Source organism: Scyliorhinus canicula, chromosome 16 (genome assembly GCF_902713615.1).
Source record: "Scyliorhinus canicula chromosome 16, sScyCan1.1, whole genome shotgun sequence".
NCBI lineage: Eukaryota > Metazoa > Chordata > Chondrichthyes > Carcharhiniformes > Scyliorhinidae > Scyliorhinus > Scyliorhinus canicula.
The window spans coordinates 90,535,407-90,597,818 of record NC_052161.1 but is presented as its reverse complement, the minus strand read 5'-3'; the positions used below and the strand labels follow the sequence as shown (position 1 = coordinate 90,597,818).

The 62,412-nt window shown below is 46.4% G+C and overlaps 1 protein-coding gene across 1 annotated transcript; it reads left to right on the top strand.

The window, feature by feature from the left end:
- The first annotated feature begins 1,724 nt into the window (after positions 1-1,724).
- LOC119951029 (C-type lectin domain family 4 member A-like) lies at positions 1,725-50,727 on the top strand. Its single transcript, XM_038774062.1, has 5 exons — positions 1,725-1,870; positions 13,599-13,718; positions 14,715-14,855; positions 48,510-48,652; positions 50,617-50,727. The coding sequence occupies exons 1-5, from the start codon at positions 1,834-1,836 to the stop codon at positions 50,725-50,727; spliced, it is 552 nt and encodes a 183-aa protein (XP_038629990.1). The 5' UTR covers positions 1,725-1,833.
- Positions 50,728-62,412: the final 11,685 nt, after the last annotated feature.

Genomic DNA, 62,412 nt, shown 5'->3' with positions numbered 1-62,412 from the left:
CATCATTTACGATGCATCTGGACAGATATATGAATGGGGGGGGAACAGAGAGAAGTAGACCTTGGAAAATAGGCAACAGGTTTAAATGAAGGATCTGGATCGGCGCAGGCTGGGAGGGCCGAAGGGCCTGTTCCTGTGCTGTAATTTTCTTTGTTCTTTGTTCATTGTTCTAACCCGGCTGGTGGAGCAAATAGAGGAGGACTTTAAAAGATGGGATATGCTTCCGCTATTGCTGGCGGGGAGGGCACAGACCGTGAAAATGACGGTCCTCCCCAGATTTTTGTTTGTCTTCCAGTGCCTCCCCATCTTCATCCCTAAGGCCTTTTTCAAGCAGGTAAACAAGATTCTTTCGTGCTTTGTATGGGCGAATAAAACCCCGCGGGTGAAGAAAATGTTGTTGGGGCGCAGTCGGGGGTTGAATGGGTTGGCGCTACCGAACATCTGCAACTACTACTGGGCGACGAATATAGCGATGATTAGGAAGTGGGTAATGGGGGAGGGGTCGGCATGGGAGCAGATGGAGGCAGCGTCATGTAAAAGCACCAGTTTGGGAGCACTGGTAACGGCGCCTCTGCCGATCTCGCTGGCTCGTTACTTCACTAGCCCGGTGGTGGTGGCGGCATTGAGGATCTGGGGGCAATGGAGGAGGTATAAGAAGGTGGAGGGTGCGTCAGTCTGGACCCCTACCACAGGTTCACGCCAGGCAGGATGGATGGCGGGTTCCGAAGTTGGCAGAGGGCAGGAATTAGATGGATGGGAGATCTATTCATAGATGGGAGTTTCCCCAGTCTGAAGTCTTTGGAGGACAAGTTCAAGCTGCCGCCGAGGAATGGTTTCAGATATTTACAAGTCCGGGACTTTCTGAGGAAACAGGTGTTGGCTTTCCCGCTGATCCCACCACGGGGGGATACAGGACAGAGTACTATCCGGGTACCTGGGTGGGGAAGGGGAAAGTGGCAGATATCTATCAGGAGTTGTTGGAGGCGGAGGAGACCCCAGTGGAGGAACGGAACGGCAAGTGGGAGGAGGAGCTAGCTGTTAGAGGTGGGTCTGTGGGCGGACACCCTAAGCAAGGTTAATTCTTCCTCATCATGTGCTAGGCTCAGTCTAATACAGGTTAAGGTGGTACACAGGGCACACATGATGGTGACGAGGTTGAGCAAACTTTTCGGGGTAGAAGATAGATGTGCAAGGTGTGCGGAAAGCCCAGCAAACAATGTCCACATGTTTTGGGCATGCCCGAAGCTTGGAGGATTCTGGCAGGGGTTTGCTAAGTCAGTGTCCAAGGTGCTAGGTATGCGGGTGGTGCCGAGTCCAGAGATGGCGATCTTTGGAGTATCAGAAGACCCGGGAGTTCAGGGAGTGAAAGAGGCCGACCTTTTAGCCTTTGCCTCCCTGGTAGCCCGGAGATGGATCCTTTTAATGTGGAGGGACTCTAAGCCCCCGAGTGTGGAAACTTGGGTCAGTGACATGGCTGGGTTTCTCAGCCTCGAGAAAATAAAGTTTGCCTTGAGGGGGTCAATGCTGGGGTTCTCTCGGAGGTGGCAGCCGTCCGTCGATTTGTCCGTCGAAATTGCTGGGAAACTGCTGGACACGGAGTCAGAACAACCACAGACTTTTATATCACAGGAAGTGTCTGTGTGAAAAGGAACAAAGAGGCACAAACAGCTTTGAGGAAGTTCTCACACTGGCATCGAGTCAGAGGAAAGAGTGAGACACATCTGAGAGAGAGAGAGAGAGAGACAGAACAGGATCGGAGAGAGACTGAGAGAGAGAGGGAGAGAGAGAGACCCTCAGAAACAAACCAGGGAGCAGGACATCAGCTACATCAATATGAGAAACATCAGCAAAGACACAACACCCAGTCCAGGTAAGACAAACCTTTCAATAGAGGGAGAGAGAGAGAGAGAGAGAGAGAGACAGGTAGAGGGAGAACGGGAGAGAGTGAGACAAACAGAGAGAGAGGTGGAGTGGGAGAGAGAGACAGATAGAGAGAGAGACAGAGACAGGGAGATAGGGAGAGAAAGTAAGAGAGTGGGAGATAGTTATATATAGAGAGAGTGACAGAGTGAAAACATAGAGAGAAAGAGAGATACAGAGAGACAGGTAGAAAGAGATGGAGAGACAGAGAAAGAGGCAGAGAAATAGGCAGAGACAGATAGAGCACAGACAGGATGAGGGAGAGTCAATGAGAGGCAACGAGAGAGATTGAGAGGAAGAAAGAGAGTGAGAGAGAGACTGAGAGAGAGGGACTGAGAGAATGGGAGACAGATACGGAGAGACAGAGAGTTTGAAAGATGATGTGAGAAAGAGACAGAGATACAGAAAGAATTTGAAAGATGGCTTGCGAGAGACAGAGAGAAAGTTTGAAAGATGGTGTGAGAGACACAGAGTGAGACACAGAAAGAGAGAAAGGGAGAGACAAGGGAAAGTGAGAGGCAGAGAGAGTTTGAGAGACAGAGACAGACAGAGAGAGAGAGGCTGCTGCTCCTGGAGTCAGAACAAACACCTCTCATTCTGATCTCAGGGGAAGTGGGAAAGGAGCAAAGAGATACAAACAGTTAGGAGGGGGTTTTGGTCACGTTAGTTCGTTTGAAGTGAGATAGAAAGAGACAGGAGAGGAACAGAGGTGAGAGAGAGATAGACAGAGCCAGAGAAATGGCGAGAGACAGAGAAAAAGAGAGAGAGAGACGGAGAGAGAGAAATAGCTTGATGAGGACAGCATAGAAGGAACGTTACTCTCTATCTAACCCGCGCTGTACCTTTTCTGGAAGTTTTTGATGGGGACAGTGTGGTGGGTGTTGTGTTCTATGGCTCTCCTAAACATGAAGACACGCATAGAACATGTGTGTTTTGCTATAACAAGTATTTATTATTAAACACGTGGACAGGTAACTGTCATGAGAATGTCACTTTAAGAAATGGTAGTCTGCTAAAGTTACTGTAGTGATGTCAGAGTGTGGGTGGAGCTGAGCTCTGGCTTTGCTTTTTAGTTTCACGCTGAGAAAAGCTTGGATGTTCTTTTATTACACTCCTGTATTACCTTGATATACTACGGAGTGTAATATGGGTTACTCAAACCTTGGTTACTGATTAGGTCTTCTGAATCTTGATGAAGAAGACTCGAACTCGTCCAGTAGCAACAAAAGGTTTATTAAGCAACTGTAACAATAATTACATGAGTTCTTTACTTTAACATTGATACCCGTGATAAGGTTTACAAGATCTAACTACAGGAACTGTACGTAACTCCATTAACCATCTTGTCACGTGAGAGTACCCTTTAAGAAATGGGTGTTTAAGAAATGGAGCTGCTCATGTTACTGGAGTGATGTCAGGGTGTGGGTGGAGATGAGCTCTGAAGTGTTGGCTAGTGTAGACTTGAGAGATGAACAGACACTTCCAACACTGAAGAAGGTTCAACTCAATCTTATTAACTAACTTGTAACTAACTAACACACGATGACTGTGGGTCTAAATGATGCTAACTTAGAGACCTAAGCCTTGTCCGAACCAGTTGATTCTCTCAGCACGTGGTGTGAGTCTGTGCTGGGCTGGATGAGTTCCTGTTATACTGAGAATGAGCAGGAACCGTGGTGCCCTCTGCCTTTATAGTGTGTGTATTCTAACTGGAGATTGGCTGCGGTGTTTGTACATGTTGACTGGTCCCTCTGTGTGTCCATCAGTGTGTGTCTGCACCATGATATACTGGTGTATATTATGACAAGCTCCACTTCTGTTTTTTAGTTTCAGTTTGAAAAAGTTTGGGTGTGGCTGTGAGCTGCACTGCTTTTCATCTCTGCCGGAATTGTAAAAAGTCTCAGCATTGAATATAAATCTAATATGCTCCTGTTTGAAGGACTTGTTAAATCTTTAGGATGTTAAAAGGTCAGCATCCAGGTTTTTCTACATAGAATTTGCAGTGCAGAAGGAGGCCATTCGGCCCATCAAGTCTGCACCGGCTCCTGGAAAGAGCACCCTACCCAAGGTTAACACCTCCACCCTATCCCCATAACCCAGTAACCCCACCCAACACTAAGGGCAATTTTGGACACTAAGGGCAATTTATCATGGTCAATCCACCTAACCTGCACAATGTTATTTAGTGTGGTATTCTTTAGGGGGTGTATTTGATTTACTGGTTGCAAAGATGTTCACTGTATGTTTTAGAAAGGTTAACTTGAGTTCATAGAATAAACATTGTTTTGTTTTAAAAACCACTGGTCCATTTTCTGCTGTACAATACCTGTAAAGTGAGCCCTGTGCTCCCCGTGCCACAATCCATTAAAAATTGTGGGCCAGGTGAACTCCATGATACACTTTAGGATTCTCTAAACCCTGGCCCATAGCAATCTGAACTAATCTGATACTGCCCTGCTCACAGTACACCCAAAAGGGTGAGAGAGAGACCCAATATGGTTTCTTTTATACCCCTGTTGGTCCGGCCCTTTAGTGATCATGTGGTGCTACTGATTACACATTAACGCTTTGTGTACATGCACATACAGAGATCACTACATCCGCCTTTTTTCCTTGTGTTACATATTTTCTGTGTGTTGTAAAGAAAATTGAACAAACATAATGGATGCAGTTTGAAAATGCATTACATAAAATCAATAAGTTAATCAGTCAAATGTTAATACATTTAATCTTTTAGTTTTTTTTTCATTTGCTTGAAACAGGTAGATATATGATGATATGTACAAGTTGTGATGTACATGATATTGATGATTATACAATTCCAATTAATATTTATTTATTTATTTTTTTTAAATTTAGATTACCCAATTATTTTTTTTTCTATTAAGGGGCAATTTAGCGTGGCCAATCCACCTACTCTGCACATTTTTGGGTTGTGGGGGCGAAACCCACGCAGACACGGGGAGAATGTGCAAACTCCACACAAACAGTGACCCAGAGCCAGGATCGAACCTGGGACCTCAGCGCCGTGAGGCGGTTGTGCTAACCACTAGGCCACCGTGCTGCCCTCCAATTAATATTTATGAGTCCAATTTTAATAAAACAATTTATGAGTCCAACTTTATGAATTTGTTCGGTTGAGTTGCTTTCTTCTTCTGTTGTAGACATGGTGGTGATGTTGTAATTTCTTTGTGAACGTCGTCCGTGTTCTTGTGTTTAAGTAACCAACAAGTTATCATGAGGTGTTCGAATGGTCGAATCACTTTGTTGTCTGATTTTGACTTTTTTTTTCCATGCTTGTGGTAGCATTTCTGTGTTTCATCTTTGTTGTCTGACCTGGACTTTTTCCGGTGCTTGTGGTATTGATTCTGGATGTCATTTTTGTTGTCTGACATGGACTTTTTCCTGTGCTTGTGGTATTGATTCTGTATGTCATCTTTGTTGTCTGACCTGAACGTTTTCCTGTGTATTGATTCTGTATGCCATCTTTCCTGAAAGCTGGTTTGCTTGTTTGTTGTGGAGCAAATGTGAATTTGTGAGATTTGTTGTCATGCCATGGTATGTTTGTATTCTTGTCAGTGTTTTGGACTGTGCTGTTACATTGTCCTTCATGTGCAGAGTATTACCATGTTGTACAGGTCTTTGTTTCATTGTTGTTGTTTATGTCTTTGTTGTTTCTGTTGTTGTTCTTGTTGTTGTATTTGTCATGCTTATTGTTTCTGTTTTTGTTGTTGTTCTTGTTTTTGTGGTGCTTGTTGTTGCTGTTGCCTTTGTTATGCGTCTTGTTGTTGTTTTTGGTGTTCTTGAAGTTTTTGTTGTTGTACTTATTGTTTTTGTTGTTGCTGTTTTTGTTCTTGTTTCTGTTGTGCTTCTTGTTTTTGTTGTCCTTGTGCTCAATGACTGTTTCCATGTGGATAATTCACGTCATTCTCAAAGGTATTGGTGTCAGTGTCCTTTGTGGTATCTGATGTTTCATTGAGCGTTTCATCTTGAGGATTGTGAGAATGATCTGATGTTGCATTGATCTTGGTGACATCAGTCATTTGTGGTTGATGTGATTCATCTTGGATTTCTTGGTGCTCCTCTTCTGGAGTCATTTCTGGTTCACTTGAATCATCATTGATTTCTTGGTGCTCCTCTTCTGGAGTCATTTCAGGTTCATTTGAATCATCATTGATTTTTGTTGCTCATTTTTTGGAGTCATTTCAGGTATATTTGAATCATCTTTGGGATCTTGGTGTTCCTCTTCTGGAGTCAAAATCTTCAAGATTTCATTTTCTTGTAGGTAGTTTAGAGTAGATGAGGTTTTAATTGACGTGGTCTCACTGGACTCAAGATTAGTTTCACTTTGATTGTTGAGTGCTTCAATACATATGAGCTGTGATCTGTCAGTCTTGCTGTCATCTTGCACATCTTATTTGTCAATTGTGATCACTGTTCTCACATACAGTGGGTAGACATTCATTGTTGTTGTTCATGTGTGCAGGATAGACTTTCATAGTCTTTTTGTTGTTCATGTGAGCTTGATAGACTTTCATAGTCTGCTTCTGGTTGCCCAGATAAGATGGATGGACCTTCATGGTTTTGTTCGTGCACGGTTGGTGCGCTGGAGTCTTTAATTTCTTCCATTCTGGAGTCTGTCAACGAGCTCTCTGTGGAAGCTTGCTTCGCTCTCTCCTAGGAGTCTTTCATCGCTCTCTCCGTGGAGCCATGCAGTGTTCGCTCTTTGGAGTCGAGCTGTGCTCTCTCAACGGAGTCTTTCTGTGCTCTCTGTGTGGTATTGTTTTCTTCTTGGCTGATTGACAGGTTGCTGTCATCCAATATTTCAACGATCTGCCATTGCATCATGGGATTCATCTACCATGAGTAGATACGTATTGAGCTTTTCAACCATGTTGCTGATGCTATGATAATCATATCCGAAGAACTCAGCCATTTCTGAGTAGTATTCTTCAAGAAACAAATCATCTCTTTTTGTTTCAGATTCGTTACTGTGCCCTTCATGTTCAATGAACAAACCATCTTCTTTGGTTTCAGATTTGTCATTGAGCTCTTCACTTTGGGTGGTGGACACTGCTTGTTCCTGGGTGCTGCGGAGGTTATTTTCAGCTGCTGGTCGAAGTTCAGGCATTGTTCTGTCTTTCGAGGTAAAACAATTGGGTTCTGTAGCTTTAAAACTCCTTTTTAAAATTTTCGGGCATTTCCCCTATAAGTGGCCGTGGTGCGGGTCCTCTCACGCCATGCCGCTCATGACGTCATGCGTAGGACTTGATTGCGCATGCGAAATCCGAGTTTCCTTTACTGTGTGCTCTTTTCGTAACTGCGCATGCATGGTCTCTCGTGCATGCGCAAAACACTGTTTTGCCGGTTTGCGTCTTTTAGGGAAGTGCACATGTGCGGACTCGTCAGACTGCACATGCACAAGATGGCTGCCGCTCAAAACTTCCGTCTTCTTCTGTTTCAACCCTGCCTCTGCCTCGTGGGGTGGATTTGTGCCATTTTTACGGATTTCGTTTTCTGAATACTGATTCTTGATTTGTAAAGACTCAAAGTATTGATTTTGTTTTTGTTCATAAGCAAGGCATTTTTGTACAGCAATTTCTAGTTTCAGATACTTATTTTGTGAAAGTTCTTCCCTCAAATCTTATCAGATAGTCCAGAAATTAATTGATCCATTATCATAGTGTCTCTGAAATCAGCATAATTATAGCCTTGTGCTGTTAACTTGAGGTCTGTACTAAAATCAGTGATGGGCTCTCCATTTCAATTTTTGTTGCGTCAGAGGCCGTGCTCAAATCATTAGCTACGATAACTATTTGGAAAATCTGTTCAAACATTTTCCAGTTATAACTTAAATTACCGGTTGTTTCCAGCTGCCATGGAGCTCCAACGAGTTCCATCGAATCATTTAGTCATCGAGGATCCATTTGCGGCGAAGTCTGCTACAGTCCAATATCCAGTTTGAAGTTTCTTCTTTTTTTTAACTAGTTTAACTAACCTAATTTAACAAGTTCTTTTAAAACCAAATACACCTGGTACCATCTTTTATTACACTCCTGTATTATCATGATATACTACGGAGTGTAATCTGTGCTACTCAAATCTTGGTTACTGATGACTTCTTCTGAATCTCGATGAAGAAGATTCAAACTCATCTTGCAGTAACAAAAGGTTTATTGAGTAACTATAATAAAAATTGCATGAGTTCTTTACTTTAACATTGATACTTGTGATAAGGTTAACAATATCTAACTACAGTAACTATACGTAACTCCAATAACCATCTGAACTAATCTGATACTGCCCTGGTCACAGTACACCCAAAAGAGAGAGAGAGAGACCCAATGAGGTTTCTTTTATACCCCTGTTGGTCCGACCCTCTCTTGATCATGTGGTGCTACTTATTACACATTAACCGCTTATGTACATGCAAATAGAGAGATCCCTACAGGTGTGTCTGTGTTTTTTTGGTTTTGTTTCTGTGTTGGAGCTGCAATCAGCCACAGAAGGTTATTTCCTCTGCCATGTAAATACTATCTCATCATCATTCGGTGAATTCAGAGTGATAACTGTTCTCAGTAGTGAATTTAAACCTGATGTGCTTCTGTTAAAAAGGTTTTTTTGTATGTTAAAAGGAAAGTTTAAGTATTACTAAGAATATTGTATTCTTTGGGGGTTGTATTTTAATTGATGGTTGCTAAGATGTTCACTGTATGTTTTAAAAAGGTCAACTTGAGTTCAGAGAATAAACATTGATTTGCTTCAAAAAATACTTTTTCATTTCTGCTGTACCACACCTGTAGAGTGGGCTGTGTGCTCCCCATACCACAATCTAGCAAAGGTTGAGGGTCAGATAAACTCCATAATACACTTTGGGGTTCTCTAAACCCTGGCCCATGACAAATTGGGGGCTCGTCCGGGATAATAGTCGATCTATTGGGTTGGCTTAGTAAACTTAAAGACAGTGAGGGGTGAGCATACTGTGGTTGCTTTTCAGGTGTGGATTTTCAGTTTAAGTGGGAGTGTCTTGTGGACAATGGATCTTTCAGAGGCTATGACGTTTTTGGGAGTGGATACGGTCACACGCAGTACGTTACCGACAGAGACTAAAAGCAGACTCTTAGATTTGGCAGAAACATTGCAGTTAACATTACCTGACAAAATGCAAAAAGGTGAGGTAATTACGGTGGTGGCTAAGCATTTGAAATTGCCTGAGATACAGTCTGACTTATTGGAAATGGAAAAAATTCAGTTACAAATTAAACAAATGGAACATGAGAAAGAATTAAAGCAGCTTGAATACGAAAGAGAGAGAGAGGAAAAAGAGAGAGAGAGTTTGAACTTCGGCAAATGGCCATGAAACATGACAGTCAGTTAAAATTGGTGGATTTAAAGGGAAATGTACAGTTTGATGATGAGGATGAAGAAAAAGAGTGTCAAAGTCAGAAGCTTGGTGGGGATCTATTTAAATATATCCAAGCATTGCCAAGGTTTGACGAGAAGAAAGTAGAAGCCTTTTTCATTTCATTTGAGAAGGTGACCAAACAAATGAAATGGCCACAGGACATGTGGATATTACTGATTCAAACAAAGCTGGTGGGTAGGGCAAGTGAAGTGTTTGCATCAGTACTGGAGGAGGTATACGGGACGTATGAGGAGGGGAAAAAACCCATCTTCGGTGCATACTAGTGCCTGAAGCCTACAGGCAAAGGTTTAGAAATTTAAGGAAAGAACCTGGTCAAACATACGTGGAGTTTGAAAGGATCAAACAGAGTAATTTTGATAGGTGGATAAGGGCTTTGAAAATAGACAAAACGTATGAAGCTCTCAGAGAAATTATACTTTTGGAGGAGTTTAAAAATTCAATTCCTGTTGTAGTGAGAACTCACGTGGAAGAACAGTGGGTTAAAACTGCAAGATTAGCAGCAGAAATGGCAGCTGATTATGAATTAGTTCATAAATCAAAGCTTGGTTTACAACATCAGTTTCAGTCTGTGAGGGATATAAACTGGGGACATCAGAAATACAATCGGATCAAGGATCCAATTTTACCTCAAGGTTATACAAAGAAATTATGAATAGCTCAGGAATAAATCAATTTCAATCAACTGCGTACTGTCCAGAATCGCAGGGAGCATTAGAAAGGTGGCATCAGAAATTAAAGACAATGTTGTGGGCCTATCGAATTAACCCTTTAAAATTGGCTCAGGTTAACAAAGAGATTGTGAGTATGCTGACAAATGGCATAATTGAAGTGGGTTGCAGCCAATGGAGCTCACCCATAGTGATGGTACCTAAACCAGACGGTACCCAACGGTTGTGTGTGGTCTATAGAAAGGTTAATTCAGTTACAAGAACACATTCTTATCCAATCCCACATTTGGAGGATTGCATTGAGAAAGTGGGACAATCAACTTTTATTTCCAAACTGGATTTACTTAAAGGTTACTGGCAGTTACCTTTATCCGAAAGGACGAAGGAGATTTCAGCTTTTGTGACTCCAGGTGGTATATACCAATTCAAAGTTTTGCCAGTTGGCATGAACAATGCACCAGCCATATTTCAACGGTTAACTAACAAAGTTGTTTCAGGATTTCCCAATTGTGCGGTATACAGAGACGATCTGGTAATTTGCAGCCAGACATGGAAAGAACATTTGGAACATCTGAAGGAGTTATTCGATCAACTTCAGGAGATGATTTTGGTGATAAACCTAGCCAAAAGTGAATTTGGAAAAGCCCAAGTCACTTTCCTTGGCCATACAATTGGACAGGGTTGAATGGTCCCAGGGGATGTGAAAACAAAAGTTATTGGGGTGTTTCCGATACGCTTGACACGACGGAAAATAATGCGGTTTCTTGGTGTGAGTGGTTTGTACCGGAGATTTCTACCAAATTTTAGCAGTGTGGTCGTTCCACTGACAGACTTGCTCAAGAAGCGTAACAAATTCCAGTGGACAGCGGAGTGTCAACAGGCATTTGACGGCCTGAAGGCTGTGTTAACCACTGCTCCTGGGTTAGTCATCCCAAATTATACCAAACCATTCAAAGTGACGGTTGATGCGAATGATGTTGGCGTGGGTGCGGTGCTTCTCCAAGACAACAACGAAGGGCTAGAGCGGCCTATTGGTTATTTTTCAAAGAAATTGAACTCACCAGAAAAAGTATTTAACGATTGAGAAGGAGACTTTGAGTTTGGTGCTGGCTTTGCAAATTTTCACATTTATGTGACCAGCAATCTGTCTGACACCATTATATATACTGAAATTAAGCTGGTGACATTTTTGAAGCGATTCCGGAATAACAATGCAATGCTGTTTTGCTGGAGTTTATTGTTACATCCATTTCATTTAAAAATAGTACATGTGGCAGGACGAGAAAACGTGATAGCTGATACTTTGTCAAGAATCTGATGAACAGAAGCAGGTTCAGTTGGAGGAAGAAGAGCAAAAATGGACAATATTATTATGCCTGTTTGCGTGTGTTGTTTTTTGAAACAAAAAAGCATATTTACTGTCTCCATTACTTAAAGGATAGAGAGAAGATGAAAAATGAAACCATCTTGAAATTGATGGTTTATTTTCTTTGCTTTGGGGAGGTGTCAGGAGAATGTCACTTTAAGAAATGGTAGTCTGCTAAGGTTACTGCAGTGATGTCAGAGTGTGGGTGGATCTGAGGTCTGGCTTTGCTTTTTAGTTTCACTTTGAGGAAAGCTTGGGTGTGTCTGTGTTTATTTGGTTTTGTTTCAGTGTTGGAGCTGCAGTCAGCCACAGAAGGTGTACTGTTCCCTCCGCCATGTAAAGACTATCTCTTGATATTTGGTGAATTCAGAGAGATAACTGTTCTCCGTAGTGAATTTAAACCTGATGTGCTTCTGTTAAAAGGATATTTTTATGTCTTATGGATGTTAAAAGGAAAGTTTAAGGATTACTTTGTGCTGCATTCTTTGGGGGTTGTATTTGAATTGATGGTTGCTAAGATGTTCACTGTATGTTTTACTAAGGTTAGCTTGAGTTTAAAGAATAAACATTGTTTTGCTTGAAAAAATACTTTTTGATTTCTGCTGTACCACACCTGTAGAGTGGGCCATGTGCTCCCCATACCACAATCTAGTAAAAGTTGTGGGTCAGGTAAACTCCATGATACACTTTGGGGTTCACGAAACCCTGGCCCATAACATAACCAACAAATCTATGTACAGACAATTATGTATCAGTTACTTCAGAGCTACGGTCTGGTTGTAAATCCTGTTACCAACTGCCTGTGTCTCGTCATTCACCTGATGTATATCTGGCTCCATATATTTGATTCCACCTACTGGCAGCAGGTCATAACTGTCACTACATGTAACGATGAGCAGCTTGAAACATTTGTACAATTGTATACAGTTATATACAGATACGTATATGTGTAGATCACCACAGAGGAAGCTTTATTCTGTATCTAAACCCGTGCTGTACCTGCCCTGGGGTTGTTTGATGGTGACAGTGTGGAGGAAACTTTATTCCGTAGCTAACCTGTACTATACCTGCCCTTGGGGTGTTTGATGGGTACAATGCTGTGCAGAGTCTGCACATCCTCCCCGTGTGTGCGTGGGTTTCCTCCGGGTGCTCCGGTTTCCTCCCACAGTCCAAAGATGTGCGGGTTAGGTGGGTTGGCCATGATAAATTGTCCATAGTGTCCAAAATTGCCCTTAGTGTTGGGTGGTGTTACTGGGTAATGGGGATAGGGTGGAGGTGTTGACCTTGGGTAGGGGGTAGGGTGCTCTTTCCAAGAGCCGGTGCAGACTCGATGGGCCGAATGGCCTCCTTCTGCACTGTAAATTCTATCTATGTAATTCCATGTAATGTAGAGGGAACTTTACTCTGTATCTAACCCCTTGCTGTACCAGCTCTGGGAGTGTTGGATGGGAGCAGTGTAGAAGGAGATTTTCTTGGTGTGTGTGAATGTGCTGTTCCTGTCCTGGGTGTGTTTGATGGGGACAGTGTAGAGGGAGCTTTGCTCTGCATCTAACCCCGTGCTGCACCTGTCTTGGAAGCGTTTGATAGGAAGATTATTGAGGGAGCTTTGCTCTGTATCTAACCCCGTGCTGTACCTGTTCTGTCAGTGTTCAATGTAGCCAGTGTAGAGGGAACTTTACTCTGTATCTAACCCTGTCATGTACTTGTCCTGGGAGTGTTTGATCGTGATACTATATAGGGAGCTTTACTCTAACCCTAACCCTGTGCTGTTCATGTCCTGGGCATGTTAGATGGTGGTGATGCAGTGTCATGTTGGTATTGTCACTGGAATGGTAATCCAGGGACCTGGTGTACTGCTCTGGGGACCTGAGTTCGAATCCTGCCAGGGCAGATGGTGGAATTTGAGTTCAATAAAAAAGAAATCTGGAATTAGAAGTCCAATGGTGACCATGAATAATTGACAATTGTCCGGAAAAAAACAGTAATGTCCTTTAGGGAAGGAAACCCGGTCTGGCCCAATGTGACTCCAGCTTCAACAATGTGGTTGACTCTTAAAATCCCCTCAGGGTTGGACAATGAATGCTGGCTCAGCCAACGACACCCATATCACATGATTTAAAAAAGGAAAAAAAAATGTAGTTCCTGTTTATCTCAATAAGAGATGTCAACATTATCTGTTCCGTCAAATTACTCAAGATTCCCAACTTCTCTATTCCAGGTCAAAGCGGACAGGAAACAGCTGGAGGAAGATGCTCAATAACTTCGATACATCTCGGCCTGGTCGCCCTCAATGTCTTAATCTTCACTTTAGCAATTGCTATTGGGCTACGAGTCCATGGTAGGAAAATGAGCCTCACACTGTAACTGTGACAGACAGGGGAGGGGAGGCAGAACTGAACTCCTTTATTTACCCTCTCTCTGTCAGGAAGCAGAGGTATTTTATCCTTTGAAATAAGATGTGGCATGTTTCACTAAACCATCTGTTTGTTATGTTAAAGTGACTCGCAGCAAATTCCATTTAGGGCAGAATTAGAACTATAGCTTACTCAAACATTCAAACCCTGGGTAGATTCTCAGAGTGTTATACACACACACAAGCAGAGGATAAGAAGAGAGGAGAGAGAGGATTTGACACCTTTCAAATTTGTCTTAGCAAGTTATCACAGATATAGATAGGAGTTGACGTGATTACTGGAGTCCAGAATCTCAGAGACCAATGAGGACATCTTCACGGGTGAGTTACTGTTCAGGTTGGATAAGTCAGCCATTGCGGATTGAAAGCATTAGTTTAAAGTTGATGGGAATGCAGCAAGAAGAGGTTGGTCAACACCGAGCAGGATGAGGGAATCGATTTTGCTGAGTAAATGATATTGGAAATTAACAGACGATACCCCAAAAAAAGTTTGAAAAAAAGTATCACATGCAGCCTCCATTTTTTGGCAAGATTCAAATAATGAATATGCAAAAAAGTAATGTTAGATTTCAACATTTTATGATTTATTTCATGTCTTAGGGATATGACAGTAACACTCTGATATATTACCACACTCCTCATTGTAACAGACTGGTGTATCCCACACCCGTCACTGCAACATTCTGATACACCCCACACCCCTCACTGTCACACTCTCTTATATCCCACACCCCTCGTTGTAACACCCTGATATATCCCACACCTCTCACTGTAACACTTTAATCTATCCCACATCCTTCACTGTAGCTCTCTGATATACCCACACCCCTCACTGAAACATTCTTATATATCCCACACCCCTCACTGTAACACTCTTACATATCTCACTTTGTGCTCTCTCACTCTTTCTCCATCCCTCAGTTCTGCTATCGAACCAGAAGTTAGATGCGTGTCAAAATGATCGAGCCATCGAACAGCAGCGTGCTGACCAGTTGAACAGGACCCTGGTCCGAAACATCGAGAGGTCAAACATGCTTTGCAATACCGTTCGAAACTTATCAGGTGCGTATGAGCTAACCGTTCCCCCTTCCCCACTGCACCTCCCACTGTTTGTCCCTTTCTGGGATTCCTGACCCACTGTTTTCTCCCATCCACCTCTCAAAGCCGTTACAGAGAGAAATTTCTTTCTGAAATTCATAACAGCCCTGATGTCCCCTTGCTCTGTGATTACAGTGCAGGATCTCAGACCTATTTTCTGTAATAATGTTGCACAATTTGACCAGCCAGCAGGATCCTCCACTCTCACTACATCATTCGGATTTAAAGGTTTCAGAGCCCTGATTAACTTGTCACAGTGCCTCTTCTGTTTCTTCTTTTGAGATTGCAGCTGATTCTTTGGGCGGGACCCACTGATCCGCGGGCGGGCCTGTGCCGTGGGGGCACTCTATTCCTTCCGCATCGGCTGTTGAGGTCCTCCGCGATGGCCGATGTGGAAGTGAATCCCTTCGCGGCCCATTGGCGTGGTGCCAGGCCCCATATCCCGCCGGCCGGCGGGGCGCCAACCACTCAGGGGTGGGCCTAGCTCCTGAACGTGTGGAGGATTCCGCACCTTTGGGGCGGCCCGACGCCGGAGTGGTTCACGCCACTCCATCCCGCTGGGACCCCCCACCCCGCCGGGAACTGGAGACTCCCGCCCAATATCTGGTTGTTTACTTGCTGTTTGCTATGGCATGGCAGAGTTTTTTGTTGCTTTTAACCCATCAACAGTTCTGATGGTGACAAACCACAACTTAAAGATGATGCTCGATAGCTGAGCAATGTAGATATGGATCATCTTGACTGTACATGGATTTTTCAATAATTGTTTGACTATCTGCACGCCTTTTTCCTCTTTGCCATTAGTCTGAGGGTACAATGGGCTCAACGTTAAATCTGAAGTCATAATGCTGTACAAATGCCTTCCATTCTTTATAATTGAAACACGGTCCATTGTCACACATGTTTACCTGAGGAATGCCATGACGTGCAAATATCCCTCACTGTAACACAATTGGCTGACGAGCTTGACAACTGTGCCACTTCAAGATAGATGGAATAATAGTCCACTATTAGCAAATATTCTTTACCCTCAAGGTAGAATAAGTTTATCCCCACCTTTTGCCAAGGACCTGACACAATTTCACCCATCTCTACTGGTTCCTTTGCTTGTCGATATTGGTATCATAGAATTATAGAATAGAATCATAGAAATTACAGTGCGGAAGGACGCCATTCGGCCCATCAATTCTGCACTGGCCCTTGGAAAGAACACCCCACCCAAGCCCACACCTCCATCCTATCGCCGTAACCCAGTAAACCCACCTAATCTTTTTGGACACTGAGGGCAATTTAGCATGGTCAATCCACCTAACCTGCGCATCTTTGGACTGTGGGAGGAAACCGGAGCACCCGGAGGAAACCCACGCAGACACGGGGAGAACGTGCAGACTCCGCACAGACAGTGACCCAAGCCGGAATCGAACCTGGGACCCTGGAGCTGTGAAGCGATTGTGCTATCCACAATGCTACCGTGCTACTGGCAGCATCTGTCGGGAAAGAAAAGAGTGAATGTTTTGTGTCCAATGACTCTTTGTCAAAGCACTGTGCTGCCATGCTGACTATCATTGACAAATGGTGCACTCTTCCACCATTGTCTGTATATCTTTATTTATTCCTGGCCAATATCCAGTATCTTGCGCTTTTCTCTTACATTTCTCGATTCCAAGGTGACCCCATTAAACTTCTGCAGTATTTCTCTGCTATCTTAATAACAAACTATTTGCTAAACCTATCTCTGATTGTATATGATGATACTTGGAGCATGAAACGTTTGGCCATCCATTGCTGAGATTATGCTTCACTATTGGCACAACTTCACCTTTTTCTGTTTTACAACAATCAGTTTTGACTTTGCATCTGACATTGTAGTGTCTCTGTGATCATATCCACATGCACTTGCACATACTCTCCCATAGAATTGTCATTTAGCGCATCGACCACTAGAATATGCTTGTCTGATGTATAGATTAAGTCAAAGTCATACCGCTGTAGTTACATCATCATCCTTTAGATGCGAGGTGAAATCTCACTGAGATTTTCTTGACTATGGCTACCAGTGATCTGTGATCTCTTTCTACAGACACTGGTGGGATGCCAGAACTCCAGCAGAATCAGGGGGCAGAGGTGAGTGCAGTGGCCATCACTAAGGAGAAGGTTCTGGGGAAACTGAAAGATCTGAAAGTGGATAAGTCACCTGGACCGGATGGACTACACCTCAGGGTCTAAAAGAGATATCTGAGGAGACTGTGGAGGCATTGGTGGTGATCTTTCAGGAATCACTGGAGACTGGAAGGGTCCCAGAGGACTGGAAAGTGGTTAATGTAACACCACTGTTTAGGAAGAGAGGGAGGCAGAAGATGGAAAATTATAGGCCGGTTAGCCTGACTTCGGTCATTGGTAAGATTTTAGAGTCTGTTATTAAAGATGAGATCGCAGAGTACTTGGAAGTGCATGATGAAAGTGGGCAGCATAATCAAAGACCCCTCCCACCCGGCTGACTCACTCTTGCAACTTCTTCCATCGGGCAGTAGATACAAAAGTTTGAGAACACGCACGAACAGACTCAAAAACAGCTTCTTCCCCGCTGTTACCAGACTCCTAAACGACCCTTTTATGGACTGTCCTGATTAACAGTACACCCCTGCGTGCTTCACCCGATTCCAGTGTTTATGTCGTTACATTGTGTACCTTGTGTGGCCCTATTATGTATTTTATTTTATTTTATTTTCATGAACTTAAAGATCTGTTGAGCTGCTCGCAGAAAAATACATTTCACTGTACCTAGGTACACATGACAATAAACAAAATCCACTCCAATCCAAACCACTCTAATATATTCCAAACCCCTCATTGCAACTTTCTGATATACCACACCTCTCATTGTAACATTCTGACACCCCTCACTAGCATTCTTATATATCCCACACCCCTCACTGTAACTCTCTGATGTATCCCACACCCCTCACTGTAACACTCTGATATGCCCCACATCTCTCACTGTAACACTGATATATCCCACATCTCTCACTGTAACACTCTGATATACCCACACCCTTCACTTTCACACTTCGATATGTGCCACACCCCTCATTGTAACATTCTGATATATCCCACATCTCTCATTGTAACACCGATATATCCCACACCCATCACTGTAACATTCTGATTTATCCAACACCCCTTCCTGTAATATTCTGATATATCCCACACCCGTCACTGTAACATTCTGATTTATCCAAAGCCCTCATTGTAATATTCTGATATATCCCACACCTCTCACTATAACACTCTGATCTATCCCACACTCTTTACTGTCGCACTCTGAAATACCCCACAGCCATCACTGCAATACTCTGATATATCTCAAACACTTGCAGTAACACTCTGATATATCCCACACCCCTCACTGTAACACTCTGATATGTACCACACCCCCCACTGTAACACTCTTATATACCCCACATCCCTCACTGTAGCACTCTGATATACCCCACAGCCATCACTGCAATACTCTGATATATCCCACATCCCTCACTGTAGCACTCTGATATACCCCACAGCCATCACTGCAATACTCTGATATATCCCACAACCCTCACTGTAACACTCTGATATATCACAAACACTCGCAGTAACACTCTGATATATACCACACACCCCACTGTAACACTCTGATATATACCACACACCCCACTGTAACACTCTGAAATACCCCACAGCCATCACTGCAATACTCTGATATATCTCACACACTCGCTGTATCCCACATCCCTCACTATAACGCTCTGATACACTGCACACCGCTCACTGCAACACTGATATATCGCACAACCCTCGTTGTAACACTCTAATATATCCTGCACGCCTTATGTAACATCCTGACATACCTCACAATCTTCACTGTAACATTCTGACATGTCCCACACCCTTCACTGTAACATTCTGATATGTCCTGCACTGCTCACTATAACAGTCTGATCTATCCCACACTCCTGACTGCAATTCTCTGACATATCTCACACCCTCGCTGTGACACTCTGATGTATCCCACACCCCTCACTGTAACACTCTGATATAACCCACACCCCTCACTATATCACACTGATATACCCCACACCCTTCACTGTAACATTATGTTATATCCCACATCACTCAGTGCAACACTCTGATATATCCCAAACCCCTCACTGTAACATGCTGTTATATCCCACACTCCTTACTGTAACACTCTGATATATCCCACACCCCTCACTGTAACACTCTGATATATCTCACACCCCTCACTGTAACACTCTGATATATCCCAAACCCCTCACTGTAACATGCTGTAATATCCCACACTCCTTACTGTAACACTCTGATATATCTCACACCCCTCACTGTAACACTCTGATATACCCACACCCCTCACTGTAACACTCTGATATATCCCACACCCCTCACTGTAACATTATGTTATATCCCACATCACTCAGTGCAACACTCTGATATATCCCAAACCCCTCACTGTAACATGCTGTTATATCCCACACTCCTTACTGTAACACTCTGATATATCCCACACCCCTCACTGTGACACTCTGATATATCTCACACCCCTCACTGTAGTAAACGTGTTGGAGAAATTCCGACAGGTCGGACAGCCAGTCTACAGCTTTAGGTGGTGCTGCCGATCGCCAGCCGAGCAGGATTCTCTGGTGTCCGATTCAGGAGGAAAAGGCTATGGCGTCGGCCCTCCTCGCTGTAGTAATTTCTGTGTATTAATATACATGACCAATGTATGTAAATGTAATACAGTTAATTCAACACTAGATGTCTCTCTATCAGATGGTATAAGAAAGACTTTCCCGCTCTTTCTGAGAGAGTGTGCTTCAGGAGAGTGAACACCCCTCACTGTAACACTGATATATCTCACACCCCTCACTATGACACACTGATATATCCCACATATATCAGTGACATAGAATAGCTAGAGAGAGAGAAGTTATAAGTTATTTTATTATTGCGTTGTATAGTTAGTTGATCATCTTTACTGTATTATTTTTACTAGTTGAGCATTAGGTACAAAGGACTCATAAAATCTTATTTTTATTACTTATTAAATTCGTTCATCTTTAAAAGAAGACTATTGTTTATTTCATCAACTCAGCTGGTTCAAAGAGTGATATAGAGATTACGTAAGGTAATATAACTTGGTACCAGAGTGATTAAAGCTTTTGAGAGAGACTCGTGAAGATTTAGAATAAAAAGAAATAAAAAACAATCGGATTCAACTATTTAACTACAGAAGTCATCGCAACATCGGCAACTTCGACAAAAACAACTTTTCAATAGACCAAGTTCAAGCACCAAGACATCTCAAGACCACTGGTAATTTAAATTTCAATTAGAAATGGTTCAAACAAAAGTTTCAACTCTATTTAGATGCTGGCGACTTAAGTGCTGCGCCAGAAGCTAGAAGAATTGCTTTACTTCTGTCCCTGGCAGGACAGCAATCAATCAAAATCTTCCATTTCTTTAATTTTAATGCTGGTGAAGATAAAACAAAATTTGATCAAGTTACAGCGAAGTTCGATGAATATTGTAAGATGCAGACCAATTAAATTTTAGAACGCTTAAAATTTCACAGAAGAGTTCAAAACTTTGGTGAACCGGTGAATAATGTCATCACTGATCTCAAACTCTCAGCTAAAACATGTAACTATGCAGATTTACATGATTCACTTGTAAGAGACCAAATTGATCCAGTCAGAGAAGCATTAATTCGGCAGAATTATTTAACGTTACAAATCGTGATTGCGCACCTGTGTGGAACAGACCAAAAGTTAGTATTTAGCATTTTATCCTAAAGAAAAAAGCGCAAATCCCGACCATGAGGCAGAGAAAATCAAAATGGTGTCGCGAGCAAAGCAGAAGACTGTGAGGAAAGAAAGCTATCCTTCGCAAGCATTCTCGGGATCTGCACATGCACACTATGCACAGAAATGCGGGACGTCAAAGAAGAAGTCTGCGCTTGCGTATACATCACTAATACGTCATGATGACAATGTGATTACGTGTCACAGGTGTGGCAACACCCACTGAAAGGGAAAGTACCTGCTTTTGGTAAACGCTCTTTGAGATGCCAGAAGTTAAACCTTTATGCTGCTGAGTGTCAATCATCCGCAAGTTACATTCCTCCTGCACAGAAAAAATATTACAAAGTGAGAGCTGTGGACAAAAAATAAGAAATAATTTCTTCGTTGGTGTGGTTGAATCGTCCGTCAAGAATGATCTGCAAGCAAGCAAGAATCATCTTAAAGCAACAAAGCCAGCTCATCAAGGATATGAACAGGATCTTCAAGCAACAAAAGATCAAAGCATCAATATCGTTAGCAACAAGTGGATGACTACTGTGTACATTAACACAATTCCAATTACTTTCAAACTGGACACAGGTGCCTTGGCAAATCTTCTGAATTCCAAGGACTTGTCCAAGATGAAAGGTCATTATGAGATAATACCTCCAGAGTGCTCATTAAAAGATTATAATGGCAATCCCATTTTCTCACATGGGTCGTGTTACCGGAGTGTCACAAACAGGGACATTCAAAAACAAGTAAGATTTGAGATAGTAAATGATACTTGTCCATCTTTACTTGGAGCTCAAGCGTGCAAAGATTTGAAGTTCATTCAAAGTATTTTTTTGAATACCAGTCCGTCAACTACGCTCAATGATGACATTCAACAACTCTTACAGGAATACCCTGATGTATTTCAAGCTATGGGTACATTACCTTTTCAGCACAAAATATAACTGAAGAAGGATGCCAAATCGGTAATCCATCCACCAAGACGTGGACCTGCTCCTCTTAAAGACAGACTAAAGGCTGAACTTTCAAGATTGCAAGTTCAAGGTATCATATCAAAGATTACTCAACCTACTGACTGGGTTAGCTCCCTCGTCTGCATAAAGAAACCTACAGGTGAGATGAGAATCTGCACGGATCCAAAGGATCGCAATCGCAATACAAAAAGAGAGAATTATCCAATACCAAAGAAGGAAGACATTACTGCAGAAATGGCCAATGCTAGAATTTTTACCAAACTTGAGCGGCCGTCCATTTTTGACCAGTCTTGCCGGCGTTAATCATCCAACTCACGCACCGGCACGACCTGGAAGGTGCGTATGCGTGGGTGATCCTCGGGGTAGCACGGGGGGTACAGCCCCAGGTTGGGTCCCCCACGGTGGCTTGGCCCTGATCGGGCCCACGATCTGTGGGGGGGCACTTCTTCCTTCCGTGCCAGATCCCTGTAGGGCTCCACCATATTGTCCGGGGGCTGGTTCGGAGAAGAGAACCCCCGCTGCGCATGCACGAGAATACGCCAGCCGGTCCACGCATGTGCGCAATCACGCCAGCTGTTCCTTACATGCGCAAACTCGCCCTGTCCACTTGGCGTTGGCTGGAGCAGCGCCAACCCCTTCGACATCAACATAGCCCCTTAGACATGTGAGAATTCCTCACCTCGGGGGGGCCATAGACGCCGGAGTCGTTGGCACCGGTTTTCCCGCCGGCGTGGGGACTTAGTCCCCAGAAGGGAGGATCCCGGCCCTTATCTAGATCAGTCAACACTTAAATTATTCAAGAAGAATCGATAACTGATGTTGATTCTCAACTGCAATTATTCAGAGAGCTACTTCCTGTCTCTGATGTAAAATTTCACCAAATAGCTTGAGACACTGAAAGATGCTACTTTGATGAAAGTCATGCATCATCTTCAACAAGGATGGCCTAAAGGTAATTGTCTGCAATACCAAAGCATTTAGTCAGAACTGACTATTGTAGATGGTGTACTGCTGAGACAAGATCGCATTGTGATTCCACAAAGCATGAGGTCTGAAATGCTTTCTCGACTTCATGAGTGTCATCTAGGGATTGAAGAATGTAGCGTCGTGCCAGACAATCGATCTACTGGCCAGGTATCAACAATGATATCTAGGATATGATATCGTGTTCAATGAGCCAGTCACATCAAAAGCATCAATGCAAAGAACCACTGCAACCTCATTACCATGGATCAAGGTTCACTTTCACTTATTTGGTCAGGAATATCTCGTAGTCATTGACTATTTTTCCAATTTTCCTGAACTAATGAAATTGAACGACATCACATCCCGAACTGTCGTAAAGACATGCAAGAAGATATTTACCAGGCATGGTATTCCTTGTATGGTCATGTCTGACAATGGTCCATGTTTCTCAAGTCATGAATGGCAAGAATTCTCATTGAAGTCCAATTTTGAACATGTCACTTCAAGCCCTAATTTTCCACAGTCCAATGGAAAAGCAGAGAACGGTATTCATTATGAAACAGATACTTACTAAATCCAAAGATTCTCAATCTGATTTTCATCCAGCTTTCCTCAATTACTGGACATCACCTTCATCTACAAGATTATCTCCATCTCAAATGTTATGCAACAGAATTTTGAGGACGACTCTACCTCAGTTACATTTTCCTGATCCTGAACAAAGGTGCACTGTGAAGAAAATTCAACAACAGTAAATAAAGCAAAAGTGATATTTGATCTTCATTCAAAAGAATTGTCTGCTCTATCTGAGGATGTTACTGTTAGATTAAGAGTTCCTGAAGGAGGTTGGTCTGACATTGCTTGCATAATTAGCCAATTTTCTCCAAGATCTTATCTGATAAGAACTTCAGATGGAAACATTCTGAGAAGAAATCGTAGAGATCTACTTCAAGTCACAGCTAGTGCGAAGATTCTTCCTGATCTTGATTTGAAACAGACAATTTCAAAACAGATTGAACAGCAAATGCATTCAAGTTTAATGATTAATAAAGACATTAAATCCTCTTCATCACCTTTGATGTAAAGAAGATCAACAAGGAGAAGAAGAAGACCCAATCGTCTGAATTTGTGAATTTTTTTCATGATTCTAGTGATTACTGTACATTGTATACACTGCATATCATATGTAACTAAATTTTCTTTTAATATTTGCGAGAAAATGTAAAACAAAAAAGTGGTTGCAGTGATTTCTGTGTGTCAATATGCATGATCAGTGTATGTAAAAGTAGTAGAGTCAATTCAACACTAGATGTCTCACTATCAGATGGTATAAGAAAGATTTTCCCACTCTTTCTGAGAGCGTGTGCTTCAGGAGAGTGAACAGACAAGATATAGAATAGTCAGAGAGACGGAAGTTATAAGTTATTTCAATGTTACATTGTATAGTTAGCTGGTTAAATTTAATGTATTTATATCTTTTACTAGTTGAGTATTAAGTACAAAGAACTCAAAAAATTATTTATAGTACTCATTAAATTGGAACATCTTTAAAAGAAGACTATTGTTTATTTCATCAACTCTGCTGGTTCAAAGAGTAATATATATATTATGTAAAGTAATATAACCCTTGCCATAAAGAGATCTGGGTGCTCTGATACCCCGAAGACTGCCACTTTCGGGCACAGCTCCACCCTCATCCCCACAACCTTGTACATCACCTTGAAGAAGGCTGTCCAGAACCCGACAAGTCTGGGGCAGGCCCGGACCATGTTGGTGTGGTTGGCCGGACCTCCCTGACAGGGCAGCATGATAGCACAGTGGTTCGGGCAGCATGGTAGCACAGTGGTTAGCACAGTTGCTTCACGGCTCCAGGGTCCCAGGTTCAATTCCCGACTTGGGTCACTGTGCGGAGTCTGCACGTTCTCCCTATGTATGCATGGGTTTTCTCCGGGTGCTCCGGTTTCCTCCCACAGTCCAAAGATGTGCCAGTTAGGTGGATTGGCCATGATGAATTGCCCTCAGTGTCCAAAAAGGTTGGCTCTGTTTGCTCAGTTACAGGGTTACGGGGATAGGGTAGAGGCGTGGGCTTAAGTGGGGTGCTCTTTCCAAGGGCCAGTGCAGATTCAATGGGCCGAATGGCCTCCTTCTGCACTGTAAATTCTATGACATTGTTCACATTGGTCCTCCACCTCTGAGAAGAACCTGTTCATTCGGGTTCTGGGTAGGTGTGCTCTGTACACCACTTTCAGCTGCATGAGGCTTATCCTTGCACATGTGGAGGTGGAGTTGATCCTGTTCAGTGCTTCGCTCCAGAGTCCCCAACCCATTTCAAACCCAAGCTCTTCCTGTCATTTTTCTCTTGTCTTGTCCGGTGGGGAGCGTGTCTTCCCCCGTGGTTGCCCACACAGGTCCCCACTGCTTTCCCCCCGCAAGTTGTTCACACCCAGCAGCTCCAATGGTGATTCCAATCGGCGCCTGTGGGTATATTTATATTTCCATAAGTAGGAAGTTTTTAATTTGCATGTATTTTAACTTGTTCCCTCTGGTCAGTTGGAGCTTCTCTGTCAGTTCCTCTAGTGTTGTCAGTCATTGGGTTCTCGTACCCTCCTCTCTTCCCCCCACCCCTCCCCACACACACACACACACACACACACACACAAACACCATGATCATTTTTCTACTGTGTTGAAAAAGCCCTTGGGGGGACCTGGATCAGAATGGATCTGAACAGGAAGAGGAACCTGGGCAGTACGTTCATCTTGATCGTCTACAGCCTCCTCGCCAGGGAGAGTGGGAGTGTGTCGACCTCTACAGGTCCTTTTTAACTTCCTCCATCAGGCTGGTCACGTTCTACTTGTGGATCCGTGTCCAGTCATGGGCAATTTGAGAGCCTGAAAAGGCTCCAAATTCTTTCAAGAGCAGCATGATCTCTTCCGTGCTGCTTTGGGGGTCTGCGACATGGAAGAGCAGGTTATCCGCATAGAGCGAGACTCTGTATTCTGTGGCTCCTCTCCGATCCCCTTCCAGTTCTTTGTTGGTTCTGAGCGAGAGTGCTCGTGGCCCGATCGCCAGGGTAAACAGCAGCGGGCACAGCGGGCATCCCTGCCTTGTGCCTCTGTGCAGCTGTAAGTATTTTGAGCTGGTGATGTTTGTCCGCACGCTCGTCATGGGAGCGCTGTATAGGAGTTTCACCCAGGCGGTGAACCCTGCTCCAATCCCAAACCGTTCCAGTACCTTGTTTGCACTAGAGTGCTGAGCTTGTGGCATTTGAGTGCTACAGTGAGAGTTTGGTGACTGAGGGAGTTAGGTGAGGAGGGAGTAAGGTGCTCCTTACATTTCATTTCCTATGTTTATCAAAGAGCGTGAAGGGAGCCAGGAGTTTAGAGTGCAGCTGACTGGAAGTAGAGTCGGAGGGCGGAGGTCCAGTTGGTCCAAGGGGCAGCTAATTCTGTAAAGTAAGAGGGGATGGAGGCTAGGGCAGTTGCATGCTCCTCCTGTAGGATGTGGGTGGTGAGGGATACCACTGGTGTCCCCGCTGACTATACCTGCGGGAAGTGCACCCAACTCCAGCTCCTCAGAGACCGTGTTAAGGTACTGGAGCTGGAGCTGGATGAACTTCGGATCATCCGGGAGGCAGAGGGGGTCATAGAGAAGAGTTACAGGGAGGTAACCACACCAAAGGTACTGGACAAGAGTAGCTGGGTTACAGTCAGGGGAAAGAAAACTAACAGGCAGACAGTGCAGGGATCCCTCGTGGCCGTTCCCCTTCAAAACAATTATACCGTTTTGGATGCTGTTGGGGGGGGATGACCTACCGGGGGAAGGCCCCAGCGGCCAGGTCTCTGGCACTGAGTCTGGCTCTGGGGATCAGAAGGGAAGGGGGGAGCATAGAAAAGCAATAGTAATAGGAGATTCAATGGTTAGGGGAATAGATAGGAGATTCTGTGGTCGCGAGCGAGACTCCCGAAAGGTATGTTGCCTCCCGGGTGCCAGGGCCAGGGATGTCTCTGATCGTGTCTTCAGGATCCTGAAGGGGGAGGGTGAGCAGCCAGAAGTCGTGGTGCACATTGGTACCAACGATGTAGGTAGGAAAAAGGGTGTGGAGGTAATAAACAAGTTTAGGGAGTTAGGCTGGAAGTTAAAGGCCAGGACAGACAGAGTTGTCATCTCTGGTTTGTTGCCGGTGCCACGTGATAGCGAGTCTAGGAATAGGGAGAGAGTGCAGTTGAACACGTGGCTGCAGGAATGGTGTAGGAGGGAGGGCTTCAGGTATTTGGATAATTGGAGCGCATTCTGGGGAAGGTGGGACCTGTACAAGCAGGACGGGTTGCATCTGAACCAGAGGGGCACCAATATCCTGGGGGGGAGGTTTTCTAGTACTCTTCGGGAGGGTTTAAACTAATTTGGCAGGGGAATGGGAACCGGATCTGTAGTCCAACAACTAAGGTAGACGATAGTCAGGACGCCAAAGCACGTAGTGATGCAGTGGGGAAGGTAACAATGACAAAGGAGAGTACTTGCAGGCAAGGAGATGGGTTGAAGTGTGTATACTTTAATGCAAGAAGCATCAGGAATAAGGTGGGTGAACTTAAGGCATGGATCTGTACTTGGGACTACCATGTGGTGGCCATCACGGAAACTTGGATAGAAGAGGAGCAGAAATGGTTGTTGGAGGTCCCTGGTTATAGATGTTTCAACAAGATTAGGGAGGATGGTAAAAGAGGTGGGGGGTGGCATTGTTAATTAGAGATAGTATAACAGCTGCAGAAAGGCAGTTCGAGGGGGATCTGCCTACTGAGGTAATATGGGTTGAAGTTAGAAATAGGAAAGGAGCAGTCACCTTGTTGGGAGTTTTCTATAGGCCCCCCAATAGCAGCAGAGATGTGGAGGAACAGATTGGGAAACAGATTTTGGAAAGGTGCAGAAGTCACAGGGTAGTAGTCATGGGCGACTTCAACTTCCCAAATATTGAGTGGAAACTCTTTAGATCAAATAGTTTGGATGGGGTAGTGTTTGTGCAGTGTGTCCAGGAAGCTTTTCTTTTTTTTTATAAATGTTTTTTATTCAGTTTTCATGTTTCATATTGAACAAATTACAAATTGTTAGAGAGAGAAAAAAAACACGCAAAAATTAACATATATATTTACAGGTGAGCATCTTCGTAGTAATAACTGTGGCCTCCCCCTCTTTGCCGGCATACATATTTTACATTCCCCAACATGTTTATTGGCATTTATTTAGTTTGGTTTTGGGCCTTAGCTAGCCATCAAACCCCCGTAACGAGCCCGTAGCGCCCCCCCCCCCTCCCCGCCGGCTACCTTCCCCCGACTATTCTTCCTCTTGTACGTTGGCCACAAACAGGTCCCGGAACAATTGCATGAATGGCTCCCACGTTCTGTGGAAGCCGTCGTCCGACCCTCGGATGGCGAATTTGATTTTCTCCATTTGGAGAGAATCCGAGAGGTCGGACAGCCAGTCTGCAGCTCTGGGCGGTGCTGCTGACCGCCAGCCAAACAGGATTCTACGGCGGGCGATCAGGGAGGCAAAGGTAAGGGCGTCCGCCCTCCTCCCCAGGAATAGATCTGGCTGGTCTGAAACCCCGAAGACCGCCACTATCGGGCATGGCTCCACCCTCACCCCCACCACTTTGGACATAGCCTCGAAGAAGGCTGTCCAGTACTCCACAAGTCTGGGGCAAGACCAGAACATGTGGGCGTGGTTGGCCGGGCCTCTTTGGCACCGCTCACATCTGTCCTCCACCTCCGGGAAGAACCTACTCATACGGTTTCTCGTTAAGTGGGCTCTATGTACCACTTTTAGTTGCGTCAGGCTGAGCCTTGCGCACGTGGAGGTGGAGTTGACCCTATGCAGTGCTTCGCTCCAGAGTCCCCACCCTATCTCCATCCCCAGGTCATCCTCCCATTTCCTTCTTGTTGCGTCCAGCACGGTGTCGTCCCTATCTACCAGTCGGCCATACATGTCACTACAGTTCCCTTTCTCTAGGATACTTGCGTCCAGTAGGTCTTCCAGTAGTGTCTGTCGTGGCGGTTGTGGGTACGTCCTTGTCTCCCTTCGTAGGAAGTTTTTGAGCTGCAGGTACCGTAGCTCGTTCCCCCCAGCTAGCTGAAATTTCTCTGTCAGTTCGTCCAGTGTTGCGATCCTGTCGTCCGTGTATAGGTCCCTGACTGTCAGTGTCCCCCCGTCCTGTCTCCACCTTTTGAAGGTGGCGTCAGTCAGTGCTGGTTTGAACCTATGGTTGTTGCAGATGGGAGCCTTGTCCGACATTTTGTTCAGGCCAAATTGCTGCCGCAGTTGGTTCCAGGATTGGAGGGTGGCTGTCACCACTGGGCTGCTGGAGTGTTTTTTGGGTGGGGATGGGAGTGCTGCCGTGGCGAGGGCCCGGAGGGAGGTCCCCATGCAGGAGGCCTCCTCCGCATGCACGCACTCAGCTTCTGGCTCCAGGATCCATCCCCTTACTCACTCGGCTGTTGCCGCCCAGTGGTAGAATTGTAGATTCGGGAGGGCTAGCCCCCCCCTGGATTTTGTTTTCTGTCGGACCTTCTTTGGGATCCTAGCATTTTTACCCCCCCATACGAACGCCATGATAAGTTTGTCCAGCGCTATGAAGAAGGCCTTGGGGATGTAGATCGGAATGGATCTAAACAGGAAGAGGAACCTGGGCAATACGTTCATTTTGATCGTCTGGACTCTTCCTGCGAGGGAGAGTGGGAGTGTGTTCCATCTTTGCAGGTCCTTTTTTACTTCCTCCGCCAGGCTGGTGAGGTTCCATTTGTGGATCCCTTTCCAGTCATGGGCTATTTGGATCCCCAGGTAGCGGAATTTATGTCGGGCTTGTTTGAACGGCAGCCCCTTTAGTGCTGCCCCCCCCCCCCCCCTCCCCCCCCTTGCTGGTGTACTGGGAAGATCTCGCTTTTGCTCATGTTGAGTTTGTAGCCCGAGAAGGCTCCAAACTCTTTCAGGAGCGCGATGATTCCGTCCATGCTGCTTTGTGGGTCCGAGATGTAGAGGAGCAGATCGTCTGCATAGAGTGAGACTCTGTGCTCTCTGCCTCCCCTTCGGATCCCCCTCCAATTTTTGCTGCCCTGAGCGCAATTGCTAGCGGTTCGATTGCTAGTGCGAACAGCAGCGGGGACAGTGGGCATCCTTGTCTGGTGCCCCTGTGCAGCTGGAAGTATTGGGAGTTGGTATTGTTGGTCCGTACAATCGCCATGGGGGCGTTGTATAGGAGTTTTACCCACGCGGTGAACCCTGTTCCAAGCCCGAACCGCTCCAGTACCTCTATGAGGTATTTCCATTCGACTCTGTCGAAGGCCTTTTCTGCGTTCAGGGAGACGATCACCTCTTGTGTTCTCTCCCCGGAGGGGGTCATTATCACGTTCAGCAGGCGCCTGATGTTCGAGGTGAGCTGTCTACCTTTGACGAAGCCCGTCTGGTCCTCTGTGACCACCTCAGGTACACAGTCTTCTAGCCTTTTGGCTAGGATTTTGGCCAGTATTTTGGCGTCTGCGTTCAGCAGAGATATGGGTCTGTATGACCCACATTCCGTTGGGTCTTTGTCTTTCTTAGGTATCAGCGAGATTGAGGCCTGTGCTAACGTGGGTGGCAGTGTGCCCCTAGCTAGCGAGTCTGTGAACATCTCCCGCAGGTGCGGGGCCAGCGCTGTCGCAAATTTTTTGTAGAAGTCCGCCGGGAATCCGTCCGGTCCCGGCGCCTTCCCCGTCTGCATGGAGCTGATACTGTCCATGATCTCTCCCAGTGCTAGTGGTGCTTCCAGGTCCCGTTTCCTTCCCTCTCCCACGACTGGTATGACCAGTCCATCAAGGAACCGGTTCATCCCAGCCTTCCCCGTTGGGGGCTCTGAGGTGTACAGCTCTTGGTAGAAGGCCTTGAAGGTTTTGTTAATCCTCTCTGGTTCTGTTTCCAACATGCCTCTGGTACCCCTGATTTGCCCAATTTCTCTGGTGGCTGCCTGCTTTCTCAGCTGGTGTTCCAACAGGCGGCTGGCTTTGTCTCCGTGTTCGTACAGGGTCCCGCGTGCCTGGCGGAGTTGGTGCACTGCTTTCCTGGTGGAGAGCAGGTCAAAGTTCCTTTGTAGTTCTTTTCTCTCCGCCAGGAGCTCTACGGTCGGGGCCTCGGAGTATTTACGGTCTACCTCCAGTATGGAGTCGACCAGCTTCTGCCTAGCCACCCTTTCCTCCCTATCTCTTTGCGCTTTGAAGGCAATGATTTCCCCTCTTATTGCGGCCTTAAGCGCTTCCCAGAACGTGGAGGATGATACCTCCCCGTTTTGGTTGTTCTCTGTGTACTCCGCTATGGCCCGCGCTATCCTTTCGCTGAAGGCCTTGTCAGCTAGTAAGGCACCGTCCAACCTCCATGTGGGGCGCTGGGCCCTTCCCGTCTCCAGCCGCACGTCCATGTAGTGTGGGGCGTGGTCTGATATCACAATTGCGGAGTATTCCACCTTGTCTATCCCTGGAAGCACCGTTTTCCCCACCACAAAGAAGTCAATTCTGGAGAACACGTTGTGTACTGGGGAGAAGAAGGAGAATTCTTTCTCCCCCGGGTGGGCGAACCTCCAGGGGTCCACAGCTCCCATCTGCTCCATAAAGTGACCGAGTTCCCTTGCCATGTTTGAGGTTTTCCCCGTTTTGGGGTTTGATCTGTCCGTCTTTGGGTCCTGTACACAGTTGAAGTCCCCCCCCATGATTAGTTGATGCGTCGCTATGTCCAGGATTTCTGCCATGGTCTTTTGGATGAAGCTCGTGTCGTCCCAGTTGGGCGCGTACACGTTGACTAGGACTACCGGCGCCCCATCCAGGGCCCCGCTGACCATGACATATCGCCCCCCCTGGGTCTGTAACCGTCTTTGTCGCCCTAAACATTGTCCTCTTGCCGATCAGTATCGCCACCCCCCCTGGCCCTTGTCCCATAGCAGGAATGGTAGGTTTGTCCCACCCAGCCCTTTCTTACCCGCAGTTGGTCCTGCTCCCTCAGATGCGTCTCTTGGAGGAAGACTATGTCGGCCCTCATATTTCTGAGGTGGGTGAGGACTCTGGATCTCTTCACTGGGCCGTTAAGTCCCCTTACGTTCCAGGTGATTATCCTGGTGGGGGGCTTCTGCCCCCTCGTTCCTGTGGGATTAACCATGTTTGTCTGGTGGACGAGCCCCTGCCCTCCGGGGTTTCCCTTTGTTAGGGGGCCGTCCAGGATGGCCGCTACCACTGCTCTCCCCATGCGTTCGGGTCTCTGCGCTCCGGGGTTTCCCCTTGTCTTGGGGGCACCCGCCATGGCCGTCCACTGTGTGTCCGCCACGCGGGTAGTCCCCTGCACTCTGGGGGGCCCCTTTGCCCACAGACCGTCCTGGGTGGGTGCTTGCAGCGGTTCCTTGTTCCGAGCCCTTGGTTGTGGTACTTTGTAGCCCTGTTCCTTTTCTGGCCTTGTTTGTCCCTTTGACCCTACCTTTCCCCTCCCTGTGTGCCCCCCCCTGGTCTCTCCCTCTACCCTCCTCCCCTGTATACCCCTCCTTTGCTCCTCTATACCCTATTCCTGTCCCCGTTTGCTCTCCCGACTTTGGTGGGTGATCTCCCCCCTCCCCTGCCTGGCGCCTTCCCCCCTGTTGGGGGTGCGCAGCGGCCCTGCTTTGTTGCGTGCCCCCGGCGCTAGCTTTCCTGCTATTACGGTGGCTCCCCTCTCGGAGATTGTTGTCTCGCTTCTTCTCTACCTGGCCTCTACGGTTTTCTGCCTGCTCTTCCCCCATCCTACCCATTGGCGTGTCGTTGCTCCTTGCCAGGGGCCTCTCGTCCCTACCCCCCCTGCTGTTCTTCCAGCCCGTGCTCCTCGACGAATCTATTCGCCTCAGCAGGGGCTGTAAAGAAATATTCCTTGTTTTGGTATGTGACCCAGAGCTTCGCTGGGTACAGCATACCAAAACGCACTTTGTTCCTGTAGAGAGCCGCTTTCACTCTGTTAAACTCAGCCCGTTTCTTAGATATATCCACTCCAAGGTCTTCATATATTCGGATGGTGTGCCCGTCCCATTTGCTGGCTCTATTTTCCTTGGCCCAGCGCAGGATTGCCTCCCTATCCCGGTACCGGTGCAGTTTGGCTATGACTGCTCTCGGTTGATCCCCTTCCTTGGGCTTCGGGCGCGGCGACCGATGTGCTCTGTCCAGATCCGGTGGGGTGGGGAAAGCTTTCCTGCCCACTCAGTTGCCCAGCATTGCAGCCACGTATTTTGTGGGGTTTCTACCCTCGGTCCCCTCTGGCAGGCCCACTATCCTAACATTTTGCCTTCTCGAGCTGTTTTCTTGGTCGTCTACCCTGCCCTTCAGGCTCCCCTGTGTTGCGCCCAGACTCGTCACTTCCCTTTCTAGGGCCGTGACCCGGTCGCTCATGTCTGTCGCTGCTTTCTCTAGCTCCTTAATGGTTGCCTCATGGGCTTCCAGTTTCCCCCCTTGAGCTTCCAGTTTCTTCCCTTGAGCTTCTACTTTCTCCTCCAATCTGGTCAGAGCCTGCTGCACCCCTGACATGGCCCTGGCCACTGCTGCCTGTGCTGCGGCCTCTGCGTCTGCTTTCAACTCTGCCTTGATTGCCTGCAGCTGCTCCCTCACCACCTCAGTAAAGGCTTCCTTCCAATTCACGCCCCCCTCTAACCCCAGGGGAGAGGGCACCTGTCTGTCCGGCTCTTTTTGATGCGGCGGTACATCCGTCCCGCTGCTTCGTGTGCTAATCCGCTCGCGTGAGCTGGCTTGCCTTTTGTCCCGCCTGCTTTTGGTGCCCCCTTTCCCTTGGCTCCCTTCTGGCGTTTTTTTCTCCCCCTTCCATTTCATCTTTTCTTCTCCCCTTGTTTTTCTGTTCCCCCTTTTTCGATGCCTGATTTTTATTTTATTTATTTGTTTATTAATTATTTTCTCCCACCTCCTTTTATGCAACTCCCCTCAGGTGGGCTTGCTTTGATGGGAGTGGGTGTAGAGAAAGAGAAAATAATATATATCCCTCCCCTTTCTCTTTAACAGTGTACTTTTAAAAAAATAAAAGTCCTTCTTTTTTTTTCTCCCCCCTCACTTTTCCCCTATCTCTCTCACGCAGGAGAGAGAGAGAGTGAGAGGAGTCTGTCCAGTCCTTTGTTCTTGCCACGTGGTGGCTGCTGCCGGTTTTTTTTTTTGGGGGGGGGGGGGGGTGGGGGTGTATGTGGAGACTCCGCTCCGGGCCTGTTTTGGGGGGGGGGGGGAGAGAGGGGAGAGACTCCGCTCCGGACCTGGGGGGGGGGGGGGGGGGAGAGACTCCGCTCCGGCCCTGGAGGGGGGGGGGGTAGACGCCGCTCTGGCCCTTGGGGGGGGTATGGACGCCGCTCCGCTCCGCTCCTTGGGGGGGGGGTAGACTCCGTTCCGGCCCTAGGGGGGGGGGGTAGACGCCGCTCCGGCCCTTGGGGGGGGGGGTGGACGCCGCTCCGGCCCTTGGGGGGGCGGGGTAGACGCCGCTCCGGCCCTTGGGGGGGGGGGGTATGGACGCCGCTCCGCTCCGCCCCTTGGGGGGGGGGTAGACTCCGCTCCGGCCCTTGGGGGGGGGGGGGTAGACGCCGCTCCAGCCCTTGGGGGGGGGGGGGGGGGGACGCCGCTCCGGCCCTTGGGGGGGGTGGACACCGCTCCGGCCCTCGGGGGGGGGGGTGGACACCGCTCCGGCCCTTGGGGGGGGGGGGTGGACGCCGCTCCGGCCCTTGGTGGGGGGGTGGACGCCGCTCCGGCCCTTGGTGGGGGGGGGGGGGTATGGACGCCGCTCCGCTCTGGCCCTTGGGGGGGGGGGGGAGGGTAGACTCCGCTCCGATCCTTTGGGGGGGGGGGGGTTATGGACGCCGCTCCGCTCCTTGGGGGGGGTATGGACGCCGCTCCGCTCCGCTCCGCTCCGCTCCTTTGGGGGGGGGGTATGGACGCCGCTTCGCTCCTTGGTGGGGGGGGGGTTTATGGACGCTGCTCCGCTCCGCTCCTTGGGGGGGGGGGGTATGGACGCCGCTCCGCTCCGCTCCTTGGGGGGGGGTCTGGCCGCTGCTCCGCTCCGGCCCCTGGGGGGGGGGGGGGATGTAGACGCCACTCCGCTCTGCCGCCGCCCGGGCCTCTCCTGCCGCTGCTCCTTGGGGGGGGGTTATGGACGCCGCTCCGCTCCGCTCATTGGGGGGGGGGGGGTATGGACGCCGCTCCGCTCCGCTCCTTGGGCGGGGGGTCTGGCCACTGCTCCGCTCCGGCCCCTGGGGGGGGGGGGTGTAGACGCCGCTCCGCTCTGCCGCCGCCGGGGCCCCTCCCGCCACTGCTGCCGCCGCCGCCGCCGCTTGGGCCTCTCCCGCTCCCGCTGCCGCCGCCGCCGCCGAGGATCCCTCGGTGACCGGTTTGTTTTGTGTGGGGGGGGGGGGGGGGGGGGGTGTGCGCGTCCTTTCCCTTCCCTGTTCTCCACCGCTACGGGAGCCCCTCACCTTGCGACCGCTCCGCTTGCTGACCGGAAGTCGACCTCTCAGGAAGCTTTTCTAACACAGTATGTAGATTGTCCGACCAGAGGGGAGGCCATATTGGATTTAGTACTTGGTAATGAACCAGGGCAGGTGATAGATTTGTTAGTGGGGGAGCATTTTGGAGGTAGTGACCACAATTCTGTGACTTTCACTTTAGTAATGGAGAGGGATAGGTGCGAGCAACAGGGCAAGGTTTATAATTGGGGGAAGGGTAAATACAATGCTGTCAGACAAGAATTGAAGTGCAGAAGTTGGGAACATAGGCTGTCAGGGAAGGACACAAGTGAAATGTGGAACTTGTTCAAGGAACAGGTACTGCGTGTCTTTGATATGTATGTCCCTGTCAGGCAGGGAAGAGATGGTCGAGTGAGGGAACCATGGTTGACAAGAGAGGTTGAATGTCTTGTTAAGAGGAAGAAGGAGACTTTTGTAAGGCTGAAGAAACAAGGTTCAGACAGGGCGCTGGAGGGATACAAGATAGCCAGGAGGGAACTGAAGAAAGGGATTAGGAGAGCTAAGAGAGGGCATGAAAAATCTTTGGCGGGTAGGATCAAGGAAAACCCCAAGGCCTTTTACACATATGTGAGAAATATGAGAATGACTAGAGCGAGGGTAGGTCCGATTAAGGACAGTAGCGGGAGATTGTGTATTGAGTCTGAAGAGATAGGAGAGGTCTTGAACAAGTATTTTTCTTCAGTATTTACAAACGAGAGGGGCCATATTGTTGGAGAGGACAGCGTGAAGCAGACTGATAAGCTTGAGGAGATACTTGTCAGGAAGGAAGATGTGTTGCGCGTTTTGAAAAACTTGAGGATAGACAAGTCCCCCGGGCCTGACGGGATATATCCAAGGATTCTATGGGAAGCAAGAAATGAAATTGCAGAGCCGTTGGCAATGATCTTTTCGTCCTCGCTGTCAACAGGGGTGGTGCCAGAGGATTGGAGAGTGGCGAATGTCGTGCCCCTGTTCAAAAAAGGGAATAGGGATAACCCTGGGAATTACAGGCCAGTTAGTCTTACTTCGGTGGTGGGCAAAGTAATGGAAAGGGTACTGAGGGATAGGATTTCTGAGCATCTGGAAAGGCATTGCTTGATTAGGGATAGTCAGCACGGATTTGTGAGGGGTAGGTCTTGCCTTACAAGTCTTATTGAATTCTTTGAGGAGGTGACCAAGCATGTGGATGAAGGTAAAGCAGTGGATGTAGTGTACATGGATTTTAGTAAGGCATTTGATAAGGTTCCCCATGGTAGGCTTATGCAGAAAGTAAGGAGGCATGGGATAGTGGGAAATTTGGCCAGTTGGATAACAAACTGGCTAACCGATAGAAGACAGAGAGTGGTGGTGGATGGCAAATATTCAGCCTGGAGCCCAGTTATCAGTGGCGTACCGCAGGGATCAGTTCTGGGTCCTCTGCTGTTTGTGATTTTCATTAACGACTTGGATGAGGGAGTTGAAGGGTGGGTCAGTAAATTTGCAGATGATACGAAGATTGGTGGAGTTGTGGATAGTGAGGAGGGCTGTTGTCGGCTTCAAAGAGACATAGATAGAATGCAGAGCTGGGCTGAGAAGTGGCAGATGGAGTTTAACCCTGACAAGTGTGAGGTTGTCCATTTTGGAAGGACAAATCTGAATGCGGAATACAGGGTTAATGGTAGGGTTCTTGGCAATGTGGAGGAGCAGAGAGATCTTGGGGTCTATGTTCATAGTTCTTTGAAAGTTGCCACTCAAGTGGATAGAGCTGTGAAGAAGGCCTATGGTGTGCTAGCGTTCATTAGCAGAGGGATTGAATTTAAGAGCCGTGAGGTGATGATGCAGCTGTACAAAACCTTGGTCAGGCCACATTTGGAGTACTGTGTGCAGTTCTGGTCACCTCATTTTAGGAAGGATGTGGAAGCTTTGGAAAAGGTGCAAAGGAGATTTACCAGGATGTTGCCTGGAATGGAGAGTAGGTCATACGAGGAAAGGTTGAGGGTGCTAGGCCTTTTCTCATTAGAACGGAGAAGGATGAGGGGCGACTTGATAGAGGTTTATAAGATGATCAGGGGAATAGATAGAGTAGACAGTCAGAGACATTTTTCCCGGGGTGGAACACACCATTACAAGGGGACATAAATTTAAGATAAATGGTGGAAGATATAGAGGGGATGTCAGAGGTAGGTTCTTTACCCAGAGAGTAGTGGGGGCATGGAATGCACTGCCTGTGGTAGTAGTTGAGTCGGAAAAGTTAGGGACCTTCAAGTGGCTATTGGATAGGTACTTGGATTAGGGTAGAATAATGGAGTGTAGGTTAACTTCTTAAGGGCAGCACGGTAGCATTGTGGATAGCACAATTGCTTCACAGCTCCAGGTTCCCAAGTTCGATTTCGACTTGGGTCACTGTCTGTGTGGAGTCTGCACATCCTCCCCGTGTGTGCGTGGGTTTCCTCCGGGTACTCCGGTTTCCTCCCACAGTCCAAAGATGTGCAGGTTGGGTGGATTGGCCAAGAAAAATTGTCCAAAATTCTATGATTAAACTAGGACAAAAGTTCGGCGCAACATCGTGGGCCGAAGGGCCTGTTCTGTGCTGTATTTCTCTATCTCTCGATGAGGTAATTCCACTCGACTGTCAAAGGCCTTTTCTGTGTCCAGGGAGATGATCATAAATATTATCACATTTAGCAGGCACCTGATGTTCGATGTTCACTGTCTACCCTGAACAAAGCCCATCTGGTCTTCTGCCACCACCTCTGGTACGCAGTTTTCCTGTCGCCTGGCTAGAATTTTGGCCAGTATTTTTGCATCTACATTGAGCAGCGAAATGGGTCTGTCGGACCCGCATTCTGCTGGGTGGTTTGTTTCTTGGGTATCAGCGAAACTGAGGTTTGTGCTAGTGTAGGCAGCAGGGTGGGCCTTGCCAGCGAGTCCATGAACATCCCCCATGGTGCAGGGCCAGTGCCGTCACAAATTTCTTCTAGAAGTCCCCCGGGAATCCACCTGGTACCAGCTCCTTCCCCATCTGCATGGAGTTAATACTCTACATGACTTCTCCCAGTTCTAGCGCTGCTTCCAGCAGCCGCTTCTTGTCCTCCCCACGACTGGCATGTCCAGTCCATCAAGGAACTGCTTCATCCTCAAGTCCCTTCCGGGGGGCTCAGAGATATACAGCCCCGGTAGAAGGCCTCGAAATGCATCGTTGACCTTTTCTGGCTCTGTTATTAGTTTGCCTTTGCTGTATTTAACCTCAGCTATTACACTCATGGCTGCCTGCCTTCTCAGCTGTTGAGCCAGCAGGTGGCTGGCTTGGTCTCCGTGTCCGTAAAGGGCCCCATTCCTGGTGGAGTTGGGGCACTGCTTTTCTCGCGGAGAGTAGGTCAAAGCCCATTTTCAGCTTTTTCTTCTCCGCCAGGAGCTCTACGGTCAGGGCCGTGGAGTATCACCGATCTACCTCCAGTATGGAGCCGACTAGCTGTTGTCTAGCCACCGTCTTCCCTGGCTCTACATGCTTTATAGGCAATAATCTCACCCCAGGTCACAACCTTCAGGGCCTCACTGGGTGTGGAGGGTGAGACCTCCCTGTTCTGATTGTTGGTAATATACCCTTCTATGGCCTGTGATATTTTCTCGCAGGAAGCCTCCGGTGAGGAGGGTTGTGTCCAAACTCCATGGGGTGGGTTGGGCGGGGCCTGTGTTAGGCAGCCTAGAGCCCTTCCCCCCCTTGTTCCTTTGTTCTCCCTATAGTTTTGTGTTTCCCCCCCTCTTCCCCCTCTCCTTCTGCTAGTGCCCCCCCCTCCCCCAACCTCTATCCCCCCACTTGTCTCCCTTCTTGTAATGTTTATCCCCTTCCACTTGTCAGGCGGTCCCTCCCCTCTGGGGGATAGGCCTCGTCCCCCCCTTCTCTCTCGTACCCCATGCCATTCCCGCCAGTGCGGTGACCCCCCCTCCCAAGTTTGGTCTGAGTTTTCCCTCTGCCCACTGTTTTTTATCTTTGCACTCTATCTCTTTCTCCCCTCTTTCTGCAGCCCGCTGCTCTCGCCCCCTCTTCGCCGTGCCTTAGCTTTCGGTTTTAAAATGTGGTGGTAGAGTCCCGCACAAATCGTCTGCCTGGCCCATCTCGGGATCCTTTTCCAGTCTCGGTACGGATGCATCTTCACAATTACCGCCCTCGATTGCTCTCTGGTCCTGGGTTGGGTCGGAGCGACCTGTGTGCCTTGTCTATCTCTGGCAGGCAGAGGAAGCTGCCCCTTCCCACCAAGTTTCCCAGCATCTGGGCAACGTAGTCCGTGGGGTTTCTGCCTTTGGTCCCCTCCGACAGACTCACTATTCGAAGGTTTTCACGCCTCGACCGTTTTTCTTGGTCCTCCATGTAAGAGCATTTCTGAGGCCTGAAAATTGAGTCATCCTTTACGTGGGGTTCCTCCCTCACTGTTATGGCTCAGCTTAATAAACAGGGCAGACACACAACCTGGTTAGGATGGCTTTATTACCCCAAGCTTGGTTTTACATACATAAGAACATAAGAACATAAGAACTAGGAGCAGGAGTAGGCCATCTGGCCCCTCGAGCCTGCTCCGCCATTCAATTAGATCATGGCTGATCTTTTGTGGACTCAGCTCCACTTTCCGGCCCGAACACCATAACCCTTAATCCCTTTATTCTTCAAAAAACTATCTATCTTTACCTTAAAAACATGTAATGAAGGAGCCTCAACTGCTTCACTGGGCAAGGAATTCCATAGATTCACAACCCTTTGGGTGAAGAAGTTCCTCCTAAACTCAGTCCTAAATCTACTTCCCCTTATTTTGAGGCTATGTCCCCTAGTTCTGCTGTCACCCGCCAGTGGAAACAACCTGCCCGCATCTATCCTATCTATTCCCTTCATAATTTTAAATGTTTCTATAAGATCCCCCCTCATCCTTCTATATTCCAACGAGTACAGTCCCAGTTTACTCAACCTCTCCTCATAATCCAACCCCTTCAGCTCTGGGATTAACCTAGTGAATCTCCTCTGCACACCCTCCAGCGCCAGTACGTCCTTTCTCAAGTAAGGAGACCAAAACTGAACACAATACTCCAGGTGTGGCCGCACCAACACCTTATACAAATGCAACATAACCTCCCTAGTCTTAAACTCCATCCCTCTAGCAATGAAGGACAAAATTCCATTTGCCTTCTGTTAGGCTAAATCTCAGTTCAATGAGTGAGTCGACACAGTAAGGCTTCAATCAAGTAGATAGTTTTTACTTAGGATTGTAACACGTACAGCCATCTGAGTTATGGCTGGAGAAGGCGCATTCTGCCGAGCCTCAAGTTACACACACTGATAAAGGTTGTTCCGTGCGCAATGGCCTTGGGCGGGTTACATAGCTGCCCACTCACAGTACTGTTGCTAACATAAATGTTATCTAAACCGCCACCCCCATCGCCCTCCTTAGTCAGAGCTAGAAGCAGCTGCACAAATATACCTTACAATCCCTCCTTTGTCCTCTTATGAGGACAACAATTACTTCCCGCGCCCCCTATGTTTTGAAACGCGCGCAAAAATAAAAATAAAAACCCTTTTTGCCAAGCGTTCTGTACCGCCTGGTTGGGTCCTGAGGTCTCAGGAAGGTGAGGACCCCCCAATCCTCTTGGCTCGACCCGCCGGAGTCTCAAGTCCTTCCCAGGTGCGGTGTACATTACATACAATTTTTGCCTTGCCCCTTATAACCCGCGCGTTTTTCTTTCGTTCCCTTCCCCCCCCCAGTTTCACATTTCAGCTTCTAAGTATTCTTCTAGGAGGTAGTTCCTCCCGGTTGGCGAATGCCCTCAGCCCACAGGATTTTTCCGGGTTTTCTGATACACACCAGGTCCCCTTCTTTTATCGGACTCTCCTGTCCTTCTTCTCCGTCACCGGCCGCGTTGTTCACCTGTTGCGAAACTAAAGTGACCATGTTACCGAGCATTTTGATATATTGACTCATTTCAATTTCCCTATCTTCCCATGTTTGCACCCACTCCGGGTTGGTCTTGGGTCCTGGGTCGTTAAGAGGGTGAAAATTCAAAACTTAAGATTTGTAAGTTCCAATTAAAATGCATCTTCAGCTGTGTGGACTGTTCATTACTTTATCAGAATTTAAAAGGCCAGAACTCGCAGGCAAACCAGCAACTCGCAGGCAAACCAGCATGGGAGTGTCAAGACATCTTCTGGATTACACACAAAAGCTTGTTGAAAGGGTTGACTGTCTTGCAGAGACAAAAAGGGGGGTATAGTGGGTGCATAAATTGGAATGATGCCATTCGCATCTCGAAACTTGTTTTTAAATTTTTCACTCAAATGGCTGGGAGTAAAAGTTGGAGTGCTGCCAAATTCCCGTTATCAAGTTTTTCAGGGAACACAATATGTTATTGAAACTCATGGACATATTTCATTTACCCATCTGTTGTTTATAAGTCATTCTGCAATCTCATAATTAAAACATCTGCGTTGTGGGACAGTTTAGTTTCACCCTACTGATGATTTTTTGTGTCAGGGAAGTTTTAACCCTGAACTAATGAAACACCGGCTTGATCATATTTGTCACATGCACTTCAACCATCCCAACCTCCGCTGAACACCACAAAACCAATACTTTCCTATTCCTACACACGTGATCTCGCATCCTGACCAAAATTCTCTGTGTATCAAAATTACCCTTCAGTGACAATGCGCAGACAACCCGAAGCTTTCAAATAATCACAGCTCGTAAAAAGTCAAGGTCTGAAGTCAAAGTCTGAATACAAAGACAGTGAATAGTTCAGAACAATGTTTAAATGCCTAAAACTCTCTCTCTCTCTCACTCTCTCTGTCTCTGGAACTCTTGTCGCTCTTTCTCTTTATCTAACTACCCCTGCCCTTCTCTGTCTCTCCCTGACTCGCTCTCTTTCGCTCTCTCAACTTTCGCTGTCTCTATCAGTCTCTCTCTCTCTCTCTACGTAACTCTCTCTACGTAACTCTGTCTGTCTCTCTTTCTCTAAAACGGAACAAAATTAAAATACTGAAAACTTTATCTGTGTCATTCCATTTAAGTCAATTTCCACTGATTAATTTTAGAGGCATTAGCTTTTCTTAGAGATGTATATTTCTTTGTGCAGATGACCTGCTTGCTGAAATGGTTAAATTTTTGTACAGAATCAAAAGTGTTGGAGAACTTGGCATGGTGCCATCTCCGTCTACTATGTGACCTTAGACATTACCCATCCTTTCTTTCAATTTTCAATGCTCGTTATTTAACCGGTTTTTGGAAAGAGACATTACTGGATGTTTATTTTTCTTTTATTTCAAATGAGTTGAATTACTGCTGAATTTATCTGGACGGCTTGAAATGATCTGAAGTTAGTCTCGACATGTATCCATTCTTAAGTTTCCAACCGTAACCTTGCACTGATCTTCCTCCCCATTTTTTCGTTCTGGGAGTGGAGGGGTTAGTCATTCTCAGATATTCCTGAACAAAACCAATTGAGTGTTTTAGCCCCTTTCTGATCTTTTGGACTTCACTTAATTTGATTTCTTTTTCTCTCCTTGAGACATTCCGGGACAGTTGTTAGCCGTAATTGTTGGCAGTTTTGTGAGGTCTTTACACTATCTTTACCCGTTTGATTGCTTTGTTTCAAGGAGTTAGAGCTCAATTCCTTTTAACCAGCCTGTCTTCCAAATGGTGTGAAGGTTGAATTTATCATTTGTGCTTCTAACTTTATTTGTCTTATCTTTACTTCTGTGTATCTCACCATTTTTCTCTGTTCCACAGAAATCACACCCATCTTTGATCATTGTATTTTTTAACCAGAGTATTTTGCTCTTCAAAAACCAAAAAAAATGTTTTAAACTGACTTTTTTACTCATTTGGCCTTGATACTAGATTTATTGGATGTTACCTCACCGTCTGTCCGCCTTGCCAAGTGATTCTAATTTTAGGCGGTCAAAGGTTTGACTACTCGCCTTGTCCACCGGCTCGAGCGGCGTCCAGCTCAGCAAATCCTTCCAGACTTACACTAAATGTTAGGGGTGAAAATATTCACACAAAGGCCTGAATATAGCTTAAACTCACATGGATTAATATACAGATTCAAGGCGGATAGCCTAATGACTTGGTTATTTTCCCATATGTGCCGTCCTTTTTTTTTAAGACGTTGGCTGTTTTAACTATTTCTTTCTCTGTCAATTTTATACCCAATTTTAATGCATTAGTTTTCCCCCAGTGGCCATTTTTCTTCTAAATTTTTATGCTCTTTTCGCGCGCTAATGTTACCGGACATTTATATTTCAAGGACATTTATATTTCAAGGACATTTATATTTAAGTCTCTTATGAACCGGTGATAATAGATCCAAAACTGTTTTGTTTTCAATGCCCGACCTTCACGTGACAGATCTCTGTTCTTAATAACCAGTCTAAGGCAACAAAATAATTTTCCGATTCTAAGACTCTACTTCCTTCTCACTCTACTTCTGAGATCTGACAGTTTTTTAAGTAAAGACTTTGAGTAAATATTATCACTAATATTTGGTCGAAGGTAATAATTCTATTTCCTTCTCACTCTACTTCTGATATCTGACAGTTTTTTAAGTAAAGACTTTAAGTAAATATTATCACTAATATTTGGTCGAAGGTAATAACATGCCCTCTACTTCCTTCTCACTCTACTTCTGAGATCTGACAGTTTTTTAAGTAAAGACTCACTCTACTTCTGATATCTGACAGTTTTTTAAGTAAAGACTTTAAGTAAATATTATCACTAATATTTGGTCGAAGGTAATAACATGCCCTCTACTTCCTTCTCACTCTACTTCTGAGATCTGACAGTTTTTTAAGTAAAGACTCACTCTACTTCTGATATCTGACAGTTTTTTAAGTAAAGACTTTAAGTAAATATTATCACTAATATTTGGTCGAAGGTAATAACATGCCCTCTACTTCCTTCTCACTCTACTTCTGAGATCTGACAGTTTTTTAAGTAAAGACTCACTCTACTTCTGATATCTGACAGTTTTTTAAGTAAAGACTTTAAGTAAATATTATCACTAATATTTGGTCGAAGGTAATAACATGCCCTCTACTTCCTTCTCACTCTACTTCTGAGATCTGACAGTTTTTTAAGTAAAGACTCACTCTACTTCTGAGATCTGACAGTTTTTTAAGTAAAGACTCACTCTACTTCTGATATCTGACAGTTTTTTAAGTAAAGACTTTAAGTAAATATTATCACTAATATTTGGTCGAAGGTAATAACATTAATCTTACACCTTAAGGACTTTTAAGTTTAACTTAACACTTACGTGTCACAATCCCAAGGCGTTTGACGTCCGGCTATGGTCGTCTTCTAATTTTGTCTCCTTTTTCAATCACTGAGACAATTATTACACAATTTAAAATTTCAATTTTGGAGTTTTGATTTAACAGGTTTGACTCCGTACCTTCTTTTTAGCCGGCTTTTAATTGTCTCTGCGATCTTAAACGGAGTTGTGTTCGACTCCCCCCCCCAACGTCGGGGTCACCAATTTGTTAGGCTAAATCTCAGTTCAATGAGTGAGTCGACACAGTAAGGCTTCAATCAAGTAGATAGTTTTTACTTAGGATTGTAACACGTACAGCCATCTGAGTTATGGCTGGAGAAGGCGCATTCTGCCGAGCCTCAAGTTACACACACTGATAAAGGTTGTTCCGCGCGCAATGGCCTTGGGCGGGTTACATAGCTGCCCACTCACAGTACTGTTGCTAACATAAATGTTATCTAAACCGCCACCCCCATCGCCCTCCTTAGTCAGAGCTAGAAGCAGCTGCACAAATATACCTTACACTTCTTAATCACCTGTTGCACTTGTAAACCAACCTTCTGTGACTCATGCACTAGCACACCCAAGTCTCTCTGAACAGCGGCATGCTTTAATATTTTATCGTTTAAATAATAATCCCGTTTGCTGTTATTCCTACCAAAATGGATAACCTCACATTTGTCAACATTGTATTCCATCTGCCAGACCCGAGCCCATTCACTTAACCTATCCAAATCCCTCTGCAGACTTCCAGTATCCTCTGCACTTTTCGCTTTACCACTCATCTTAGTGTCATCTGCAAACTTGGACACATTGCCCTTGGTCCCCAACTCCAAATCATCAATGTAAATTGTGAACAATTGTGGGCCCAACACGGATCCCTGAGGGACACCACTAGCTACTGATTGCCAACCAGAGAAACACCCATTAATCCCCAATCTTTGCTTTCTATTAATTAACCAATCCTCTATCCATGCTACTACTTTACCCTTAATGCCATGCATCTTTATCTTATGCAGCAACCTTTTGTGTGGCACCTTGTCAAAGGCTTTCTGGAAATCCAGATATACCACATCCATCGGCTCCCCGTTATCTACTGCACTGGTAATGTCCTCAAAAAATTCCACTAAATTAGTTAGGCATGACCTGCCTTTTACGAACCCATGCTGCGTCTGCCCAATGGGACAATTTCTATCCAGATGCCTCGCAATTTCTTCCTTGATGATAGATTCCAGCATCTTCCCTATTACCGAAGTTAAACTCACTGGCCTATAATTTCCTGCTTTCTGCCTACCTCCTTTTTTAAACAGTGGTGTCACGTTTGCTAATTTCCAATCCACCGGGACCACCCCAGAGTCTAGTGAATTTCGGTAAATTATCACTAGTGCATCTGCAATTTCCCTAGCCATCTCTTTTAGCACTCTGGGATGCATTCCATCAGGGCCAGGAGACTTGTCTACCTTTAGCCCCATTAGCTTGCCCATCACTCCCTCCTTAGTGATAACAATCCTCTCAAGGTCCTCACCTGTCATAGCCTCATTTCTATCAGTCGCTGGCATGTTATTTGTGTCTTCCACTGTGAAGACCGACCCAAAAAACCTGTTCAGTTCCTCAGCCATTTCCTCATTTCCCATTATTAAAACTCCCTTCTCATCCTCTAAAGGACCAATATTTACCTTAGCCACTCTTTTTTGTCTTATATATTTGTAAAAACTTTTACTGTCTGTTTTTATATTCTGAGCAAGTTTACTCTCATACTCTATCTTACTCTTTTTTATAGCTTTTTTAGTAGCTTTCTGTTGCCCCCTAAAGATTTCCCAGTCCTCTAATCTCCCAGCAATCTTTGCCGCTTTATATGCTTTTTCCTTCAATTTGATACTCTCCCTTATTTCCTTAGATATCCACGGTCGATTTTCCCTCTTTCTTCCGTCCTTCCTTTTTGTTGGTATAAACCTTTGCTGAGCACTGTGAAAAATCGCTTGGAAGGTTCTCCACTGTTCCTCAACTGTTCCACCATAAAGTCTTAGCTCCCAGTCTACCTTAGCTAGTTCTTCTCTCATCCCCTTGTAATCTCCTTTGTTTAAACACAAAACACTAGTATTTGATTTTACTTTCTCGCCCTCCATCTGTATTTTAAATTCCACCATATTGTGATCGCTCCTTCCGAGAGGATCCCTAACTATGAGATCATAGGATCATAAGAGTTGGACATGGATAATGCCAAGATCGATCTGCTAAACACTGATAAAAACACATCAATTTTACAAAGTCAATAGCCCACCCCATTTGGACTTGATCCATTCCTTGAAGCTGTCATTTTCAAACTATCCAGTAAACTTGTGATCAGCTTAAGATTTAACCCCATCCTGTCACATGTTGTTTACCAGGATCATGTATCCATTTTAAGTTGTTTTTCCCGGACATTCCCATCCTGATATCGCAGTCAGTTCCTGTTCACTCATTTTTGATTCAGGGGCAGGATACCAGAACTGGTTTCCTCTTTACTCCATGGATTGTTTCAGAGGATATTGCGGCCACCGATACAACCTGTTTGCTGAGTCCACTGTGTAATCTGCTGCCCACACATTTCGTGTGTCTCAAAAACATGGGCAAATTAGCTGGCCTAAATCCCATCATGCATTGTAGCCACTGCTTGTAGCTGGAGTTTACATGATTATCACTGCTATGTCCTAAAATACAGGTTTAATGGTTAATATTGATTACTAGGTATACTTTCTATATTTAATCTTAATCCTTAATAAACTAACGTATGTAGAATTACTCCAGTGGCATCCTAGCCAATCAGTATTAAGAAGTTTCTTCGCTGGACACTTCCTTCACTCCAACTTCCCCTTCAGGCTCCCCTCGCTATGTCGGCCTCTAGGGTGACGATCTTTGGTCCATGGAGGCTTTTCCAGTTCTCTGATCGTGTTTTCCTGAGCCTCTATTCGCCTGTCCGTTTTGTCGAGGGCCGCCTGCCTGCTGGCCAGTGCTTCCGTGATCGGCACCTTGACCGCTGCCTGGATCTCAAGCCTTGTCCCATCCTTGAGCTCCTTCAGCCCACGGGTGGGGAATTTCTCCCAGCCGTCGCCCAGTGAGGGGGGGATTCCTTGTACCATTCATTGGCCCCTCTGTTTCGGGGGCTTCCTTGCCTCAGCGGTCTGTTTCTCGCCCGTTGGCTTCTCCAGGCTCCTGATGCCTCTCGTGGTCACCTTGCTGCCTCTGGTGCAGCTGCTGCTTGACATTTCGATTGTTGGCCTGTACCTTCTGTCGTGGGTTGAAGAGGGTGATGAGGGGGTGATTTGTCCGGATCTGGTGGGCTAATTTCAGGTGGAATTGCCTAAATTTGATTTCCTAGGAGGAGAGCCACCTTCCATAACTCCTCTCAGCACATCCTCTTCCGATAAACGTGTTTTTGATTCCATCCGTCGTAAGGACAATCCCACCATTTTTTGCGAGTTCCACTTTTCTGGCAACCATCCCACCAGAAACCCAAGACAGGATGAACTAGGAGGGTTAGTTTAATCAGGCTGCAAATCTGAGATAGTGTCTGGGAGGCAGCGGCGGGGGGGGGGGGGGGGGGGGGGGGCTAGAATGAGGGGGGAAAAGATTAAAATTCGAGACAAGACATTTAGGAGTGATGTCAAGAAACAATTCTTCACACAAGGTGGAGCGGAAACCGGGAACTATCCCCCCACCAAAAACAACTCTGGAGACTGAAGGTCAATTGGAAACTCAAAACTCAGATTGAGAGATTATTGTTGATATTCTGGGATGGCGGAACTGAGGCTGGGAGTTAAGATGGCGAGTGATCAAATAGAGATGTCTAAAAATATTGAGGCGGGCGGAGTGGCTTTCCACTTGTTCCTGAGTAACAGGCTGGAGAGGGGCTGAATGGACCTCCTCCTGTTCCTGTGTAACAGCCTGGAGATGGACTGAATGGATCTCTTCCTGTTCCTGTGCAACAGGGTAAAGAGGGACTGAATGGCCCCTCGTAATCCAATGTATCTCACTGATTCAATTCTCGGTTAATTTTCAGAGTCTCTCTGTCCGCGTGGCTGGAAAGTTCAGAAGCAGAAATGCTATAAATTCTCAAAGGATAACAGAAACTGGAATACTGCAAAACAACAATGTGAATCCCAAAAATCACACTTCGTCATCATAAATACACTAGAGGAGCAGGTGAGAATGATGCCAGCATCTATCAGAATGAGTTAGAGAGAGAACCTCCCTCTCAATTGTCCCCATCAAACACTCCAGGACAGGAACAGCACAGGGTTAGATACAGAGTAAAGCTCCCTCTACACTGTCCCCATCAAACACTCCCAGAACAGGTACAGCATGGGGTTAGATACAGAGTAAAGGTCCCTCTCCACTGTCCCCATCAAACATTCCCAGGACAGGTACAGCACGGGGTTAGATACAGAGTAAAGCTCCCTTGACGCTGTCCCATCAAACACTCCCAGGACAGGTACAGCACGGGGTTCGATACAGAGTAAAGCTCCCTTGACGCTGTCCCCATCAATCACTCCCAGGACAGGTACAGCACGGGGTTAGATACAGATTAAAGCTCCCTCTACACAGTTACCATCAAACACTCCCAGGTACAGCACGGGCTTAGATACAGAATAAAGCTCCCTCCACACTGCCTCATCAAACACTCTCAGGGGTGTGAGATGACATGGTAGCACAGTGCTTAGCACTGCTGCCTCACAGCACCAGGGACCTGGTTGAATCCCCGGCTTGGGTCATTGTCTGTGCGGAGTCATCACTTTCTCTTTGTGTCTGCATGGGTTTCCACTGGGTCATCTGGTTTCCTCCCACGCGTCCCAAAAGACGTGCTTGTCAGGTGAATTGGTCATTCTGAATTCTCCCTCTGTGTCCCCGAACAGGTGCCGGAATTTGGCGACTGGGGAATATTCGCAGTAACTTCATTGCAGTGATAATATAAGCCTACATGTGACACTAATAAAGATTGTTATTATTATAGATAAAGAGTAAAGCTCTCTCCACACTGTTTCATCAAACACTCCCAGGACAGGTACTGCACAGGGTTAGATACAGGGTAAAGCTCCCTCTACACAGTCCCCATCAAACACTACCAGGACAGGTAGAGCCCAGGGTTAGATACAGAGTAAAGCTCCCTCTACACTGTCACAATCAATCATTCTCAAGACAGGTACAGCTCTGTGTTAGATACTGAGTAAAGCTCCCTCTCCACTGTTCCCATCAATCACTCCCAGGCCAGGTACAGCACGGGGTTAGATACAAAGTAAATCTCCCTCTACACAGTTCCCATCAAAGATTCCCAGGACAGGTACAGCACGGGGTTAGATACAGAATAAAGCTCACTCTACACTGTCCCCATCAAACATTCCCAGGACAGGTCAACGGATAAAAGAAACTGGAACAAACAAAACAACAATGTGAATCCCGAAACCCACACCTCATCATCATAAATACACCAGAGGAACAGGTGAGAATGATGCCAGCATCTATCAGAATGAGTTAGAGAGAGAATCTCCCTCTACATTGTCCCCATCAAACACTCCCAGGATAGGGACAGCACGGGGTTAGATACAGAGTAAAGCTCCCACTACACTGTCCCCATCAAACACTCTAGGACAGGTATAGCACGGGGTAGATACAGAGTAAAGCACCCTCTACACTGTCCCCATCAAACACTCCAGGACAGGTACAGCACTGGATAGATACAGAGTAAAGCTCCCTCTACACTGTCCCCATCAAACACTCCCAGGATAGGTACAGCACGGGGTTAGATACAGAGTAAAGCTCCCTCTACACTGTCCCCATCAAACACTCCTAGGAAAGTTACAACATGGGGTTAGATACAGAGTAAAGCTCCCTCTACACTGTCCCCATCAAACACTCCCAGGAGAGGTACAACATGGGGTTAGATAAAGAGTAACGCTCCCTCTATACTGTTCCCATAAAACTCTCCCAGGACAGGTACAGCACGGGGTTAGATACAGAGTAAAGCTCCCTCTACACTGTCCCCATCAAACACTCCCAGGACAGGTATGACAGAGGGATAGGTACAGTGTGAATACAGAGATACAGAGCTTTGAGTGTGAATTGAGGATGTAAGAAAAACTGCTTAAATTCAATTTTTATTTCGGCTGCAGAATTTTATCACCAAATACGTCAAGGACAAGATAGAAGCGTATTGGATTGGACTAACGGATGGCGCTGAGGAAGGGAAATGGAAATGGGTGGATGGGAGCACAGTGAGGTGAGAAAACAGGAGAGAAAGGGGGGTTAGTATGGGATTGACACAGGGATATGGGGAGAGTGTGGGACAGTGGGATTAATTTGGTATTGATGCAGGGCTATGGGGAGAGAGTGGGACAGTGGGATCAATTTGGTATAGATGCAGGGCTATGGGGAGAGAGTGGGACAGTGGGATTCATTTGGTATTGACACAGGGCCATAGGGAGAGAGTGGGGCAGTGGGGTGAATTTGGGATTGATAAAGGTCTTTGGGGAGAGAGCGGGACAGTGGGATTAATTTGGTATTAATACAGGGCTATGGGGAGATAGTGGGACAGTGGGATTACTTTTATATTGATACAGGTCTATGGGGAGAGTATGTGACAGTGTGATTAATTTGATATTGATACAGGGCTCTGGAGAGAGAGTGGGGCAGTGGGATTGGTATGGGATTGATACAGGGGTATGGGGTGAGAGTGAGGCAGTGGGACTAATTTGATATTCATACAGGGCTATAGGGAGAGAGTGAGACAGTGATTAGATTGGGATTGATACAGGGTCATGGGAAGAGAGCAAGGCAGTGGGATTAGTTCTGGATTGATACAGGATAGTGGGAAGAGAGTGCAGCAATGGCATTAGTTTGGGGGTGTTACAGGGCTATGGAGAGAGTCTGGGGCATCTGGATTCGTGTGGGAATTGATACTCGGCTATGGAGAGGGAGCATGGCAGTGGGATTAATTTGGGGATTGATAATTGGCTATGGGAAAAGAGTGGGTTAGTAGGATTAGTTTGGGTAGTGATACAGGGTTACAGCGAGTGAGCAAGGTAGTTTAATTATTTTATGATTGATATGGGGCTATGGAAGGGAGTGGGGAAGTGGGATTAGTTTTGGATTGATACAGGTGTCAAGATAATGTTGTAAAACCCTTTTTGTCAGCCCTGCATTACCCTTTTTATCCCCTCCCTGCTGCCTATCGCTCGGTTAATGTGCGACAATGTTGCCACACCATCTGGGATTTCTGTTTAAATTCCAAATTTTAAGCAGTGTTGAAACCCCTATCGTGTTGGATTAAGCTGAGACATCCGCTTTAGGTTCTGTGGTAGAACCGGTGATGATGATTTGATGGACTTGGCAAGCAGCCAATCAGAATGTACAATTTCCTAATGGGGTCTGTGATTGGTGGGGCCAGGCAGAAAGTTCCAGTAGGAACGAGGATCTTGTGAAGAGTGTCCTATTGTTTTGGGTGGACTGGGAAGAGATCCAGGCACCAGGCAGCTTTGAATCTCTCTCTCTCTCTGCCTGCTGATTAAGAGATCTTTCTACAACCGGCAGTTTCAGATTCGATACATGGTTAGGAGATCACTGGCTGTAAAGAGCGACGTCAGCAGCAAAGAACAATCTAATAACTATTAATCCCCTTTTCAGTTTAAACCTTTCCTGTTATGTGTGTCTGTCTTGTGTGGGTCTGGGTGGAGGGTGGGTTTTGGGCTTAGGTAGATTGTTAGATCATTATTCTGTTATTACTTCATATATTCATCTTGACTCTTGTTATTAATAAATAGTTGTTTGACGTTTTATAAATCTGGTGTCTGCATCTCATTGCAGCAGTCTCGGGCCAATATCTCGATAGGTTAATAAGAATCATTTGTTAATTCAATTTTGTTGCAATCCTAGTTCCAGGGGGGCTGGAATTGACCGCCGCTCGCCCAGGGTGTCGTGACACAGGACCATGGGGAGAGCACGATGCATTGGGATTATTTTGGGATTGATACAGATCTATGGGGAGTGAGTGGAACAGTAGAATTAGTTGGGGGGTTTATATCTGTCTATGGGGAGATAGCGGGGCAGTGGTATGAGTTTGAGATTGATACAGGGCGATGTGGAGGGAGTGGAGCAGTGGGATGAGTTTGAGATTGATACAGGGCGATGTGGAGGAACTGGGGCAGTGGGATTAGTTCTCAATTGATGCAGGGCTATGGGGAGAGAGGGTCAGTGGGATTAGTTTGGGGATTAATACATGGCTACACGGGGAGAGCGGGATGTGGGAATATTTTGCGATTGATACAGGGCTATGGGGAGAGAACGGGGTAGTAGTTGATGTGTTAGGCAGGTTGGTTCGATGTAGACTGCAACTGGATGCAGCGAAGCTAGAAAGAAATGTCTGACACTGGAGATGATCCAACACTGCTTTATTTAACTATGAACTGCTGTACATAGAATCATAGAATTTACACTGCAGAAGGAAGCCATTCAGCCCATCGAGTCTGCACCGGCTCTTGGAAAGAGCACCCTACCCAATGTCAACAACTCCACCCTATCCCCATAACCCCACCCAACACTAAGGGCAATTATGGACACTAAGGGCAATTTATCATGGCCAATCCACCTAACCTGCACATCTTTGGACTGTGGGAGATAACCGGAGCACCCGGAGGAAACCCACGCACACACGGGGAGGATGTGCAGACTCCACACAGACAGTGACCCAAGCCGGAATCGAACCTGGGACCCTGGAGCTGTGAAGCGATTGTGCTATCCACAATGCTACCTTGCTGCCCCACATGCTTAGCTGTGGGTTAACACTCTACTAATCCTACTGATGACCTCTTACTGGCTTGACCAGACTTACTAGCTACACATGGCAGTAGCGCCCACTAACTTGTGCACTCTGACTGCCTCAGTATCTGGGTCCTGAGAGAGGGAGAGTCTTAATGCTCTGTGGGCTTGATAGTGGTGGTGTCCTGTCTGGTGATTGGTTGTTCTGTGTTGTGTGTTCATTGGTCATCCTGTGTGTCAATCACTGCCTGTCTACATCTCATTACATACATGAGTGGGTATTATGACAGTGGTATTACTTTGAGATTGATACGAGATTATGGGGGAGAGTGTGGCAGCGGGATTAGTTTGCGATTGATTCAGGGGTATGGGGAGAGAATAGGGAAGTGGGAATTGTTTGGGATTAATTCAGGACCAAGAGGAGAGCACAATGCATTGGGATTATTTTGATAGAGGGACAGATCTATTGGGAGAGAGTGGGGCAGTGGATTAGTTTGGGATTGATTCAGGGATTTGGGGAGATAGTGGAGCAGTGCGATTAGCTTGCGAATTGATACAGGGATATGGGGTGAGAGTGAGGCAGCGGGGTCAGTTTGGGATTGATACAGAGATATGGGGTGAGAGTGGGGCAGTGGGATTAGTTTGGGATTGATACAGGGATATGGGGTGCGAGTGGGGCAGTGGGGTTAGTTCGGGATTGATGCAGGGATATGGGTGAGAGTGGGGCAGTGGGATTAGTTTGGGATTGATACAGATCTATGGGCTGAGAGTGGGGTAGTGGGAATAGTTTGGGATTGATACAGGGATATGGGGTGAGAGTGGGGCAGTTGGGTTAGTTTGGGATTGATACAGGGATGTGGGGTGAGATTGGAGCAGTGGGGTTAGTTTGGGATTGATACAGGGATATGGGGAGAGAGTGGGACAGTGGAATTAGTTTGTGAATTGATACAGGGATATGGGGTGAGAATGGAGCAGTGGGGTTAGTTTGTGAATTGATACAGGACTCTGGGGATAAAAGTGGTACCGCAGGATTAGTTTGGGGTTTTGTCCCAGTCTATGGGGAGATAGCGGGGCAGTGGTTTGAGTTTGGGTATTGATTCAGCGCTATGTGGAAAGAGTGGGACAGTGGATTAGTTTGGGATTGATACAGGGCGATGGGGCAAGAGTGGGGCAGTGGGATTAGTTTGGGATTGATACAGGATTTTTGGGAGAAAGCGGTTCAGTGGGATTAGTTTTGGGATTGATACACAGAAATGGGGAGAATGTGGAACAGTGGGATTAGTTTGGGGTTAGACACAGAGCTATATGGAGAGGGTGGGGCAGTGAGATTAGTTTGGGATTGATACCGCGTCAGGGGAGAGTCAGTCAAATGGGATTAGTTTGGGATTGATACAGGGCTATGGGGAGGGAGTATGGCAGTGGGATTAGTTTGTAAATTGATCAGGGCTATGGGGAGAGAGAGGGCAGTGGGAATATTTTCGGATTGATACGGGGTTATGGGGAGAACACTGTGCTGTGAGATTAGTTTGTCATTAATACAGATCTATGGGGAGTGAGTGGAACAGTAGCATTTGTTTTGAGATTTATACCGGTCTATGGGAAGGTAGCAGTGCAGTGGTATGAGTTTGGGGATTGATACAGGGCGATAGGGAGAGAGTGGGGCAGTGGGATTAGTTTGGGATTGATACAGGGCTGTGGGGAGAGAGTGGGGCAGTGGGATTAGTTTGGGATTGATATAGGGCTGTGGGGAGAGAGTGGGGCAGTGGCATTAATTTGGGATTGATAAAGGCACTGCGGAGATTTGGTCCAGAGGGATTAATTTGGGATTTGTACAGGGCTGTGGGAAGGGAACTTGGCAGCAGGATTAGTTTGGGGATTAATACATGGCTATTGGGAGAGAGGAAGGCAACTAGAGTAGTTATATATTTATACAAGGCTATAGGGAGAGAATTGGGCAGTGGGATTAGTTCGTGATTAATACAGGGTTATGAGGAGAGAGTTTTGGATTAGTTTGGGGATTGATACAGGGTTATGGGGTGAGAGGGGGGCAGTGGGATTAGTTTGGGGATTGATTCAGGGCCACTGGGTGACAGGGGGGTAGTGGGATCAGTTTGAAATTGATGCCGGACCATGAGGAGAGCGCGTTGCAGTGAAATTAATTTTAGATTGATCGAGGACAATGGGGAGAAAGTGAGGCAGTGGGTTTAGTTTGGGTATTGATACATGTCTATAGGGAGAAAACATGTTTGGGCCATTAGTTTGTCATTGAGACGGCTGTGGGGAGAGAGCGGGGCAGTGGGATCATTTTGTGTTGCTCTTTTATCTTTAATAATAATAACCACAAGATGCGAGTACGTTCCGTGTATTGGACAAATGACCACACAACCAGTATATTAGTTCAATTACTGTTTATTATTAAACATAGGCTTGGTTCTATGCATAATAATCTACACCCGGCTACACATTAAACGACACCAAAGAGCTTAAATGACCTTTAGTTAACTTTCAAGTGACCGGCTCTGTGCAGGTTAGACAAGGCCTTTATCTGATTCCCCACGTGTGGCGGCTGGAAGTTGTCAGGTTCATCTGGGCTGCAGCTCGTCCTTCAGGTAGCCATCATGGGTCCTTAAACTTGGCTGATTGATGTGCTGCAGTTGGTCCGAGCAGAGGCTGGTCCCAAAAAAGACAGAATGTTGGTTGCGCATTTCCTCTTATCCTCCGATCTTTCGCGCTCTTTTGGGCGGTCCCCACTCGGGATCCAATGGATCAATATAATTTTGATCACCCTAATCGATTCTGACCAATTAGGGGCGGGTACCTTGATAGCTGGGCGGGCCATAGTTGTTATTGTCCAAGGCACGTGTGCACTCCCAAATCAGGTGAATAGGCGTCCCCGAGTCTGTTATTACTGCTATGTTTCTATCTGAGTCCCATTGTCCTGGGGAGATCGGTGATTGACCTTTAGCAGTTGCAAGTCTCTGTGTAGGTCTGGTTTCCTCTGCACAATATACAGGGGCTGTGTATTGTCTGTGTCCCAACCTGACCACAATTCCCATTATCCTTTGCGGCGGCCATTTTAGATGGCCACATTTCCATCCTCTTGATCCTGAACGCGAAGTGTGAACTCGAACAGACTCAAGCCAATATCGGCCCTGTTTTCCCCAGTCACTTGTCGGTCAATTCAGGTCCTACTCTACTCTATCCTAAATGTATTGCAAAGTTTTACCTAAGTCATTATTACCTACGTAGTTTGTAAAATTAATTAATTTCACTTCTAAATTACATTCATTTTAAAGACAGTTAATTTCTAAGCTAACCAAATCTCATGCTGCTTGCTCATACATTAAATAACTTATATACAACACAAAATTTAAACCAGCAGCATCATATTTCATTCTACTTATCCTTAACATTAATACAAAGGCACAAATGGCTCATTTCAGCAGCGGTTGTTTACATTTGTTCATGAGGTAGACATTCTCAGAGTACCTTCTTATTAAATTCCAAAAAGGGGTGCTCGGACCGTGTATATCTGTGGGTGGGGGGCTTTTGCCTTCCATTTGCGGAGCTGGCATGTGAGGATGACGATATGTATTACCACACTCAGGAGGAGGACCTCGACTATATAGGAGAGGGGGTTCCAATTTGCCGTATCTTCCCACCAGGTGGGGGCTTTGGTGTCGATTTCTAACAGTTGTTGGGTGGTATCCAGACTGGAGGTGGTCTCGGTTTGTCAGGTGGTGGTGTTTGCATCCCAGGAGCACAGAGGAATTCAGTGTGACAGTGTGACACCTTGTAAGGGCTGAGTTCAGGACAGCCCGTGTTGCCATAGTGATCAACAACCATTGTGTCTTTAAGTGTAAACAGCATGTGGGAATGACCCAAAGGGGTTGAAAGAAAGGGTTGAAGAGGCTAGGGTGTAGAATGCAAGGCATTGTGGGATATCTTCTGGGGAAGGTGGGACCTGCACATGAAGGACGGATTGCACCTAAACTGAAGAGGCACCAATATCCTGGGTGGGTGGTTTGCTCGAGCTCTTTGAGAGGGTAGAAACTAGTTTGGCAGGGGGTGGGAACCAAAGCTATGGATCAGAGGATGTTGAACAGGCAGAAATAGTATGCAGCAAGTCTGTGAGGAAGGATAGACAGTTGTCAGGGCAAAGTTGCACTCAGTGGAATGGGTTAAAGTCTGTCTGTTTCAATGCAAGGAGTGTCAGGAACAAGGGAGATGAACTTAAGACCATAGATCAGTACTTGGAACTACGATGTTGTGGTCATTACGGAGATATGGATTTCACAGGGGCAGGAATAGCTATTAGACGTTCTGTGTTTAGATGTTTTCAGAAGAATAGGGAAGGAGGTAAAAGAGGAGGGGGAGTGACACTGTTCATTAGGGAGTGCACCACATCTGCAGAAAAGGAGGTAGTTGAGGTGGGTTTGTCCACTGAGTCAGTATGGCTGGAAGTCATAAACAAGAAAGGAGCAGTGACTTTATTGGGAGTTTTCTATAGACCCCCCAATAGCAGCAGAGAGATGGAGGAACAGATTGGGCGGCAGATCTTGGAAAGCTGCAGAAGTAACAGAGTTGTTGTCAGGGTGACTTCAACTTCCATAATATTGACTGGAACCTCCTGAGTGCAAATGGTTTGGATGGAGCAGATTTTGTCCGGTGTGTACAGGAAGGATTCCTGACTCACTATGTAGATAGGCCGACTAGGGGGGAGGCCATATTGGACTTGGTGCTCGGCAACAAACCAGGCCAGATGTCAGATGTCTCGGTGGGAGAGCATTTCGGTGACAGTGACCACAATTCCTTGATCTTTACCATAGTCATGAAGAGGGATAGGAACAGACAATATGGGAAGGTATATAATTGGGGAAGGGGAAATTATACTGCTATTAGACAGGAGCTGAGGAGCATAAAGCGGGAACAACTGTTCTTGGGGAAATGCAGAACAGTAATGTAGGGGTTGTTTCAGGAGCACTTGCTGCGAGTGCTGGATAGTTTTGTCCCACTGAGACGAGGAAGGAATGGGAAGGTGAAGGAGCCTTTGATGACAAGTGAAGTGGAGCTTCTAGTCAAGAGGAAGAAGGAAGCTTATGTAAGGTTGAGGAAGCAAGGATCTGTCTCGGCTCTAGAGGGTTACAAGGTAGCCAGGGAGGAACTCAAACATGGACTGAGGAGAGCTAGAGGGGGCATGAAAAAGCCTGGTGGGAAGAATTAGGGAAAACCCCAAGGCGTTCTGCACCTATGTGAGAAGTAAGAGGATGATCAGAGTGAGAGTAGGGCTGATCAGGGATAGTGGACGGAACTTGTGCCGAGAGTCTGAAGAGATGGGGGAGGCCCTAAATGAATATTTTGCTTCAGTATTCACTTGAGAGAGGGACCTTGTTGCTCATGAGAACAGTGTGAACAAGGTTAATAGACCCGAACAGGTTGATATTAAGAAGGAGGATGTGTTGGAAATTTTGAAAAGCATCAGGATAGATAAGTCCCCTGGGCCTGATGGGATATACCCAAGGTTACTACGGGAAGCGAGGGAGGAGATTGCTGCACCGTTGGTGATGATCTTTGCATCCCCACTCTCCACTGGAGGAGTACCGGATGATTGGAGGGAGGCAAATATTGTTCCCCTGTTGAAGAAAGGGAATAGGGAAATCCCTGGGAATTACAGACCCATCAGTCTTTCATCTGTGGTGAGCAAAATATTGAAAAGGATCCAGATAGATAGGACTTATGATTATTTAGAAAAACATAATTTGATTAAAGATAGTTTGCATGACTTTGTGAGGGGCAGGTCATGCCTCACAAAGGTTGAGCAGTGGATGTGGTGCATATGGATTTCAGTGAGGCATTTGATAAGTTTCGCCATGGTAGGCTCATTCAGAAAGTTAGGGGCATGGGATACAGGGAAATTTGGCTGTCTGCTTACAGAATTGGCTGGCCAAAAGAAGACATTGAGTGGTAGTGGATGGAAAGTATTCTGCCTGGAGGCCGGTGACCAGTGGTGTCCAGCAAGGATCTGTTCTGGACCTCTGCTCTTTGTGGTTTTTATAAATGACTTGGATGAGGAAGTGGAAGGGTGGGGTTAGTAAGTTTGACACGAAGGTTGGGGGAGTTGTAGATAGTGTTGAGGGTTGTTGCAGGTTACAACAGGTCATTGACAGGATGCAGGGCTGAGCTGCGAAGTGGTAGATGGAGTTCAAACTTGATAAATGTGAAGTGATTCATTTTGGAAGGTCGAATTTGAATGCGGAATACAGGGTTAAAGGCAGGATTCTTGGTGTCCACGTACATAGATCCCTCAGAGTTGCCACCCAGGTTGATAGGGTTGTTAAGAAGGTGTATGGTGTGTTGGCTTTCATTAACAGGGCGATTGAGTTTAAGAGCTGCAAGGTTTTGCTGCAGCTTTATAAAACCCTAGTTAGACCACACTTGGAATATTGTGTCCAGTTCTGGTCGCCTCATTATAGGAAGGATGTGGATGCTTTGGAGAGGGTACAGAGGAGATTTACCAGGATGCTGCCTGGACTGGAGGGCATGTCTGATGAAGAAAGGTTGAGGGAGCTAGGTCTTTTCTCACTGGAGCAAAGAAGGCAGAGAGCAGACTTGATAGAGGTGTACAAGGTGATGAGAGGCATGGATAGAGTGGATAGTCAGAGACTTTTCCCCAGGGTGGAAATGGCTGCCACGAGGGGACATAATTTTAAGGTGATTGGAGGAAGGTATAGGGGTGATGTCAGAGGTTGGTTCTTTACACAGAGTGGCGGGTGAGTGAAATGCACTGCCAGCCGAGGTGGTGGAGTCAGAGTCATTAGGGACATTTAAGTGACTCTGAGAAAGTCACATGGACAGCAGTAAATTGAAAGAGTATAGATTAGGTTGATCTTAGATTAGGAAAAATGGTCAGCATAACATTGTGGACTGAAGGGCCTGTACTGTGCTGTCCTGTTTTATGCTCTATGAAATACATCCTCTGATCTTTCGTGCTCTTTTGGGCGGTCCCAAATCGGGAATCAATGGATCGATAGGATTTTGATCATCCTAATCGATTCCGGCCAATTAGGGGTGGGTTGCTTGATAGCTGGGCGGGTCCTAGTTGTTATTGTTCAAGGAGTATACACTCCCAAATAAGGTGAATAGACAACCCCCGAGTCTGTTATTACTGCTATGTTTCTATCTGAGTCCCATTATCCTGGGGAGATCGGTGATTGACATTTAGCAGGTGCAAGTTTCTGTGTAGGTCTGGTTTCCTCTGCACAATACACAGGGGCTGTGTACCGTCTGTGTCCCAACCTGACCATAATTCCCATTATCCTTTGTGGGCGGCCATTTTAGATGGCCAAAAGGACAATGGAGAGAGAGTGAGGCAGTGGGTTTAGCTTGGTTACTGATACATGTCTATAGGGAGATAGCATGGTTGGGGCATGAGTTTGTGATTCAGACAGAGCTGTTGGGAGAGAGCGGGGCAGTGGGATCATTTTGAGTTTGATACGAGGTTATGGAGAGAGCACGAGAAGTGGGATTAGTTTGGGATTGAGACAGGACCAAAGGGAGAGGACGATGCATTTGGATTATTTTGGGATTGACACAGATCTGTGGGATGAGAGTGAGGCAGTGGGATTAGTTTGTAAATTGATCAGGGCAATGGTGAAAGAAGGGGCAGTGGGATTATTTTCTGATTGATATGGGTTATGGCGAAGAGCACGGTGCTGTGGGAATAATTTGTGATAGATGCAGATCTCTGGGGAGTGAGTGGAACAGTAGAATTTGTTTGGGGATTTATACCGGTCTCTGGGGAGGTCGCGGTGCAGTGGTATGAGTTTGGGGATAGATACAGGGCTACGGGGAGAGGGTTGTGTTGTGGATTAGTTTTGGAATAATTCAGGGATGTGGTGGGATCGTGGGATTATTTTGGGATTGATACAGGGCTATGGAGTGAGGGCTTATGAGAGGGATTGGAGCGGCACGGTAGCACAGTGGCTAGCACTGTTGCTTCACAGCACCAGAGACCCAGGTTTGATTCCCAGCTTGGGTCACCGTCTGTGCGGAGTTTGCACATTCTCCCCATGTGTGCGTGGTATTCCTCCGGGCGCTCCGGTTTCATCCCACAAGTCCTGAAAGCCGTGTTGTTAGATAAATTAGACATTCTGAATTGTCCCTCCGTGTAACCGAACAGGCGCCGGAATATGGTGACTAGGGGCAGTGTTAATGTAAGCCTTCTAGTGGCACAAATAAAGATTATTATTAGTTTTCGGAATGATACAGGGTTATGTAGAGAGAGTGGGGCAGTGGGACTAGTTTGGGATTGATACAGGGCAATGGGGAGGGAGTGGGGCAGTGGGATCAGTTTGGAATTGATACAGGGCAATGGGGAGGGAGTGGGGCAGTGGGATTTGTTTGGAATTGATACAGGGCAATGGGGAGGGAGTGGGGTAGTGGGATTAGTTTGGAATTGATACAGGGCTATGGGGAGGGAGTGGGGCTGTGGGATCAGTTTGGAATTGACACATTGTATATTGTGAAAAGTTGTGGTCCCAGCACTGCCCCTGAGGTGCACCACTAGTCACCGGCTGCCATCCTAAAAAATAGAACGGACTACAGCAAAGAAGTATACCGACAACTCGACAACCAGGAACACTACAGACAGTTACCTGCAATCCAACCAAGGAACAGATCCGCCAACTCAACAGACTGATCAACACCTTGGATCCAGACCTTCAGAGCACCCTACGTGCTCTCATCCCAAGTAATCCCTGCATTGGAGATCTCTACTGCCTCCCAAAAATACACAAGACCAACACACCAGGCCGTCCTATCGTTTCAGGCAATGGGACCCTGTGTGAGATCCTCTCTGGCCACATCGAGGCATCCTGAAACCCATCTTACAAGGTACACCCAGCTTCTGTCGCGACACGACGGACTTCCTACAGAAACTCAGCACCCATGGACCAGTTGAACCAGGAACATTCCTCGTCACAATGGATGTCTCGGCACTCTACACCAGCATCCCCCATGACGACTGCATTGCTGCAACAGCCTCAGTCCTCAACACCGACAATTGCCAATCTCCAGACGCAATTCTGCAACTCATCCGCTTCATTCTAGATCACAACGTCTTCACCTTTGACAACAAATTCTTCATCCAGACGCAT

Bases quoted from the DNA above. Each gene is read 5' to 3' on its own strand.
- LOC119951029 (XM_038774062.1), top strand. From the start codon at position 1,834: ATGAGAAACATCAGCAAAGACACAACACCCAGTCCAG. The intron at 1,871-13,598 runs GTAAGACAAACC...TCTCTATTCCAG, and splicing joins AGACACAACACCCAGTCCAG to GTCAAAGCGGACAGGAAACA. The intron at 14,856-48,509 runs GTGCGTATGAGC...GTTAATTTTCAG, and splicing joins TACCGTTCGAAACTTATCAG to AGTCTCTCTGTCCGCGTGGC.